General features: G+C 39.0%; 1 protein-coding gene across 1 annotated transcript; it reads right to left on the bottom strand.

Moving 5' to 3' along the window:
- Positions 1-27391: 27391 nt before the first annotated feature.
- On the bottom strand, positions 27392-59470 carry c12hxorf65 (chromosome 12 CXorf65 homolog). Its single transcript, XM_051935121.1, has 7 exons — positions 59084-59470; positions 50312-50464; positions 49823-49909; positions 47409-47531; positions 45057-45125; positions 28551-28624; positions 27392-27752 (listed from the first exon to the last, which is right to left on the bottom strand). Exons 2-7 carry the CDS (start codon positions 50343-50345, stop codon positions 27660-27662), a joined length of 480 nt encoding a protein of 159 aa, XP_051791081.1. The 5' UTR covers positions 50346-50464; positions 59084-59470; the 3' UTR covers positions 27392-27659.
- Positions 59471-60948: the final 1478 nt, after the last annotated feature.

The following is a 60948-nucleotide window of genomic DNA, read 5'->3' on the forward strand; positions in this document are numbered from 1 at the left end:
ATAGGCAATGCCTTGCAGCAGAGACTGACACAAGAGCACAACCTTCAGTGACGACTGCCCTCAAGGATAATAAAACAGTGTAAACTGGTTCTGTTATATAGCATTTGTTTCTGGAACAACATAGAAAGTGAGTCAACACCAGCAATGTAGACAGCCATTCTACTATAAGTCTGATTGAGTTGTAAGTTTTTTAAAATGTTATCTTTATTACACTCAAATATCTTTAATCTTTATTATACACCCCCACTAGGTGGGGTCCAGTGGCTGTGGGGCATCTATTGGTAAAGAAAGATTCACTGATCTTGACTTTGGTGACGATGCTGTGATCTTTGCTGACTCAATGGAGGCTCTGATCAGGGCTCTCAAGAGACTGTGTGAGGAGTCTGAGTGTCTGGGCTTGCGAGTGTCTTGGATAAAAACCAAGAACCAGGACTTTAATGATCTCTTGGTCACAGCTATCAGCAGTGTGTCTGTCTGAGACAGAGAGTGTTGACCTCATCGAGAGTTTTACTTACTTCGTCGGCGACATTCATGTCTCTGGCGACTCTTCCTATGAAGTCAGTAGATGGAGAGCAAGGGGTGAGTGGTGCTCCTGATATCTCTGCAAAAGGACAAAGGTCTAAGTCTTTAGAGTTCTGGTGCTCAAAGAGTCCCAAATGAGGCACATTACCTGCACTGTGAGGGTGCATCAGTTGCGGCACTACGGCCATGTGGCGTAATCCCCCAAGGGTGATCCGGCTAACAGGATCTTCATTGCTGAGGACCCCAGCGACTCGACCAGGCCAAGGAAATGCCCACATAATACCTTTCTGTGGCAGATAGATGGTCAGTTTTGGAAAGTGGAACTGGACCACATGTCTGTCTGGGCAGTTGCCAACTGGGATCCCAAGCTGTTTCACCATGTGGTTGGTGCGGCAACATACTGCACCAGTGCATGCTCTCCAACCTGACCTCACCTGATCCTTCCCATTTACATGTCACAGGGATTGTACAGAATGTTATCCATCCTTGGGTACACACTTATTGCCAATGATCCTGTTCCAGTGAAAGTTTGAAATAGTGAGCCAGGAATCTTGAGAACACAAAGGCACCATGGTAAAAGGCAATTCGATTGATAGAAAGAATAGAGGAACAACAGTAACCAGAGAAAATATAATGAGGAACTTGTGAAAAGCATAACATATATATAAACACTAGTAAAAGGGTGAGGCACAAAGTTGGGCCAAAAACATGAACACAAAATCAAAACACAAGGTAAACAAGTAAATAAACTAGGAAAAAACCTAAAAAAAGTTATGGTAAAGATTATTCACATTAGAGTACCTCTGAATGTGAGAGCTCTGTGCATAGATGTTTTCAGTTAGGTCTGAAATGAGCCTCAGGTGCCAGTAGAATAATTTTTATTGCCATGTATTGGCAAGAGGGAGGTGTAGCTGAACACGAGATCTGATATCAATTTGCTTCATAATACTTTCTTTGTATGCCTGTAACATGAACGTTTTCTATGAATAGCATCTTTTGACTCTCTGATGAATATAGATGACACAAGCTGTTCAAGAATGTAATTAAAATCAATTAGTTATTAAACACTAATATTACTTAAAATGTACATGAATTACACATAAAACATGTTAAGGAGAAATCTGTATAGCAAAGTGCTTGTAAGGCCAAATGAACTGTATGACTTGTAGCATCCAGAATGCTGCAATGGACTGGTTCCCTATTCAGGGCTGGTTCTGCCTTGAGCGTGATGTTTCTGGGATTGACTTCTTCTTCTTCTTTTGGCTGCTCCCATTAGGGGTTGCCACAGCGGATCATCTTCTTCCATATCTTTCTGTCTTCTGTATCTTGCTCTGTTACACCCACCACCTGCATGTCCTCTCTCACCACATCCATAAACCTTCGCTTAGGCCTTCCTCTTTTCCTCTTCCCTGGCAGCTCTATCCTTAGCATCCTTCTCCCAATATACTCAGCATCTCTCCTCTGCACATGTGGATTTGAGAATGTTGCTATATTGTTATGTTATCCCATAGGAAGGTTTACAACATTCAGACTCAGTGTTTACTGTACTTAAATTATCAGACTGACTGTTTTTTGTCAGTTATTTCTGTGTAGATGTTTGAAGATGGATTTAAATACAAGGTAGCTTAATAGTGAACATATTGAATCTTGTGAGGAAAAATGCATTATTATGACTATTAAAACTTTGATACCTGTCCAAAGGTCTAAATTTGAAACACCACAGTGCTGTGAACATTAACATATATTACACTGAGTCTAGAACTCAGCAGAATGTCATACTTTTGTGGGAAAGCTATAGCTGGAGAGTAGAACAACTACAAATGGGAATTATGTCTGATTACGTGACACTTTGCACTTCAGTGCCTTCTTAGTTTAGTAACAGTATATCATCCTCAATGTTTTACCAACTGTCTTGTTCACTAAAATTATAAACATGCTGAATATGATGCATTATACTCTACCCAATGGCTTTTGACAGTCCAGCATGTTTTCTATTTGTGTGCTACATTTTTTGCCACTGTAAGGGAATGTTGTCCAGATAAGTGGCTTTTGCTGAAACACTTTATCATTTCTTAGGAGGCTGATGTTCAAGGATTCTTCTGAAAACATAGTGAAAAAGTATAATATACAGTACTTATGATCTTTCTGTATATTTATTGTAACTGGGGGAGTTTTGTTACATTTTTATACCCAGAATAAAGTTACAGTTGCATTTATTATTTTATAAAACACAGAAAAGATGGAATACCCAATTATAGTGATCTTGACATGGTGGTCCTGCATACCTCAATGGTCTTTAGAGCTATGCTATCTTGAGGTGTGTGCTCCTGTTTGGGTTACCCATAGCAAATATGTATAAAGGTGGGGTGTGCCAGATAAAGAAAAATATAAAACTGATTCTTATTAATGTTGTAATTATACTGATGAGAATCTCACTTAGAAAAGAAATACTAGGAACCCCTCCTGGTTATGACACTGAAAGTGGTATTTTCCAGTGATCTTCTAGATGCCAGGTGAACTATGTAATCCAGTGAATGACAACCTGAAAAAGCAGCTTGGGATCAGCACCCACAAAGTAATGTGCCAGTGGTAGTTCCAGCCAGGTGACAGGCAAAAGGGAAACAGAGTTTCAGAAGGTGAACTGTCTGTTGGAGCTTGGATATCAACCTTTCTGGCAGATTGGAAAATACCGACTAGATATAGTTTGGGTTACCTCTGTGCACAGCACTGGCTCTGGAACCAAAACTCCTTATACAGGATGGTCTTTCTCTTTCTCTGTACTACTCTGAATTACCCTATGGCAGGGACTATAGTACATGCAGGGATACATGCGTGCCTCAAACCTGGTGCTATGCAGTTGCAATTTGTCCTGGTGGAGTAAATGTTTCCAATAATGCAACTTAAAGACAGGCATAACTTTAAACACATATACTGTAGTCCAAATTACCATTAAGTGTATTCAGCATTTGCAGACATACTAGGTTCATTGTTTGAATGGATGACAAATGCTGCCTCTTTAGTTGTAATGGCATACTTCAGCGCTCATGTGGGGATTAACAGAGATACCTAAAGGGGCGTGATCGAGGGTAATGGCCTACTTGACCTGAATACAAATGGTAAATTGTTACTGGATTTTTTCTCTCTGCATGGATTGCCCTTAATGATTACCATGTTCAAATGCAAGGATGTGTATAGGTGTATTTAGTACAAAAGTACTCTGGTCAGTGATAAGCTTTGTAGTTGTGTCATCTGATCTGGGGCCATATCTTCTGCACTCCAAGGTGAAGAATTGTGCTGAGCTGTAAACTAATCATCACTTGGTGGACTGGTACTGACAAGCTGAACATCCCCTGGACAGACCTGGAGGACCCAAACAGGTAGTGAGTGTGTTCTGGATATAAGTAGCAGATGCCTATGTTAAGAATGAGCTTATCTCCCTCATCCAGAAGAATTTATCCTGCATCTCGGGACACAAACAGTACGTTAGCGGGATTGAAAGGCATACGCTAGGGCTATTGAATTAAATTTTAAACAGTTCCGACCAACAAAATTAGTCATTAAATGTCTAAAAAAAATTAAAAATGTATAATTACCACAGCATTTCAATAATATTCATTTTCAATTTTCAGTTAGGACTGTAAACATGTGAACCTGTTGAATTTAATTGGCCTTATATTTGTATGTAATACAAATAACTGTCTTTAACATAAACAATATATAAAACAAATAAACAACTCTGTTTAATAAATAATAAAAGTTGGCCTAGCACAATCACATTTTAAGTAAAAGAAAATAGAACCATCTAAATAAAAATGAAAAGTGCCTGTTTGAAAAAGTACAAACAAAGCTTTGCCTATCCTCCTTGCTCTTTATTTTTTAAAATGTTCTACTTCAGATCTACCTTTTTTAGAGACTGTTTTGAACAAATAACTGTCTTTAGTGTCCATTCTGCTTTCTTTCTATTTTTTATCCTACCCAAATACCTACTTTTCATGTCTAGTGAGAGAAGTGAGCCTTTAATTGTCCTGCCGGTAGTTGTAATCTTGGCTCAAATGGTGTTTGTGCCATTATCGGTAGGCGCCCTTTGGTGAGCCTGGAACGATATTTTGTTATAATAATATTCATAGCGGAGAAAGCTGACTTAGAGCTGTATGTAGATCCAAACATGGTCAAGGTGTGTAGCACTACCTTGGTTAGACCAGGGAAAACAGTGTCGGGCACAGTCTTTAGCCAGAATCTAGTAGTATCACTTACTCCAAAATGCTCTCTTAGTGCAACATTTGACTGCAGATCAATAATCTCTGTCTGTAGAGACCCTGCATGTGCCCATTTGAAGGTCTGTGTCACCTCCTCTGAAAATACCTTGACATCTCTAATAAGGAATGGATTTTGGATGAGCAGAAGGAGCCATTGTTCAAGACTGAAGCTGTAAAACTGTTTACCAAAGTTCCTAATCAGTTTATTTCTGAAGTTGACATAAGGAGAGACATCTCTCTTTCATTGAATCTGTTCCTTCACCGTTATGAAATGCTCACACTCTCCTTGAAGATCTTCCTTGAACAATTCCAGTTTCCTCTGAAAGAAGTAGACAGCTGGCTTCATGTCACAAACTGAATTGTTCTTTCCCTGAAGCCTTAAATTTTAAGGTGTGATGTCTACCAAAACAAAAACTATCCATTGTGCTCTCATCTTACAAAAAAAAAGTGAAAATGGTTTTGCTTTCTGACTATTGAGCAGGACTAAGAAAGCTTCTATTTCCTTTCGAATGGACCCAAAGCGTTCCAACACACTTCTTTACTCAGCCATCTCACATTGTTGTGTAGTAGTAGGTCATTTGCATTTGCCTCAACATCCCTAAGAAATTTTCTCAGCAAAAAATGTTAATGAGGTGAGGATACTCCGTTTCATCACTGTGTTCATTATTTCAGCAAATGTTTCTGCCAGAGTGGCACACTGACGAACAGTGAATAGCGCAGTCTGATGAACAATACAGTGGTAAGCAATAAGGTCTGGGTTGTCCTCTTTCAGCCGTCTCCTTTCCTAGCGTGGCAGTGGCTCCATCTGTGATGACTGAGACCACCTGTTTCAGATCTATCCTCCTCTTTTTTAGCATTTCCTTATTGGCCTCATATACAGTATGTCCTGTCCTCTTGGATGTGTTTCAAGTAGTGTTACTCCTAACAGGACCTCACAAAGTTCTTTTATTTCTTTGTAGAAAAAATCTTACGTATACCAAAAGCTGGACATTATCAGTTATATCTGTTGATTCATCAACCACTAAGGAAATGCACACTGCACTCTGAATAGCTGCACCAACTTGTGCCAGTACATCCTCTGTTAATATTTCAGTCTTTCAGTCTTTTTTGTTGCTGATGAAGCTGACGTTGGGATTCGCTTGATTCTTTTACCCAGTATGTCTTTTTTTTACCCTCAGCAACAGTGTTCAAGCATTCCTTTACAATGGTCCCATCAGTAAATGGTTTTTCATGTTGCCCTGAAATCCACACTACTATCCATCCATCCATTATCCAATGGATGGATGGATATCCATCCTATATCCTAACTACAGGGTCACGGGGGTCTGCTGGAGCCAATCTCAGCCAACACAGGCAAGGTAGGAACCAATCCTGGGCAGGGTGCCAGCCCACTGCAGGGCACACACACACCAAGCACACACACACACACACACCAAGCACACACTAGGGACAATTTAGATTGCACCAAACCTGCATGTCTTTGGACTGTGGGAGAAGACCGGAGTACCTGGAGGAAACCCACGCAGATACTGGGAGAACTTGCAAACTCCACGCAGGGAGGACCCGGGAAGTGAACCCAGGTCTCCTAACTGCGAGGCAGCAGCGCTACCACTGCGCCACCGTGCTGCTGCTCCACACTACTAGTGAGCATTTATTTGCATGCTGCTGGGCTGTAAATGAATACGAGAGGTGGATCTGTCATAGTGGGCTCTCAATTCTGTTATTTTACACTTCAGACTGACGCGGATATGTTTGCTCAAGCAATCTGTTTTCTTTCATACTGGTGCTTCACAATGCTACTTTTTAACTAAAGTCATGCTGGCAGAACATATGAGACAAACTGGTTTGGAACAACCTGCAGGAAGAATGAACATATATTGGACTGATCATTCATCTTTGAAATTTTGGTTTTCTGGATCTACCTTCCTTTTTTAAGAACAAGCCATTGTCCCTGTCACTCAATTGTTTCTGTTATATCCTCCCAGGTATCCGTACATTTTACCCATGCACTGTAACAATCGCATTGAATCACTCGCCAATGAGTGACACTTATAGAAGCACACACCTCAAGAAGGAATAAAAAAGTGCTGCATGAATGTTAACAATCATTCTCATTCATTCATTTACTAGAAATGTGTCACAGTCCAGATTGTGCTGTCACTCGGTCTGGCAAATGTAAAAGCCTTGGCCCATTCTGAGGAGAACAAGGAGCAGACTGGGACAAACTGGAGGAATTATATATTTTGACTATCAAAGGATTCTCTGGGTATTCCCTGATAACCCCAGCCCAGTGTTTTACTACAATAACCCTCACCAGAAAAAGTGGAATGAAAATGATGATAATGACAAAGGAAGGTCACAAAAACAATGTTTTATAGGTGAAATTTAAAAATACCAGAATCAGGCAGGATGGCGGTTGATGGTTTTGTGACATCAGACTTTAAAAGAAGTTATCGATCCCGCGCAGGAACACAGGAACTTCACCCACCTGCTCTTTTGTGATATATGTAAGCAGCTTTATATGACTCCTAGTGAGTACAGAGCAGCACCACAGTGCTGAAAACAAAGGCATAAAAATTAGCCATAAACCAAAACAAGGAACTCAGACAAAAATGTAACAAAAATATGCACAACAAAAACAAGCAATGTTTGTTACATAAATAAAGAAAGTAATTGCCATCAAACAGCAAACAGAATATGAAGATGGTGTATAGCTCTCTTACCAATATCAGAAAAGCTGACTGTGTACCTTATATTCCATGACATCTTATGTATTAATGGCCACTATGAAGTTCTTTGCCAGGGTCCCAACCTCCTCCTCCTCCTAATGTTGCTGAATACGAGCCGATCCTTTCTCAGTTTGCATCAGTCCTGTCAACTGACCCCAGAGAGAAATTTCCAGTGAAATAAGATTTGCACTTTTGATCATTCCATGAGTCCAGGGGAACTGCTAGTTGCCCCAAGATTTCTAACTTACAAGATGCTCTGAATGTTTACCGCAACAATAACATTTATTTCTATAGCACATTTTCATACACAGAGGATGTAGGTCAAAGTGCGCTTGTTTACATATCAGACTGAAAAATAATTGTACGTGTTTAATTACTTCAGGAACTTAGTCTTAAAAGAAACCAAAATTGAGAAAGCCAGTAAAGGTTTGGATTCTTTGGCAAAAATGAATAATAACTGCAAAACGCACAGCACTAATGCCCCCTTGTGTTGAGATCTGTTCACAGTCCCACCCACACATTTGCAAGGTGAAAAGCCAAAGTCCGGAGGAAGAAAAACTTACAGGGGATTGTCCAAGTGGTGCAATTTGTTTTTTACATAAATTCTTAATCTACACTTTTTTAGTGACTAATAGCTGACATATGTTGCAGAATTCTGTAGAAGTAAACAAGCTGATTATGCATTTTTTTGCATTTTTGTAAAAGTGTAATAGTGAGAAATAAGCTTTTTGAAATTAGAGAGCACAATTATGGATCTCAAAATCCAATCTTGTCCTGCTGCATAACTGTTCCCCCACTCGTTTAATCTTAATTCTGTTCATCACCAGATATTCAAGGACTAAAAGCAGCCCAAGCAGCCTCATCAGTGGTTTGCCACAGAAGAAAAGTCATAGGCCATGGTTAATATTAATGATGATAAGAAAAGATTATTTAATTTGTTCACTCCTTCACGTATTCATTAATTAAATATTTCTTCCAATTCCATTATCCTAACACAGGGTTGTGAGAGCTGCAGACTTTCCAAGTGGCACTGATTGCGGAGCCTGAGCTAACCTTGGATGAGACATTGGACCTTTACAGCTAACAGAAATTTTGCTATGTAATCAACTTTTAAAACTATTAAAATTCTTTATAAATGTCAAAGACCTTAGTAGGTGCGAAAGTTGGCATGTCACTTTTCTATTAGAATTTAATGGGTATATAAATTTGATTAAACTCTGAATACTCCCCTCACACCTTTGTTAGGTACGTGATTGGCCAATGGAGACAGACTAAACAATAGTAGTAACTGACTGAAATTGGTTTCCTTTTAAATAAAAGGTTTATATAAATAAAAAAGTTGAAAATCTTGCACAGGATGGAATTTCATGACTAGGCTCTATTAGTTCAATATTGTCATGCTGTGGATGATTCTGAAGGACTATATTTAGGGAATTGTAAGACTTGGACAGAATGATTGCTCTTGCATAAACCAGAGTGTGATGCTAACAGAAAATGGAGGAACCCCAGGTAGTCAGAACACAGAGTTTTTACAGAGAGGTGGAGAATTTAATGAGTCCACATCTGCAGAAGTACCCTATGCAACATTCAGAGTTAACATATTGAATAGCATGCCAATATTCCACATGACTTTTGCAATAGTTGTATACATTTTACAAGTATATAGATAGATAGATAGATAGATAGATAGATAGATAGATAGATAGATAGATAGATAGATAGATAGATAGATAGATAGATAGATAGATAGATAGATAGATAGATAGATAGATAGATAGATAGATAGCTGTTTATCTGACCCCATAGGTAAATTTTGCAATATAGATAGACTGGTAAAGTTAGCATGCCTGGCAGAGCATTGCACATTGTGTTGCCATAACGTATACATACATACATTAACACATGCAATATTTACTTTATTTGCCCCAAGTAGATTACAAATACAATTTGTTAATAATACATTTATTTATATATAGCACCTTTCCCATGCTCAAGGCACTTACAGAATATAATAAAGAATGGCAGAATATACAGTATATAGCATTGTACAAACCAGATAAATAAATAAAGAAGATTAAGACAGTAAATTCTGAAAAAAAAACAGACAACATAATTGATGGCATAGCACACACATACAGGTTACATGAGCATCTTGACAGAGAAGTAAACTGAGAGAAGGGTAATAAAGTCAGGTATAGCTAAAAGCCTTCCTGAACAGATGAGTTTTGAGTTGTTTTTTAAAAGAATTCATGGAGTCAGCTGACCTGATTAATTTCGGTAGGTCATTCCAGAGTCTGGGCGCTATACAGCTGAAGGCCCTGTCACCCATGGAGTGTAGATTAGTGAGGGGCACAACAAGATTACCAGAATCAGAGGACCTTAGTGGGCGGGCAGGCACATAGTGATGGAGAAGGTCACTGATGTAGTTTGGTGCGAGGTTATTTAAGGCTTTGTCGGTTATTAGTAGGCTTTTATATTTGATTCTGTTGGACACAGGGAGCCAGTGAAGACGGAGCAGGATGGGTGTGATGTGCTCGCTGCTGCTGGTTCGAGTAAGGACTCTTGCAGCTGAGTTTTGAATAAGCTGGAGCTGTGATATAAGATTAGAAGGGGCACCTGCCAGTAGGGAATTACAATAATCGATGTGGGATGTGATAAAAGCATGGACAAGTTTCTCAGCATTAGAGAAGGAGAGGAAGGAGCGAACACGGGATATGTTATGGAGGTGAAAGTAAGAAAGTTTCTTAATGTGATTTATGTGGGCGGAATAAGTGAGGGAGGAATCAAAAATGACACCGAGATTTTTTACAGTAGAGGCAGGTCTGATGAGATCACTGCCAAGATGGACTGGGAAGGAGCTCATTTTATTAAGTTGCATTTTAGTCCCAATTTGCAGGAGTTCAGTTTTATTGCAATTTAATTTTAAAGAGTTCTGCTCCATCCAGGTTTTAATTTCACTAAGGCAGGTTGTGAGCTGAGAAAGCTCTGATGAAGTTCCACTTTTAACACTGAAGTAGAGCTGAGTATCATCTGCATAAAAATGATAACCCAATCCATAACTACGGATAATATGGCCAAGGGGAAGCATATAAATACAAAAAAGCAGAGGACCGAGGACAGAGCCTTGAGGGACTCCTTGTGTGACTGGCACGGAGTTGGATCTGCTGTTGCCAAGACTAACAAACTCTTGCCTATCAGTCAGATAGGACTTGAACCACTGGAGGGCAGTGCCAGAGATACCCAGCATGTTCTCCATTCTGGACAGTAGGATGTCATGTCTGACAGTGTCAAATGCTGCACTGAGGTCTAACAGAATTAATATGCTAGTTTGTCCAGAGTCTGCTGCCATAAGCAAATCATTGGTTACCCGTAGCAGAGCAGTTTCACAGCTGTGCCGCGCCCTGAATCCAGACTGAAAGGGCTCCATCAAATTATTAGAGGTTAGTTAATTGGTGAGTTGGGAAGCTACAACACGCTCAAGAACTTTTGACAGGAAAGGTAAGTGGGAAATAGGCCGGAAATTGTTAAGATTGTCAGCATCAAGGCCAGACTTTTTTAACATTGGGGTTACAGAAGCAATTTTAAAAGTGAGCAGCACAGAGCCAGTGTCAAGGGATGAGTTTATTATTGTTGTAACAGTCGGGATTATGGCATGAAGGCAGGATTTAAGTAGTGTGGTGGGGATGGGGTCCAGTACACAAATAGTCGGCCTCATCTTACAAAGCAGGTTATTAACAAACGCAGAAGTGACTGGTGAGAACTTAGAGAAGGAGCTGGATGGAGTGGGAAAACAGGGAGAGATATAAACAGATGATGTATTTATGTTAGTTGAATTATTTAGATCTTTAATTTTGTTACGGAAAAAGTGGAGGAATTCCTCACAGACTTCAGTAGAAGAGGTAGTTGGACCAGATGCGGGTTCGAGTAGTTTATTAACTACAGAGAACAAAACCCTTGGGTTATCATGGCCACTTTCTATTATTCTGCCATAATGGGTGTTCTTGGCAGAAGTTAGTGCTTCTCTGTAAGCCGATACCACACAAAAAAAGTGCTGAAGCAAATTTGAAAGACAACACATTAATTTATATTTAAACATGAATCAAAACTTTAAAGAAATACTTCAGTTTAGAAATGAGTATGAAAATAAGGATCACACTCACTGAGTAACTTAACAACATTGGTGTTAGTTGTTTTCTCAGAAACAGTCCTCCCATTAATTCATTAATTCTAAACATACAGTTTGTTTGTAACTCACTCTTTCTTGCAGATAAAGTTAGCAAGACAAGTTTTTAAATCTGCTGGAAACATTAAATATTTAAATCTAGCACTCTGCCTTTTGCATAAAATGGAAACAAACGAGAGGGAAGTGACAGAGACAGCAACACATCTTCATAAAACGTGCAACACTCAAACAAAGGGGGGGCGGCCATCTAGAGTCCAGGGGGAGGAATTGCAAAGTCCATGGCTGCTCCCCCTGAATATATAGTTAAGGGGCGTCCCGGCTGGGCATGGACCCTGGCCGTCCGCCATATACATATATATATATATATATATATATATGTATGTATGTATATGTATATACTACTATTTATATATAGTAATGAGTTGGGGACACCACCTAGTGACCCTGTATAACAAAATAGTTTTGAGCAGCACTATAAGGATGTCTTTTCAGACACAAGTTCAGAATGGAACTGATTCAAGATAGCAATATCTGTGTTTTTAAATGGTCCCAGCAGGAAAAGGCATGTCCAGGAAGGCAGACAACCAAAGTGACATCAGAATTGGCATGGCTGTCAGTCTTCTGTTCTGTGGAGGAAGGAAAAGAGAATGTGTTAAATAACACCCTGGTTCGCATACACATGACAATATATATACAGTATAGTGTGTGTATTTCTGTATGTGTAAAGGATGTTTATTTATAAAAAAGCATACATGATCCTGTTGTCTGGACAGGGTGGCTGCCCACTTGCTTACCTGAGCATACAGTACCATGCTACTCGGACTACTCCTTATCTTTCCTTCCTATATTCCTTTCTTGTTTTAACCTTGATTTCTTTTTTTTTACAAACAAGTGCTTTCTAAACTCTTCTTTCCAACACCACCCTTGCTAGAGCATTAACCAGAAAAGCATTTTATATTCTGGCCAAAAATCACTTCAAAGTTAACTTTTCTAGCTTCCTATGGGGTAACTTCTGGCCTCTGGAAGCCCCTGGACTCATTGCACATGCTAGTGGGACCAGGAGTCCCTGCAGTCCTCAATGCCAGCTCCCAGTTAAAGGGCCAGGTGTACCTCAGACCCCATTTCCCTTAGTCATTAACCAGTATTGGATATAATTCCCCCTATTGGTAGAGGTCAAGAGCAGGGCCGGATTAAGAGCTTTGGGGGCCCGTAGCACATTTCAAATTTGGGGGCCCTTTTGGTCTGCATCATCTGAAGTTTAGATTCTGAACAGTTCAAACCGGACTAAATAATTATTTTACTCTCGATTATAATAAGAATCTTATAATATTTATATGAATTTTATGTGTTGGGCCCCTAAAGTTTTGTTGTGTAAGAAATTTACAGTTTAAAAACGTAAAGATAATATTTTTAAAGACCAGTTTTTTCAATGCTACACTTTTTCATTAAATATTGGGTCCACCATTTGGGGGCCCCCGAAATTGCGGGGCCCGTAGCATATGCTACATGTGCCTATTGGTTAATCCGGCACTGGTCAAGAGTCATTGGTAAAATCATTAAAGCTGCCACTGTCCACGAGGTATTTTATGGCTTGACTCTTTCCTGGTTCTTCGTAGCATTGGCTGTAGCTAAAGTCCTGCCTGGGTCCTCTGTTATTACTCACACACAACCACATGTATATTTAAACTAAGTATTTGGCATTCCGCTACATGCAGTATAACCGCTGTCTGTTTAAGGTTAGGAAAATTTTGTAAAAATAATGTGAACTCAAATAGACTTCCTTAAACTTAGTTTCAGGTGTAAATTGTAAGAACAAATGCAGTCTTAATGTTAGCATCTGTTGATCTCATGTCAGTCTGCAGGACTACAAGTCTTATGGTGTAAGCATTGCTGAAACGGAATGTATCTGCCTTCTCAGCAGATGAAATTTCGTCTATTAGAGACATCATGGAGAACTGCTGTATTGGTTATTTGTGTCTGCACTCTGCTGACAGTAAAACAGTAAAAGAACTCCCCAGAAGTTGGGGCAGATAAGAATTGACCTTCTTTGAAGGAGAGATTTAGCAGGCTTCTGAAATGTGTCAGTCAGGCAGATACATGGAGAGCTCATATTAAGGCCAGTAGTTGTCGCTCTTCCCCCAAGGATACACCATATACAGAGTAAAGGGTATGTGTCTTCTGTGTGGACAGCTACGGTAAGAAGTGTTTGGCCCCCTTGAACATTCTTACTTTTATTATATCATTACAATATGGAGTATTAAGTATTTGATTCTGATTTTTTTCATTGCTTAGCACTTTCATCTTTACCAAGTGAAAGGAAAATTGTAGACTTTTAAAAATAGTCCATTCTATAATTATTCCTCTTCTTTCAGTGTATATTTCATCTGATTTTTATCTGGCTGACTTATAGTTGTGCTTTTCTGCGAAACGGAATGACATTAAAAGATTGTGTTCTAATTATTGTTTTACTAAAAATTGAATGTTGCACAATTCTTCAAGCTTAATGAAGTTAAAACAAAAGCTTATTTTTTATATCCTAATAATATTTCTAAGGAATTATTGTTAGTTTAACAGACTTCTGTCTTTTCAGGACAGTGAGAAAATGATTCCTGTTTTATGTTATCATGTTTGGACATTTGTAATGCCCTTTTTTCCTTACATTCCTTACAGCTCGGGAGGAGAGGAGTGGAGACGGACCTGAAGAGAGGCATTGTAGAGAGGACTGGACTTTGGGGGTGAAAGTGGGTTGTGTGCTGTGTCACTAGGAAAATGTATAATAAACGTGTGTTGGGTTTTGTACCTACGATGTCCGCTTATCTGTGTCAGGGCCAGTCTCCACAATATATATAGAAATATTTCAGGAAATCGCACAAAAAAAATTAAAGAAAAACCATCAATTATAACACACAACTTTTGGAATGGTCCTCCTCCTGATATAAGAATACCTGATTTGATGAACCATTTTAAAAAGTCTTAAGATTCATTGTTAATCCTTACCTTTTATTAGTTTGTGATGTTTGAATTTGTTCTTTGTATGAATGTGTTTGTTTTAGTTTTCTACGCATAACATTGTAACCTTGATTTAGGTGTGTGCTATATAAATAAATGTTGGCTTATTAATTTAAGAAATGTGAAAGTTTTTCGATGGTTGATTTTGTTAGTGTCAGACAGCAGTCTAAACTCATTATTACACCACACCCCAGCAGGAATTGCAAAGACCCAAGTAACTTCTTCTTTTACTTCTGAGGCAAATGAATTGACATGGCACAACAAAAGGAACACCAATTACACTTTTTGTTTATTTTAAAAACAATGTATCTAATTGTATTTGCTTATATCTAAAAGTAGTACTAAATGCTGTATAGAGCTCTAATCTGTTTTGTTAATTTTCTGGTTTAAGGAGATTTTAATTGTATCTGACAAAGTAGTACTAGTGGAGAAACATGGCCTAGCACATCACCAAGAGAAACGAAGGAACAAATTGTGGAATTTAGGAGACAAGGAGAGTTGAATTCTAATGAACATTAACAACACAATAATGTTTACATATTTTTTGGATTATTTATCTTAGGTGACTTATCTTGGACTCATACCACTGAAATCATACAGTAAAAAGCACAAGAGGACCTTCACTTTTTGAATATTTGAAGAAATTTTAAACAAGTAAGTGGGTGCTTTTGAATTTCTATCACTGCACAATTCAAAGTATCTTAGCAAATGATATAATTGTCATTGTGAAGTTTTCACAAAGCACATAGGATCTTATTTATGATTTGTTGAGAAGAACTGTCCTGTTATGGCACAGCCAGAGTTGTTGCCGTTGTTCAAGTTTATTTCTTGTTTGTTTGGTGTTTTTGTTGTTTTTTTAAATATAATATTTCACATTGTGTTATTAATTCTGTTTTTTTTGTGTTTATATATTTGATATTGTGTTTATTAATTATTATGTAACGTTAACATTGCGTGTATTAGTTTGCCTTCTCCTGTATAAAGAGCGCCAGGGGGTGGGACCACCTGAATATGCAGTTGGGGGGCTGCCTAGCCAGTATTTAAGGAGAAGCTGTAGCTCTCACTTTAGCTTTGGCATGGTTTCTTCGTGATTTCTGTTTTTGACTTGTTTTTCTACATTGCTTTTTGTTCTTCTTTTTGAATTCTTCACAGAAAGTATTTGTTTTTGCTTAGCCAGAATGTTTTTTTTACAGTTTTTCTCTCTTTTCTTTTTATTATTGTGGACCTTTGCAATTTTTTCTTTAACTTAAAAAGCATTAACTCTGCTCTTGGGATTGGGCAACCTTGGGGTGAAACTTTTCAGGTGGGCTAAGTGTACATATACAGTAACGACTGAGCCCATTTGACCTTTTGTGTAGGCTTCTTTGTGGTTTATATCAAAGTCATGCCCAAATAATACATGTGCCACCATAAATAACTCTAAAATACACCACCTCTGACATATAGACTATTCTCACCTCTATAGTTCGGTAGACTACATCAAAGCATCAAAGTTCAGAGGTGGAGGTTCAAAAACTCATTTAAGCTCTTAGCAGCTCTTAAGAAATACATGAAAATTATCTTCACTGTAACTGTTGTCTCTTTTTTGTGCTGCAAAACACATATTTTTGAGCACTATTGCCTCTTTTATATTTAATACAATTTTCAACAATATATTATTGTTTTAGAACTTTTTATTTTTTTGCCTTCTGCAAATTACCTGATACTGTGAATGGTGACAATTTTAAGTGATTAGTGCTGAGGCATCACAACCAGCGTCCTGTGCTCGATTCTCAAACTATTAACCAGTGGTACAGTATCTCTACATTAAGGGCATGTGGAGTACTGATCACCGATGTTCCAGTAGATGGTGCTGTCTTGCAAAAATTAAATAATTATTAAACTTGCCTTAATAATTGAATGCATTGTTAAAATGTTTATAGCAAACCTAACCTAATTTGTCAAATGAAACTATTCCAACATTGTAATGCAGTTTCTTATCTAGAAACACGTTTTCAGGTATATAAGATGTTTTGGGTTGTGTGCTGCTGAAGCAATCCCTTCAACTCTGCAGTGTTCAAGTCCTTTTGCTCAGATGTGCACATGTGCATCCTGAACTTTTCACTTTTCCTTGAGGCATGAAGGTCAGAACCCTTTAAATCAACTCATTGTTTGGTTTTTTTGACACAGTTTAAATTGTGCATATTTTGTGTTATAACTAGGGTTTCATCCCCTGGCTCAGGTTTCTTTTGTTTTTTTTTGTTTGTTTATTTTGTTGTCTTTTAAATTATATTTTCTAAATATTATTATGGAGTGTTGAATTTTTTTTTTGCTGTGAACTGTGTTTGTGGGATGGGTTTTGTAAATCTTTGGGGGGACCTTGTTTTTGTTATTGTGGAGCGTATATATATATATATATATATATATATATATATATATATATATATATATATATATATATATATATATATGGTTGAAATAGTGCCCTCAGTTTGTGAGGAGCAGATCATAGAATGGTTGAAATAGTTTACTGTCAAATAAATGCAAAGAGTACGCGACACGTGTTTCGCCCTCATTCTGGGCTCATCAGGCGTACACACTCCATTGCACTCCCTCTTGGGAATCGAACCTCGGACGTCAGTGCCAGAGGCGATGCCCCTAACGTTGCGCCACGGCGTGTGGTTTGTTTATTTGACAGCATGTAGATCGGGGTAATTACATTCACGGCATTCGTAGTCTGTGTCACAATCTGATTGTATGGGTGGTTACCTACCAGGTAACGCTTGTGGCCACCAGGGGGCGCCCCGATGCCTTGGGAGCCCTGGACCTCAGTACTTCCGCCACACCTGGAAGTACTGGGGGGAAGAGTATTGGGGACACCCGGAGGACTTCTGGATATGCCGACAGAGCTTCCGCCACACAGGGGTGTGGCTACAGGAGCCCTCAGGATACACCTGGAGTCCTTCCGGGGTGAATAAAAGGGGCCGCCTCCCTCCAGTCGGGAGCAAGAGTCGGGTGGAAGAGGACGAAGCTTGGTGAAGAGGAGTGGAGGCGGACCAGAGACTGAGAAGGCATTGTGCGTGTGGCCAAGGACTTGAGGGGTGATTGGTGCAGCGGCACTGGGTTTGTGCTCACGATAAGTGTAAATAGTACTTGTGAATAAACGTGTGTGGTTTAAACATCATGTCTACCTGTCTGTGTCCAGCCTGTTCCCCACAATATATATATATATATATATATATATATACAGTATATATATATATATATATGTATCTATATATACAGTATCTATATATATATATATATATATATATATATATATATATATATATATATATATATATATATATATATATATATATATACATATATATATATATATATAGATATATAGATATATAGATATATATATGTGTGTGTGTGTGTATATTTCCTGGTGAGTTTAAGCCTTGGTTTCTTGTGGCCCGTGCAGGCATCAAAGCCTGCTTATCAGTTTTAGGTCGCAGGCTGATTTGATCAGTTGAGGTCTACACGTTTTGTTCGGAATAGCATGGAAGTACTCACCTGAATCTCGTTTTGAGTCCCACCAACATGTTAAGTTTTTGTAAGCCAAATAAATTAAAAAAGCACGAAGTTGCACAGCTTGCTATTTTGGGGTAGTTGTCAGCATTATTGGGAATCCTGTCAATTATCTATGTACAATACAATTTAGAAGTTTACTTTATAAAGAAAATGGAACGTTTGCATTTAATTTACATTTCTTTTATCAGTGTCGAGTATGTAATGATGATGTTGCAATATCTTTTGATTCTGTTCTTTAGTTGCTCTACTGTATGACAAAACAATGTGCTGACATACAGTATAAATATCTTAATTTTGTGTGTTTCTTTATGCCATTTTATCATCCCTGTTGTCGGTGGTCTAATATATTGTGAAGCACAGGGTCTCTCTCTTGCTCCCTTGAGTAATGTTTGCTGGAGGCTGTTATCTTTCTTCGCCACTTGTGGACACAGCTGTGTGCTCAGTCTTCCCCTGCTCCTTCTGAGCAGCTCCAATGGTCTTTTCTCTGAAGGATTCATTGCAAGGACTTTCATGCTGATGATTCTGTCTCACTCTGCTCACTTGGGATCAGAAGAAACACTCACACTCACTTTCCCCAACTTTATCAATTGATCCAAATTCCCCAGCAGCCATATACCAGACCACTTTAAGTAGAGGAGTGGGTTTCATAAATTATGCTCTTGTTCTCATTAAAAATGATTTTATGGAATGGTTGTTATTATATTAACCTTATGTATTTTATCGTAAATTCATAACACCAGTCCAGTCCTTGTATACTTTACAGATCTTGCGCAGTTGAGGAAGTGGCATCCATCTTGTGCTGTTCTCTTTCTGCTTGTATGCACAGCTGCCAAGCACAGTCAGCAGGCAGAAGCCATGTCTCATTTGTCTGTACAGATGACCAATCCTCATCTTAACAGGCAGCAGCTGTTTATGTTTCCAGCCTGCAGCATTGTTCACAGAGTTACTAAAAAAACAAAATTTAAAGCTACAAATTGTATCTACTTCTGATGTCTTCTGATCCCATTAAATATCCTAGTTTCACTCCCAGTTTGATTTTTGCATTTTCCTGGTTTTGAATGAGGCCCTCCCTTCTTCCTTTATATAAATTTGATATTAACGTGGGAGACGTTTTTGTTAACAACTGTTATTTTGATTTATGACTATGATTTTTTCTAGTACCTAAGCACTAAACCCCTTAGGAAAAAAATAATGTTTTATCCTAGATTCAAGATTAATCATCAGAGTGAAACCATATCTTATTCTTTATGCTTTGATTTTATGTACTGTTCCAGGTGCCTGTTCAAAAAATCATGATGACAAATGTCCAAAAGTGGGACCAAGGGACATTCCAGTGGTAGGCAGGTGGCACGGAGACGGTTGAGAAACTGTGGCATTACAATTACATTCATAGGCTAACCATTCAGCATTACATGGGTTGTGGTATCATTAACTACAAAGTGACTTCAGCAAAAGTTTGATAAAATCTCACAAACATAACTTATTTTTTAATTGTTGGGGGCACATTGTAACAAGTTTCAGAGAAGATAATTGCTCTTTTAGACTTTAACTTGTAGCAGGTACTTGTATCCTGAATTATATGTTAAGTGAATGTCATTTTTAGTTAGTGTTTATTCAGTTTTTTTATGTAATGTAAGATAGGAAGCTATGCCTTTAAATGGCTCTGCTCCACATTGTGACATTTGAGATTCTTTCAGGGAAGCTCCATTTTTTCCACCGGATGTCAGTTTCTATTTGTCCATTTAACCGGATGGAGGTGGGCATGAGGGACTTTTCAGTTCAGGTCAGCCATAGTTCAAAACACCGCTGGGAAGCACATAATGGGCTGGAAAACAGTATTTCTAAAAGCCAAAGGATTATACAGTATAACTAGAAACAGAGAATAAGTTCGGTTGGAGAATACGAAGCACAGGGCGCCACCTGGGCTGTAGAAATTTTGTGAAAAACAACTCGTACACCAGAAGGATAAACTGTTTATTCTATTTGGAAGTGTTTCACCAGCATGCCACAATCAGACCACTTGTTTCAGACAAATAAACAGGTCTTCCTTTTGAACTGGCCGTTTACATTAGTCAATCACATTATTTGGACTGTTTTTGTGTACAAGTCAAGGTTTTCAGCTGGTGGTAGTGATAATAAGGTCATTCTGTTTCAGTGTGTTTTATGTATTGTGTTATTTACTGTTCTTGGTTACTACATATTTCATTTTACTTTCTTATAAACGTTCTCGTTCATTTCAACTTTATTGGCTGTAGTATCAATGAATGGTATCAGTGTGTTAGGGTTCGCCTTTTCCCTATTTCTCAGTTTTACCATAATCACTAACATCCAGGTTACACAAATTTAGAGTGTGAATCTCATCACCATGTCAAATAAATGTTTACTACAAGCCAACATAAAAACAAGGAGACACCATTTTTAGTTGCAATAGGACTCAGAATGCTGAAATACATTTTATAGGATTCTAATTATAAAGCACAGGATTAACAGAAGGTTTAACCAATAAGACTTTATAAAAATGAACCAATGAAATATTAAAACGACTCTGGGCCTTCTTGCATAGAGTGCTTAGAGAATGCTGAGAAGAGCTTCCCTGTCTGCTGTCTCTTTTATACTAGCCACATTTAAGAGGTCAGCTGATTTTAGCACCACCATATTACCAACAATAGCTTATGTATATATCAGTGTCCTTCTAGAGTGGCAACTATTTAAATCTGGTGTTTGACCTGTTATTATGTTATGCCTTATTACAAAGAAATTTCTTCAACATGAATAATTTATTGAGGGGATTCTGAGGACAAAAGTTAACAAAATTCACAGTAAAAATATGTAATACATGTTTACAAGAATATGCTAGAAATCAAACTTGAGGCAAACCATTTTTCTCAGTATTCTGCTGAAAATAAAACTGATGACTATTTTGTGTTGCATTCTTAGCCTCTTTTACTTTAGCCCTCTACTACCAGCCTGGTGAGACAAAGAGTCACATTAGTCCCATTACTTACTCCCTTACTTTTTCTTTTGTTGTTCCATACCTTTCCATAAAAGTGAGTTTAACAGATAGAGGTCCAAGTTCAGAATTCGTTTTTGTGAACTATCAAAATGTATAGTAGATAAAAAAAGAAAAAATAATGCTGCATATATCTTGTGAACACAGAATCACAAAACAAGCAGTGTAAATTTGTCCCCAGACTAACAGCCTTTAACAGAAGATGCAGGCATGGTGACACTGAGTTTTTGCTCAATGTGGACCATTTACCTTGGTTTCAGGAGAAAAAGACTAAAAGATAAAGAGAATGTTGTTCTTGAAAATTTGACATAGATGTATAAGTAAGAGAACTTCACAGTTTATATGGTGTATGGTATATTATACATTGTACAGCCATTCATTTTAGAGCCCAATTAATCCATTTCAGAATAATAGAGATAGGTGCCTATTCAATCATATTCAGAAACTAGCCAAAGACAGGATTCTAGTACTTCACCAAAGCACACTTATGTACACACCAAGTTTCTTGGGCGGTGGGTTATCTAAAGTTGTCAACTAACCTAAGAAGAGTGTCTTTGGGATGTTGCACTGAAAGCTCATGTAGACTTGGAAAGAGTATGTAAGCTGCACAGAAACACTGCCCAGTACAAGATTTGAATTCAGGACTCCGGAGCAATGAAATAGCAGCGCTAACCGTCATGCCATCCTAGCACCCCTGCACTGTACTTTACCTACAAAGTGAAAGTATATGGAAAAACTTTACTCACTCTCTACCTGATCAGAACAGATCAATGGGAAAGTTAAACTCTACCAGGTAATTTTTGATGCTTTTACACTATTGAACTTGAGGAAGTGTGGGTAGTGCGGGTTAAAGCTCATGTTGGAGTGGTACTATTGTGATGGACCAACTGGTGCCTCTTCTGGGATGCATCCTGCTCCTTTACCTGGCCAGGGCACACATAGCAAAGGTTTAAACATAACAGAAATACGTCTTGTGGTGAACGGCCGGCATTTCAGTCCGGTTGGGACGTCCCTCCATGGAAGAAAACAGACTTTTCAGGACACTACATCCCCCAGAACGCTAGATGGCAGCTCCCATGGATAGAAATGACTCCTCGGATTCCCACAGGGCAGCATGGGAAATGGAGTCCGTATCCTCAGCCCTGTTGGGTGCCGTGGGTGCTGCCAGGGGGAGCTCACAAAGAACCAGGGGGATATTACGAGGACGTCAACCTGGAAGTGCTTCGGGGTCACGAGGACAGAAGCCCGCAGTACTTCCGGGACGCTTGATAAAGGAAGATGTGATGCTGACCCGGAGAAGAAATACTTCCGGGTCACGAAGTATAAAAGGACTATGAGAAACCCCTGCAGACCGAGCCAGAGTTGGGTGGGAGTGTGATGGGGCTGCTGGGAGTTGGAGGATTGTTGTATTGATGTTTATTGTGCTTATTATTGTTTATTGAGAATTGTGGAAGGTGCAGTGCTTTGGGCACTTTATTGAAGAAATTATTATTAAAATCTTCTTGGTGTTTTACACGTGTGTCTGGGATGTCTGTCTGGTGGGTTCAACGGGGCAACAGCGACCCCTAGCGTCCACAGTCTGTATAAAAGACTTGAGATATGGCCAGTTGACAACTGTAGAGATGGAGAAAATAAGCCTTGAAGAATTTTACTGACTTGGTCTTTCATTAGCATTACATTAGTGTGTCCTGATAGAAGAAGTGTCTTTGCTATACATGGCACTTGTTCCAGCCAGCCTATTCTATAGTGATGGGGGAAACAGGAAATTTTTGTTTTATATACAAAATTTTGTTTTACGAAATTGCCCCTTTAATTACTTTGCATGCAGTTTTGCAATTGTGAAACACATAACATACTAAAAATTAGGTTTTTGGATTTTTAAAGTTCTTTTGGGGTGGAAAACAAGGAATACTGCACCTAACTGCTGTCTTCTTCCATGGACTTCCTCCGACACTGCCTCAATGTTCCATAGCTCCTTGCATACGGCTCCAGGTGCTCTTATCTGGCTTGTGTCTACTCATTCATGCTTCTGACCCCAAGGCATCACTCAGTTGGAGTCCCAGTTACCACCATCATTTTCTCCAACTCTGTAAGCCAATTCATGTCAGGATCTTTCTGGAGTCTCCCTGATGGCCACATACCGAGGTTAATGGATTTTAGCAGTGGAGAAGTGCATTCGAAGTGCTGCAGGGATGTTCTCTCTGGCTGCACTCCCCTTTACACCCACTGCACAGAAAACATTTTACCATGACTTTGTATATGGAGAAAAATTTGTAGTTGAGATGAAAATATATGTGCTAATGTCATATGTTTCTCTCAATTTTTTAGAAAAGTGAAACTTTGGATGGAAATTTAAATATGACAGGTCAGACTTCTATCAGAATGGTGTCAGGACAACAACCTCACCCTCAACGCTAGCAAAACTAAGGAGATGATTGTAGATTTCCGCAAACAGGCAACAGAGCACAGCCCCATCTACATCGGAGGTGAGGCTGTGGAGCAGGTCAGCAGCTTTAGGATCCTCAGAGTCACCCTCACTGATGACCTTAAATGCTCAAGTCACACTGTGGCAGTAGTCAAGAAAGCCCAACAACACCTCTACTTCCTCAGGAGACTGAGTAAAGCCCGGATGTCCCCCACAACCCTGTGCAGATTCTACAGGTGTATTGTGGAATCCACCCTGACAGGATGCATCACATCCTGGTACAGCAACTGCTCAGTTCAGGACTGCAGAGCTCTGCAGTGTGTGGTGAATACAGCACAGCAGATCACAGGCACACAGCTCCCTGCGATCCATGACATCCACACTACACACTGTCTCAGGAAAGTGAACCGTATCAGTCGGGACCCCAGCCACCCCACACTGTCACTTTTCACCCTCCTCCTATCTGGGAAGCGACTAAAGTCCATTCGGGCGCACACCTCCAGGTTCAGGAACAGTTTCTACCCAACTGCAATCAGACTCATGAACAATCAGTAACCTTGTGTCACCTCCACTGCTACCTGCACATATACTTCTGCCTCTGTCTCTATTTATTGGATCCTGGTTTTATTTATTTACTTATTTATATTCATTTATCTGCGGTGGGTTGGCACCCTGCCCAGGATTGGTTCCCTGCCTTGTGCCCTGTGTTGGCTGGGATTGGCTCCAGCAGACCCCCGTGACCCTGTGTTCAGATTCAGCGGGTTGGACAATGGATGGATATTCATTTATTTATTGTGTGTGTTTTTTTTTTTTTTTTGGTCTATGTTCACTGTCTGCAGGGGCACATGCAAGCAAGCATTTCATTGTACATGGTACTTGTACTTGTACACATGACAATAAAGAATTGAAATAATAACAACAGCCATCCCCAAATGAGGTTTGGGATACATGCTGAGAGAGGAGTGCCATCTGCTGGTCCATTGATGCTCAAAGTATACCTGAGACTGATTTTGATGTTTTGCAACTTTCAGGCATTCCTAACAATCTAAATAAAAAGCTTGAAACAAGTGGAAGCATCTTTCTTAAGTTCTTAATGATACAGCATGTCTTGAGACAACAGTTTGCCAGATTGAGAACGTTGTTTTTAATTAGTATTGTTTTTTTATGACACAATCTATAGAAAAAAAAATCTGATTGGGTGAATTTGTGTAATACAACACACCAGTTTGCCGAGTAGAAAGCAGTTGCTTTCATACTCTACACAGATTACGTAGTCAATCATTGTTTGTGTATAAATAATGAAGATAAAAATAATAATGGGTCTTGTTTCCTGGCCCCCAAATTTATTGGTGTTTTAGTTTTAGATTAACAATTATTTAAATTAACATTGTCCCATTTTCTAAATAAAATACTGTCTTTGTCTCCCCCATTAAATATTGGTTTATACATAGTTCGTACTTTCTTATTCATCTGATCAGGCCTTCTGCTGTGTCTGTTTCCTTTACTGGTCACTTGGAGGACTCCTGTTTCTTAAATTTATTTATTTTTATTATAACTAAGCTGGTATATCAGTTGGGGTTGGGGGTTGGGGAATGTATTATTTGCTTCTCCATTTATTTATTTAAATTTGAATCATTGTCATGTTGGAAAAAGCTTCCAAACTGCTGAATGCAAGTTGTCCTCCAGTATTTTCCGGTAACAAGCCGTATTCATCTTTCTACCAATTTTCACTAAGTTACCTGTGCTGTTGTAGCTCACACACCCCCCAGAGCATCAGAGATCCACCTCCATTCTTCACAGTAGGAATGGTGTACTTTTTGGAATGGGCCTTGTTGCATCCTCTCCAAACAGTGTTTATGGCTGTAACCATAAAGTTCAATTTTTGTCTCCCAAGGACTTTGTTCCAGAAGCTTTGAGGCTTGTCTAGATTGTGTTTGGCATATTGTAAGTAGGCTGTTTTGTGGCGTTGGCATAGTAAAGGCGTTTTTTCTTGCATCTCAATTGTGTAGCCCATTTTTGTTCAAGTACCTCCTTATTATGCATCTTGAAACAGCAACACCACTTGTTTGCAGGGGAGCCTGTATTTCAGCTGAAGTGGCTTGTGGGTTTGGCCATTGGCAAATGATCTTGGCAGTTGTGTCTGAAATCTCGGCTGGTCTACCTGATAATAACAGAACCCCTACCTTTCCACTTTTTTATCAGACTGTGAATACTACTGACAGGTATTTTAAGATCTCCGGCTATCTTTTTATATTCTTATATTGATTTATACAAATCAACAACCTTTTCTCGCAGGTCCTTTGACAGTTCTTTTCCTTTCCCCATGGCTTGGTATCCAGCAAAGTCAGTGCAGCTCTGCATGAATTTAAATTGACTATTTTACACACAGACACTGACTACAATCAAAGAGGTTACAGATGTGGACACTCTCCTTTAATTACCCTTAATTTGAACCTGTGTGTGTCAACTTACAATGGCTCTCATATTTAAATTATTCTGTATTTCTCATTTTCTGTTTCTTTATAATAAATCACTTCTATGTCTATAGCCAGCATAGCCTGTCTAATTCCACATGCCACTGCATTATCTGAGCAGGGGAAAGCTTTGGCCAAATAATTTTTACTACAGCCAGTTTATGCTATTTTTTATACTTGATTTTAACTTCATCCATTAAGAAATTACACTCTGTCAATATAGCTGTAATTATGACACTTAATGAACATTCCAGCTCAGAAAAATAACAGCAGTCAGATATACACACATATTTATTGAAGTCTAAAAAGTAAAAAAAAACAAAAGCCATAAATCCAGCAGCATAATGTTGTTGACTTAATAGAGGATACATTGCAAACTCTAATGCCAGCAGTTAAAATATGTGCAATACTGAGATTAACTCTTTGTAATGAGAAATGTTATATCCCATACCTTTATATTTTTTCACTTTTTCTTAATTGCTTTATTATGATTTACTCACCACAGATCTAATTTTCTCTTTCCACTTTTTTATCCAACTGTGCCATTGGATTTGTCAACTGTGCCTTGGGTAATATGTAACTCCTACTTTGTTCCTGCCTCTGTTTCTGAACCACGAGGTCCCTACAGGAAAGGTTCTGAACCGTTTGCTGTATGGAAGCAGTTTAAATAGACTGTGCACATGGCTGAGGCAGCGTGTGCTTGATGCTGTATACCGATAATTCTCTTTCCGATCAGCTGCTGTAGAGCTGTGATTCCCCACTCAGATACAGTGATATAAATACTCCAAGTTGTGCAGTGAGAGTAATATGGTAAAAGATGATCCGCTGTGGCAGCCCCTAACGGGAGCAGCTGATAGAAGAAGAAGGTGCAGTGAGAGTAACAACGCTAAAGCAGCTATGGTATTTGAAATGGCTATTCTGTGGACCATTGTATTGTTACAGGTTAATTTCAAACAGATCCCTTAAACTAATAAACAATATGCTGTTAATGTCAGTGTATATGATAAAGCCGCGTCAGGGATGTGGATCTAAAAAAGAAAGGGAAACCACACTGGAACAAAAGCACTGCTTTGATGCTGGGTGCCGCCAGTCTGCAAAACTGAATGGAGAACTTGAGTACGCCAGGGTTGGAGGTACCATGGAAATGTGTGTGGCTTTATGCCAAGTTTAGGTTTTATACATCATGATTTGAGCTTGGAAACGGGAGTACGCACTGTTTATTCATGAGGCCCCTGGTCTGTATAATGATTGAAAAACTCTCTTTTGCTGGGGCTCTAGTGTCATCAACCCCAGCTTGCTGCAGTGTTCAAGTGTGAGGTCAGTTAGTCATCTTGCTTCCTGCCAAATTACACATGGCTCAGTGAGTGCTTATCTTGTACTTTATCCTCACAGGCGCTTGTGATATTCAATCCAAGTTATTTCATTAAATGCATACTTCAGTTTTCCATTCTCTGTACCGATGTTTAAGATTCCTTTGGCTTGGCACATTGTTAGCGTTTATCTGCTTTTGACTTTCCTTTGGTTGGTTTTGGTTGTGGCTCAAGTGAAGCATGTTCACTTTTCTTTGGTCTGCCTTTAACCTGCTATAAAAAAGAAAAAATGCATTACCATAAGTTTTTAAACGTTTTTTTTCCAAGTCCATATCAGATCTGTTTTTCTAAGGACTCAACTGTACCTTCAATGAGACCGATCTATGGTACAGTGGATGGCTTCAGTGCCATTGTTAAGATTTTAAAGTTAAGACTATATCATTTTCTCACTTTTCCAGGTTATTTTGCTGTCCATTTCCTAGGTTCACTTTTGTCACTTATTTCCATTTTAAAACTACAAGCCCCAAGTGTGGCCATTGCAAAATTAAATTATACCTGCATCATTGTAACTTTACATACTCTTTGTACAACACATTCCTTCTTAAGTTAAATGATGCTGCAAAACTTTGAACAAGGTTTCTGCCAATCAAACTGCACACATCAAAATGAGCATAGAGAAGGCAACATCCATTTGTCCATCCATTTTCTTAGCCTGCATATTGTAAAATCAGGGTCCTAGAAACCTGGAGCCTACCCTGGCATCACTGAGCACAGGGCAGGAACAAACAAACCATAGGGCGTAGTTGCATACACATCCCATTCAGTGACACAACGTCAATTTAGATTTGCTGATTGACCTAGCATGCATTTTATGGTGTGCAAACATAAGAGAGAATGCACAAACTCCTCACTATGATGACTAGGCTATGATTTGAAGCCTAGTCCCTGGATATGAGAGTCAGTAGCTACATTCTTTTCAGGAAATGTAATTTCAGTCATTCACTACTACTGCTCCCGGATACCAGGTTATGGTTAGATTTAGGACAGACCACACAGCGAGCACTCTAATACCTTCTCTTTCTGAACATGAGGCTGACACTGTTGCTGATCCTGCTGGGCTTTTCCCAAATTCATCTGCAGCAAATCTGAGACACATAGACAGGTAAAGAACAAATTACTAAGTAAATTCAGTAACATTCATTTACCACTACTGCATATTGTCTGTGCCACAGTGGACCCTCAGCTTTAGTCTTAAAGACATGCAGGCCCTTGTTTACAGACAGACAGACAATGGAGTGCAGTTAGGAGTCTAAGGCTAATCTCTACATTTCATGGTAGTCAGTTGTACTTGATCATAGATAATTCTCTCTGTATTGCATTGTATAATTTATTAATTTGTTGAAAGACTCAAAATTCATGGTAAAATCAAATCTTCATTATAGTTTAAAACGAAATTTATCGGAAAACATCATTTCACTCTTTGTCAGACTTTAAATATATAATGTTAACATTTTCTCAAACTGCTAATGAAAAAGTAATAGGACATGATGGAGCAGAAAATATTTTTCTACCTCACAAAATTTGGAATCAAGGTGGATTCCTGGCTTGGGTTCCATCTGTGTGGCGTTTGCATCTTTTTACTGTGTTTGTGCAGCCTTCTTTCATGGGTTATGCTTTTATTCTACATCTCAAAACTTGTGATTGTGATTGTACACTGCAGTGGACTGATCTCCTGTCACAGATGATTCCTACTTTGCAAGAAGCATTACCTATATAAGTGCCAGCCTACCATAGTCCTATAATGACTCTGTAAAATTAATAGATCAGTAAAGTAATACATGCAGCTATTTTTAGTAAGCGGTCGCCATACTTCTAACTTATGATACACTTTCAAAGCTACCATTTAAAGTGCTATTTCATTTTCTTTAATTGATATTGCTGTGAGAGGTGATATGAATGATGTCCTTTTGTCAATTACACCAAAACACAAGCCATTATATACCACCAATTTTGTGATCTGATTGAGTGGTTCAGTTAATTTTACCCCGTGTCAGCATGGGTTTCCTCCGGGTGCTCCGGTTTCCTCCCACAGTCCAAAGACATGCAGGTTAGGTGCACTGGCGATCCTATATTGTCCCTAGTGTGTGCTTGGTGTGTGTGTGTGCCCTGCGGTGGGCTGGCGCCCTGCCCGGGGTTTGTTTCCTGCCTTGCGCCCTGTGTTGGCTGGGGTTGGCTCCAGCAGATCCCCGTGACCCTGTGTTAGGATATAGCGGGTTGGAAAATGACTGACAGTTAATCTTACTTTCATTAATGGTGCTTGTCCTAATAACTAGGTTTATAATAATATATCAAATATATGGCTAAACCTGTGCATGACATGCTTTAAAAAAAACAATTATTCAAATCAAAGGTTTTCCTGTCCACATGACTGCAGACTACCAGTACATCAACATTCTCATAAGATCAGCTAAAATCTTACCACTACTCTCTTGGCAGTGCAAGCTGAAGGCTGATTTAAGCTTTACTCATTGGGTGTCAAGAGCAATTTATAATGAGACAAGATGTTGTGTCACAGCAGGATATTTGAATGCTTTCACAGCTTCCTTACAGAAATATGCACATTTCTTTGCTGCAAATCTAGATAAATGCCAGATTTGGAAAATTCAAATTGGGTTATAGGGCTGGCCTTTTTGACTGAAATCTTTGCCTCCTGAACACAATGAATCTTAAACTTATAGTACAACCATGCAAGGTAAGAAATTAACCTCAGTACTGTTCATACAGTACCTGACAAAGAACATTTTTCTGTTGCATGTCTAAAGCCGTGATCATGGAAAATCAGTTTATCGGCAAAGCCCCACTGTTCTTCTTTGTGTTTGTACAGATGCAACCAACAATTTTTGCTTGAGATTTCCACACAAGATTTTAAATTTCCATTGGGTACTTCTTTGAAAAAGTTAATGTTTAAAAATTTGAAATACAATTAACCATAGACTCTACACAACCAACAATCAAAAATTGCATAGCAATCGGTGTACTTTTTTCAGGACTGGTATCTGCTTTTTATGAAAACAATCTTGGCCCCCACAAGCCTACTTAGGCTCTGTTTTTAACCAGATGATATTGTAAAGTGGTATTAAAATATTTTATGTACTCTACTAATAGTGTGCATATAGTTATAGTCTATCATCACTGTTATATTACAATATGGCCAGCTTTTACTAAATTGTGAGAACGAACACTTTGATTAAGTAACTAGAAAATTTAAAAATGTTCCAACTTTTAAACAGTTAAAGTCTCTGAGCACACCTGAATGCGATGCCATGCATATATTTTGTTACTTGTTATTAAATCTTTAGCTTATGTTTTCACTGTTTTTACTGTTTCAACTTCCAAGGTTGAGTTAAGGTGTGAGTGAAGTAGAATACATCAGCAGAAGGTCAAGGCAAAAAGCCAGCAGATACAAGGAAAGATTCAAGGGTGAGCAGACGTGGGCAACCCCTCTCTTTATAATAAGAAGCCGCAGTCGTGGCAGTGTGGTGCATAAAGGCTACCTGCTGATCTGCATTTTTTTGCTTTTATTTACTATATTATTTATTGCTTGTTAATAATCCTTATTATTATTATTAAGTTCTTTTCTTACAGATTCATACATATACAGTGCCCTCCGTAATGTCTGGGACAAAGACACATTTTTCCTTGATTTACCCCTCTGTGCCACAAATATTTACAAATCGAACAATTGCACTGTAAAAAATGTTTTGTTGGATCAACCTAAATAAATTACTTCACAAGGTAACAAGCAATTTAATTGATTTCTTTCAAATTTTAAAAAGTATTTGAGCAAACTTAATTTATTTGAGTTTGTTTTAACCTTTTCAAAAACTTGAATAAAAGCAAAAAATGTATTTAGCTCAAACCAAATTTCTTTAAAAACTCAAATTAACTGCAGTGGGCTGGCGCCCTGCCCGGGGTTTGTTTCCTGCCTTGCGCCCTGTGTTGGCTGGGGTTGGCTCCAGCAGACCCCCGTCACCCTGTAGTTAAGATATAGTGGGTTGCATAATGGATGGATGAACTCAAATTAAAATTTTGCTCATTATTGTATTCACTGTAATGCCAACTTAAATTCTATATATATAGTCACAATCTCGAGACAGAGTCATATAAAGGTTTGGGGCAGCCACCCGTATAATTTGGTTTCCTGGCTGCAAAGTTGCTTTTCAAAATAATACAGCACTGATGTGCACAAAACCGAGTCCAAACAGAACTGAGGGAATAGAGAAAAGGCGGAGGCTTTTAAAGGGAGAGACAGGAAGTGAAGTCAAAGGGGTCGGGCTCATGTAGGTCTTCTGCCATTGGTGCGAGCCCGGACGTGACATCACAGGGGTCGGAGCCGGCAAGGTCTCCAAAGCGATTTTTTGCTTTAGACTAAATAGAAGAAGTTACATTAAGCGACAGCAAGGTTTTTCAATTTGAAGTAAGGCAAAAAATTACGTTAGGTGAACAAACATATTAATATAGTTCATTACAACTACTGAAATTACCTTAAATCAAAAAGAGCCCTTTTCTCTTTTTAAAGTGTAGAAGTGATTAAAGTGCATATTGCAGACTTTAATTTAGGAGTGTCTGCATGTATTTCGGTCACAGCATGTAGTAGTTACAACACTTTTTCTGCGTGGTCCTCCCATTTCAGGGTACCATAATGATTGGCACAATTGGCATCACAGGTGTTTGTGAATCCTGAGGTGCTTTTCATTTCTTCATTAGTGCAGGCATACGATTCCTAGGCTTGTTTCTCACCCTTTGGAGCCTGTAGTTGCCACTGTTCAACATGAGGACAAGAGCTGTGCTAATGAATATCAAAGAAGCCATTATGTGGCAGAAAAACAAGGATATAACTATTAGAGACATTGTTAAAATCTTAGGAATATCTAATGTTTTAGGATTGTCTGTCTGGCATATCATTAAGAAGAAAGAACACACTGGTGAGCTCAGCAATCACAAAGAGACTGCTAGGCCAAGGAAGACCTCCACTGCTGATGACAGAAGAATCCTCACTGTGGTAAAGAAAAACACCTCGTCCGACAGATGAGAATCAGTCTTCAGGAGGCAGAAGTGCATGTGTCGGAGACTACTATCCACAGAAGACTTCATGAACAGAAGTACAGAGACCACACTGCAAGATGCAGATCACCAGTAAACCACAAAAACAGGATGGCCAGATTAGAGTTTGCGAAAAAATACATAAAAGAGCCTGCAAAATTCTGAAAAAAAGGTCTTGTAGATAGACATCATAAAGATTAACCTGCAGAGTGATGGCAAGAGCAAAGTGTGGAGATGAGAAGTGTGCCCAAGATGCAAAAGCATACCACCTCACCTGTTAAACATGGTGGTGGGGTGTAGTCAAAGGTATGAAGTGTGCCACTGTGATCTGTGAAGTTTATTCCAAACACATTTTTTTATTAAAAACTAGACGACTTCGCCCCCTGCTCGCTTCACTCGCCAACCCCCCCAACCCCCCCTTCGCTACACGCCACCCACTCTGTTCTTGCGTATGTGGATTTCACTTTCACCAAACAACAAATCTTTTAATTCTCATGGATACGCCTCTTCATTGGGAAGAAATACTACTTTTCCCTGATGGCAACATGAATTAGACGATCTACAAGTCTCCGACTTAAAGTTTAAATCTGAACAATATATTCAATCTCTTTTCGCTGTTCTGTTATTTCACCGAGTAATAAATTTCCATTTGTTTGCGCTAATGCGATCTTTACTCTCATTTTTTTGAGACTTTTGAATTTTAGTACTTTCATTATCTCTAACCTGTTCTGCATGTGTATTGCGCCAACGTTTTTGAATTCTTTACAACGTTCTGGTTAAATCTCCTGGCACAAAGTCTCATCTCGTGGACATGAAAGTATCTCTCTGAAAAAGTCACATCTCGTCCCAGGATTTTTTTATTATAATAGAGAGATGGGTAATTGAGGCCATAAATAAATACAGCTGAAACCACGCAAATCAGCTGACAGAGAGAACCTGACAGGGAGATAAGAAGACAACTCAGGTAGGCTATTTAAAAGTGTCGATATGCCCTGTTTGGTAATCAATATATGGCCAGGGGCTACTATTTGCTATTTAGAGTTTTTCCTGTGAATGAATTCCATGTTTGGCTAATGCATGTTCTTATTTTGGAACCTGAGAATAGCATAAAGCTCTGACAATTGCACAGGAACCTTAGAGCTCACCTGCAGACAAATGGAAGACATTGCTCCTGCCAGTACACAGGAAAATATGCCTTCTGCACTGTCTTGAAGTGGACACCACCAACTGCAAGAACCTCTGACTGCATCACGCTTTCACCAGTAGCTCTCCTTTGAATATTATATTATGAGTGTTATGCAGATATTAAACAGAAGCTAAGTACCCTAGGTTCTTGTCTATAAGCCGGACTCATGTATAAGCTGGAGACCAAAAATCATACAAACTCTGTCTCTCTCTCTCTCTCTCTCTATTTCTCTCTCTCTCTCTCCCTGCTCCTGACGGAGGGGGTGTGAGCTGCCGCCTTCAACAGCTTTGTGCCGCGGTGCTTCGCATACTTAAAAGCCAAACAGCCCTATTGATTTGTTTGCTAGAGATTGTTTTCTCTATCTATGTGACATTCTGTGCTCCTGACACGCACTCCTTTGAAGAGGAAGATATGTTTGCATTCTTTTAATTGTGAGACAGAACTGGCATCTCTGTCTTGTCATGGAGCACAGTTTAAACTTTTGCAAAAGAGACAAATGTTTGTTTGCAGTGTTTGAATAACGTTCCTGTCTCTCTACAACCTCCTGTGTTTCTGCGCAAATCTGTGACCCAAGCATGACAATATAAAAATAACCATATAAACATGGTTTCTACTTCGCGGATTTTCTTATTTCGCGGGTGGCTCTGGAACGCAACCCCCACAATGGAGGAGGGATTACTGTATAAGCCGGATTTATGTATAAGCCGATATTCTATTTTTTCATTTTCACAACTTTTTTCCTTAGATAAGCCGCGGCTTATAGACAAGAACTTAGGGTATATTCTTCTTTTAGTGTTATTGTTTCTTTCTTCCTTTTATAATCACTACGATACCACTAGGGAAAGGTTTTAATATTTTAATATATATATACTAGGGGGCTTTGCCCCCTGCTCACTTTGCTCTCCAACCCCTGTGTTTGGTTTTCCGTATACACATTGTTTAGATTTTTTTTTTCTTTGAATTGTTGCTATTTCATTAGTTTCACTTTTATTTCAGAACTTATGTAAAAACAATATTTGGAATCTTTCGAGTCCCAACGTGCTGAATCTTTTTAATGAGGTCAGTGAGACATGTGTTTAATAACTTTGTACCATAATTCAGGATAGGTTTCTCCGTTTGGAATTTCAGCACAGACAAAGCGATCTATATCATCAGCAGCAGTTAATAATTTTTTTTGCAAAGTAACTAATAAATGCATGTGAGGTAAACCCCGTGTTTGAAATTCTCTGACTTAAACTTCAAAGCCGTACAATATTTATATACTTCTGACATATCACCTGTGTCCATATATTCGATCTCTATTTGCCTTTTAGTTATTTCTCTGAGTAATAATTTCTCTTTGATTGTGCTAATGCGATGTTTACTTTCTTTTTTTGACACTGTTGTTTTTTTCTGCTTTCATATTCTGTATCTTGCTCTGCATGTGTTTCGTGCCTACGTTTTTTTTTTGAGTCTTTTGAATACCAGTTTTCATTATCTCTAACCTGCTCTGCATGTGTTTGGCCCCTTTGTTTTGTAATCAATTTATGACGTTTTACTTTGTTTTCTACTCTGTCTTTTATTTCTGACCTCGCTTTGTCCTGCTTTTTTTTCAATGACGCCTGGTCCGTGGTGATTATTTTCCCTTTTTCAAGTAATAACCTCCATTTTTTTGCGCTACTGCAATCTTTACTTTCTTTTTTTTATACTTTCTAATTTTCCTACTTTCATATTCTTTAACTTTGTCCACATTTGTATCACGTCTTGTGTATAGCGCCAATGTTTGTGAACGTGTTTATGAAGTTGCGAAGGCAAAAAGACTTTGTTTTCCACTCTTTGCCTTTTATTTCTGACCTCGATTTGTCCTGCTATTTTTTCAATCACACCTGGTTCTAATGATTAATTACCTTGTTTACGCTAATGCAATCTTTACTATCTTTTTTTTTTATACTGTAGCAACTGACGTAATAAAGTGTCACAAAAGTTCTACTTGAACAAACAATCACCGACTTTGTAACCCCAAACACAACTTTCTAGCACCCTCTCCGAACCCTCCTCCCCTGGGTCTCGCCCCCCCCTTACCGCATCAATCAATACCCCACTATCAGTCTTCTGTGCTGTACTCCACCCTTCCTTCATCGGACCTAACAGTCACTTAAAACAAAAAAGGCTTCAACTTGGCTGGGACGCTACAATACTTTCAAATTTTACTGCTTTCATATTCTGTACCTTTCTCTGCATGTATATCATGCCATCATTTGTTTCAGCCTTTCGAATTCCACTGCTTTCATAATCTCTTATCTGCCTTTTTTTCTCTCCAACGATTTTGGGTCTCTTTTCTCAGCGCTGCTCTTTCTTCTTTGCTTTTAGTTGTTGACGTTTCATCTAGAGCGTATTGTCCTTATACACTTTATATGAACTGATCTGTTAGTGCTATATGCCTTTCCACAACTGAGTGTATTGCTAGCCATGCTCTTATTTGATAAGAAGGGCGTGTCTTGCAAGAATCTCATGTTCCAGGACCCCACGAGACAGCCCTGGGACAATCTCTTGGCACCAAGTCTCATGTTTACAGTCCCCGCGAGACGCTCCTTGGCCAGTCCTTTTTGTCTTGTGGGTCTTTTAAATGTCTTCTGAGAACTTCTGAGAAGATCACGTGTCGTCGCCCTGCTTTTTTCTTTCCAGGATTTTTTTTTTATAATCGATATATATATATATATATATATATATATATATATATATATATATATATATATATATATATATATATATATATATATATATATATATATCGCGCTATGCGCTAGCCTCTTTGCGGTTCTGCTGCTGGCATGTGGAGATACAGATGTACAATTTAAACAGATGGGAATTGTTACATATGCATCAACGCAACATATAACTGCCCATGATTGAATTTCATTTCTTTCCCTCTATTAAATAAAACAACTTTTTTGAATGTTTGGCTCTGAGATTTGTTAATTGTCTTTGTAAAAGCTATTCTAACCGGAAACTGTTAACGTTTTAATATGAATAGCATATCAAAATCTCCTTTGTTGTCTAATGTTATCCATGGAAGATGTACTACATTACCTTTCTTGGATACATCCTTCTTTCTACAGTAATTCATGCGTTGTAAGACCGGACATTGTTAATGGTTGTAGATATTCTTTGGGATATTATAAGTTGTTGTTTTCTGCATGATCACCACCAATTGTTTCAGCATAGTCTATTGACACACATTTAACCAATTTGCTGTGTAACCAATCGACATTTCTGGATGCATTTTGGCATTAATTCGCTTCATTTCCTTGTTTCTCTGTGCTAGGATTGCCCATGTACTCATTTCTTCTGTTGATACCCTTCGTGATGCAATTCTTCAATAAGATTTGGCCATAATAAGTCTTCTTTAATTGGGAAGTGAGGAAAACATTAAAATGTATAAGAGCTGAGAGCGCAGGAAGTGTGTCTGACAAAAGCATTCACACAAATGAGAGTTGAGGTCTTGTTTGAAAATGTTTGAGAGGAGGGAGTGATTTGAAAAAATGTCAAGGCAAAAGTCTCGTCTCACAGGACTTGAAAAAAATCTCTCTTCCAAAAAGTCTCATCTCCAAAAAGTCTTGTCGCGTCTAAGACTTTTTTTTATATAGTCTATATATATACTTAGTAAAGGCTGCAATCTCTAATGAACCTATTCCCAGGGAGCGTGCTCCTCCCTGCTGGGTATATGGGGATGTTATGGCTTGGGCATGTATGGCTGCTACAGGTATTGGAACACTTATCTTCATTGATGATGTAACTGTTGGCGGCAGTGGCACAATAAATTATGAGGTGTACAGAAACATCTTATCTGCTCAAGTCCCAGTAAATGTCTCCAAACTCATTGCATATGATGATCCCAAACATACTTCTAAGGCAACACAGGAACCAATTACCTGATTTAAATCCAATTGAGCATGCCTTCCATATGCTGAAGAGAATTCTTAAAGGTACAAGCACCCAAATAAAAGCAGGAGCTGCAGATGGCTGCATTAGAGGTCTGGCAGAGCATCACCAGAGAAGATACTCAGCAAATGTTAATGCCTGTGAATTGCAGGCTTTAAGCAGTCATTTCATGTAAGGGATGTGCAACAAAGTCCTAAATATGACTGCTTTAATATACCTACCTTTGCTATGTCCCAAACATTATGATGCCCTGAAATGGGGGGTCCATGCAAACAAAGTGTTTTAATATCTAAATAGTGTGACTGAAAAGTATGCAAACAGCCTTAAATTAAGGCCTGCAATGCACACTTTAATCACATCTGAATTGTATGATTTGTAATTTTAAACTGTGGAACAGAGGAGTAAATCAAGGAAAAATGTGTCTTTGTCCTAAACATTATGGAGGGAACTGCATGTTTTGTTTTGTCATATTTTCATTTTGTCTGTATTGTTGTATCCTTACAGTCAATAAAACTAACCCCAAAGGGGTTTCATGAAACTGTGTGCATTTTTCCTCCTACATTTGTTACTGTTCTCTTTTGTTGGAATTCACCAAATAGTATTTCATAATTCACTCAGTCAAGGCCATGAATCAAAGCAAGTTACTACAGGTGTTAAATAGTAATACTACTCACTGCATGATCATGCTGTTTTAGAAATAATCATGTTAAGTAAAATTGGAACAATTTGAGATCAAGGCAGGATTGAAAGGTACATCAGCACTGAGGGAGAGAACAAAAAGACGGCTTCTTTTATAAATGACTTTCAGATAGAAAAGTCCCACAGGACAGTAAAGAACCTGTAAACTATATATAGAAACACATGTTATTGTTTGCTGTGGCCAATACTAAGAGGAAAACAAACATCATGTAAGAAATGTAATAATATTTAAGATGTAAAGTAATCCCTTGTGATTCACGGGAGTTAGGTGAGCAGGACCTCTGTGAAAGTAAAAATCCAACAAATACATTTAGGGCCCAGTTTCACAAGTACAGATGATGGTGGTTTTAGTTATGAAATGAAATTCCCTTGTGTGCAGCCTCCTGAAAGCTACGTAAAGTTGTGTTCTACCGTGATGCCAACATAAGATTTCTAGAAGTTGGAAGCACTCCCAGGAGGAGACATTTTCTAGCCCAGACAAAATTGCTTCAACAAGCAGGCGTAGGACAAGAACATAAATTCATAGAAACTGTATATGATGGGTGTTACTGTAATCAAATTGTACAGTGAAGCGTTGAAACAAAAAAGACACCACCGTTTGCAATCCTGCTGGATTGTCATGGCTTAATTTTAAAATTAGCACCCTTATCTTTCACCCAGCAGCCCTTGTTGCAGCCATTGAAACTACTCAATGATGCAGTACTACCAGGATTGCTGGGATTTGCAATCCATTTAAGGAATGTAGTCAGCAGTTTTCTGCAATAGATTGTAAAACTCACAAAATAATTTCCATTTAATTATTGATGACAAATCCACAAATAGGTGGAATCATGAATTGTAAACATGCAAATCACAAGGATTGGTCCTTGAGTTATGACACAGAAAAGAAAGAGGAATATTGCCTTGAATGTGGATGTAAAAATCCCCACAAATCTGACATTTTATGACTGTTCAAGAACTCTGTATTATTAAAAAGTACTTAGAAAATGGTGAGAAGAAACAATTTATTGCATGGTTTATAAACAGGTTCTAACCTGCTTAATTTCACATTGTGAAATTAATAAGAGTATTAAATTTAGATTAGCTATTATCACAGATACTAGGCAGGATCAACTTAGTTTTCCAAAGTAATATTATACAACAGCAATCATTTCTGGAGCAGCAGATTAGGGAAAAGTTTTATATTTCCAGATCCCTCTCCTTTAATTGTATTAATTAAACAACACTGAAACATCTGCCTCAGCTTCCTTAAGTGATAGCTGGTCTTCAATAATTAAATGTATATGAAAAACAGTATCCTTTTTTTCATAGAACTAAGATAAGATAACCTAACATTTTATATGTCTATACCATTCCAACTGATACATTTTAGTACACCTGCCTGAGATAGCTGCTTATGTATTTCTAGGGGTCAATTTTGCTGATCACGTCTATAAATACTGCCTGTCCTATAATTCAAGAAAGAGCAGCTGGTTGTCATTATACAGCAACACTCCATTTTTCAGTCTAAATGTCTTGACGTAAGTTGGTGGAACATTTCTACTGTGTATATATTATGCATAGACAATACATTCAAGTAACACTCATACTCAAACTTGTCTAGTCAAATAATTTTCAAATAAAGTAAAACTGAAATTGGATTAAGGCTGAAAAACTTCCCTCCTCTTTCAGCCTTGCCTCTGCTAGTAAACCAAAGGATCAGCAATGCATTGTGCTCCAGTCCTCAAACCTGAGACAAAAGAGTGACATCAGGAGCAGGGCAAAGGTTGTCCCCAAAAGTATTCTGTTCATTATATACAAAGTAGCATTATGGATTTTCCACACTATTTAACTTTGTTGTCCAATTTCTCATTGGCACCAGACAAAGTGACTAGACTAACAACAAATACAGTATCACTACATATATATGTTTTCCACCTATTTATCTGAATTGTGCATCAGTTGCCTCTTGTTGTCCCTCACACTAAGCATAAAACTAAGGAGGACAAGGCTTTTGCAGCTGCTGCACCTCGTCTGTGGAGTTCTTTACCTAATTACATTAAGGAGTCACCTTCAATTGACCATTTCTATTCTGTAGCTTTCCGTGAACTTCAGTAATGCGGATGTTTCCCTCCTCTTAGTCATTTGTTTGTTTTCAATTTGCTGCTGGTTTTATTGTGTTTTATTCTATTTATTTTTTGTTGTATTGTATGCTACAGCATTACTCATGTTGTTATAAATGTGCTCTATAAATAAATTGGCATTGACAATAATTAAAGTCAATTTTAAATGTGAGCATTATATTACAATATTAATCACTTCATTTGTTTTTTTATGAAACTAGCCATAATACCACAGTGCTTGTATGTTGTTTATCACTACTATTAATATGGTAGTTATATATTACAACCTGCTTGAAGAAGGGGCCTCAGTGCCCGGAAAGCTTGCATATTGTAACCTGTTCAGCTAGTCAACAAAAGGTATGATTTTGCTTCACTTCTCACTACTACTATTAATAATTATTATAAGTATTATAACAGCATCATTTAGCATTGCTGCATCATGGGTCCACTATGTGGGATTTGAATTCTGCACCTGCTTGTTTTTCAAGTGGAGTTTGGACACTCTTTCGATGTCTACATGAGTTTTCTATTTTGTTCTTGTTTTCTTCCCATACTTTCAAAGGTTAGCTTAACCGAGATTTCCAAATTGACCATCTGTGAGTGTGGATTTGTGAATGAGCTACTGGCTATTAAGTGTACCAGTGCACTGGTTTCTATGTTGTCCACGATTCTGCAGGAACAGACTCTACCCTCTGTGACTTTGAAATTAATCAAGTAACTGTGAGAGTGTAATTTTGCAGTTACTATTATTATTATTAATAACATACAGTGGAACCTCGGTTCATGAACGTCTCGGTACACGTACAAATTGGTTTACAACCAAATAGTTTGCCAAACTTTTGCCTCGGTTCACGACCACACACTCGGTATACGAACAAGCCAGTTTCCCTTTCGGTTTGTACATGTTCAGTCTCTCCCTGTGCATTTCCTGTGCAGCGAGCAAGAGAGAGAGAGAGAGAGAGAGCGCAACACACACACACATGAGAGAGAGAGAGAGACACACACACACAGGCATGCGAGAGAGAGAGACACACACACACACACACACAGGTGCGCGAGAGAGACACACACACACAGGTGCGCGAGAGAGAGACACACACACACAGGAGCGCGAGAGAGAGACACACACACACACAGGCACGCGAGAGAGACACACACACACACAGGCGCATGAGAGAGAGACACACACACACACAGGAGTGCGAGAGAGACACACACACACAGGCGCGGGAGAGAGAGACACACACACACAGGCATGCGAGAGAGAGACACACACACACACACACACAGGTGCGCGAGAGAGACACACACACACAGGTGCGCGAGAGAGAGACACACACACACAGGAGCGCGAGAGAGAGACACACACACACACAGGCACGCGAGAGAGAGACACACACACACAGGCGCATGAGAGACACACACACACACAGGAGTGCGAGAGAGACACACACACACACAGGCGTGGGAGAGAGAGACACACACACACAGGCGCGCGAGAGAGACACACACGCACACACAGGCGCACGAGAGAGAGACACACACACAGGCACGCGAGAGAGAGACACACACACACAGGTGCGCGAGAGAGAGACACACACACACAGGCGCGCGAGAGAGAGACACGCACACACAGGTGCGGGAGAGAGAGGGCTGGACTCATAAGGTAGGAAGGCAGTTAAAGAATGCACTGGGATGTTTTTGTTTTCACTTCTGTTTACAGCGATCGGTTCGTAGTGTGCATTGTTGCAATGTTACTTTTCTTGGTGGTTTATTAAATTACGGATTTTTTCAAATGTTCATTTTTTTCCCTGTGCTTAAAACTCATTAAAAAAAAGTGTGTTTAGCCAGCGGTTGGTAGCGCTATAGCGCGAACTATTGCAGTGTTAGTTTTCTCTGTTGTTCAAGGTTTTCTCAGTGTTATTCAATGTTTTTACATTTAGTTTACTATTACGCTGTGCATTCTATGGTTTAGTTAACTATATTTGTGCTTAAAAACTTAAAAAATATATATATTTACATCTGGAACGGATTAATTGTATTTACATACAATCCTATGGGGGAAATTGCTTCGGTTCACGACCAAATCGGGTTACGACCAGAGGTTTGGAACGAATTATGGTGGTGGACCAAGGTTCCACTGTAATTAGAATCAGACCTTGACATGAGCAGTAATTTAGATTACTTGGTGAATTCACAGCTTGGTTAGGACTTGTCTTTATGAAGTCAGCTACTAGTGCCGATTCTCAGGCTCCTGGACTGCTGGATCTGCCCAGCCATGGTCTATCTCAGATGCCTCAGTAATTGTATGACATCCTGCTAGGTACATAGTTACCACTCTTTTCCTGATGGGTGACTACACATTATGTCCATCAAATTTCAGGCAGTTACCAGTGGTGCTTATTAAGAGAAATGTTCAAGCATAAATAAAATAAAATATTAAAATTAGTTGTTACAAAGAGTTACTAACTCACATGTCTACGCATGATAATGGGGCATTGCCAAACCAAACTTTTCTTAATACAGCTGCACTTTATTTTAAAATGGGTGCTTTTAACCCGTGTTGATGAAATCTCCATTCTTTTAGATTTAATGTTCTGTTTATTGTTTCACTTACTTTTTGTCTGAGATGTTAACTGCCCACTCTAAATGGACGCTATATAAATGCATATGTGATCCAATGATGCTGTAGTAAGTTCTGGTTTCTCCATGATATTGAGTAGTTACACATGTATTAAGAAAATGAATAAATGAATATCTGTTTAGTTCTTTGTTTTATTTTATACACGTTTCTGATACTGACTTTAATTGCTTTGTAAAAGCAGTGATAATGTTGTCAGATCTTGCAGTAAAAAAGTGCCATTTTGCTTGTCATTGTGTATGTTTATAATTCCTCAGCAGGTGGCAGTATAGACCTGTCAAAGGAGAGTTCATTAGGCCACTGCGGCTCCTTAAAAATGAAACAGAATTCTTCCTTTTACTTGTGAATCCTGTAGAAGGCAGTATCTAGTAAAAAGTCTCATCTCAGGAGTGCCGGCGTGATAATATGTCAGTGCTGCAGACAGCATTGATGGTCACAGTAGGCTTCAACACAAAGGAATTTTTAGTCATCCAGAAAAATACGGAAGAATCGCACTGCTGACAAATTATAGGCATTCTGTATATTTACAGTGAAACAATCTATTTGACCAAATATGAATTTTGCAGACTCTGGGACAGACTAGGTGTTTTGTGGTGATATTTCTGCATTTTCTGATGGTTCTTTGAAATCGGAGAATAAACATATGGTTTTTATACAGCCTAGTGAATTTAACAGGGCTTTTGTCCATTTATCCATGTTTTTTTATCTTTTTTGTGTTCTTTTCATTTTTTGCATTGTGTTTTGAGCATTGAGCTGAAGTCTGGCCTGGCAGCTTGAGGTTCAAGGCAAGCGACTACATTCAAACTGCAAAGAGACGTGAAGCAGTTTTTACCACTTAGGCACTTTTTATTAATTTCTGAAACTAAAGAATCACTAGAGTTCTGTCTTACCAATATTTGCTACAAGGCAGGAACCATCACAGGGCAAATGCATTCCAACTGGACCAAGTCAATGACCTGTCTAACCTGCATGTATTTGGGATCCTGCAGGAAGAGTCATAGAAGCTTGGAGACCGAGTATGCAAACTCCATACAGACAATGACCAGCATGGACATCAAATCCAGGCCCCTGGGGCATATTATTCCACCATGCCACAAAACACGTAGATTATGTGAGGTAGGTTAAATATTTCAACAGTATATTGTACAAGTCAGGACTTAACTCTATTGCTGTAAAAGAATAACAAAAAAATTGCATAAAATAGTAAAATATCATCTTTAAAGTCTGAGGTTAACACTTATTTATCAATCACCTGTGACTTTGAAATAGACCGTCACTAATTAGAAAACGTATCTATTCCACTAAAGAAAATTATTCCATTCATCCCACCCTGAGTGTTTCTGCCTTGTGTCAAAATATACTGAGGTAAACTCTGGCACCTGCAACCATACACGTCCAACAATCAAAATTCCACCTTTTCCTCTTACTTGAACCAGAATCTATTCTGGCAGTAACAGACAAAATGTAAAAACCTACTGCAGATTACACTCGTACATGCAGACCAGTTTGACAGTCTCCAGTAAACCAAGTTGCAAGTGTTTGGATTGTAAGAGAAAACCAGAGAATTCACCATAACACTGGGGAAACATGTAAACTGTGACCAGAAGAGACCACCAGCTGGCAACTGACCATAGTGCCTTAAAACAGAAGTGCTGTGTTAAGACAAATGTATTGAATTTCTGTGTGTGAAAAGAACAAGACATTATTCTTGTTTATCTTTGTTGGGATACAATTATTATAAATTAGTCAAAACTATGTATGGAAGCACAAGCACAATAGTGGGAAAAGGAAGTGGAGGGTCTACCCTCTTCATAGGGCCTCTGTATTGCACTTTCCATCCTTACTTGTCTTATCTATTTATTTGAATTGATTATGCAGAATGTAAGGGAATCTCAGTTCTCAAGACAAGGAGGCAGCAATTGTACCTAGAAGATCTGGTCCAGGATTGTCAATGACTGGAACGATTATGTTGTACAAACTCTCGTTCTCCTCTTCTGTGGAAAAAGAGTGAAATGTGTCAGAATGACAATACTGTATATCCAAGCATCACAGACTGTCACTAATAGCAGGCTTTGAATAATTTATTTTAGACTAGAATATGGTGTTATGTGATTGGGTAATTTAATCCTTGGTCATCTTACCTGTAAAGACGGCTATATTTAACCAAATAGGGCTGCCAGAGAAAAGAGGGCCTCTAATGATAGCTTAGAGTGTCAAGGCTGAGGCAGGCTTTTGTTGTAGCCAGTCTTCTCATTAGCTCATTAGGGGGCTATCTCCCACCCTTAACTCAGTGAATGTTACTGTTGGACTTATTACCTACAAATTTCACTCAGTATGCAGGAAGTTATTTCTGGTTTAAATGTATTTTTCTACATTTTTGTTTATAAGCTGCTCTTTAAAAACAAGCAAGCTGTGTCAGAATACAAAACATTTATTCAGGGCTTTACTTGCTGTCATTTCATTTGAGTCATCCTCCTATTTGCACACCTTTTCAGCAAAGCACCTCCAGGAGTCAGAATTCAGTTCTGTGTAGTAAAAGCCTTAACGTAAGCGGTTCCACACACACATGTCACGATCATGGGGGGACAACACACAGAGGGCCAAAACAACAAAACGTTGTGTGATATAATTATATGAAGAGTGCAATAATAGCCATGTAAGCACCTATCCATTCATCCCTGTTAATGCTGCTGTCCATGCCTTCATCCATCCAACTTTGAATAGATACATCCATTCATCTGTCTGCTTATTAGCCCATCCATCCCTCCTTCATCCATTCTCTGAATGCTCTTTTCCAGTACAGCATCACTAGAGTAGTATCAGACAGTGACCTCACATTAACTTTTAGATGAAACAAAACTCCCCTAGCAACAGAAATTCATCATCTTTACTTTAGTACATCATCTATTTTTTCTGTTCTTTAGGAGTTACCATGATGCCAGTGACCAAGAACAGCTAATCTGTGGTCCATGTAGAGACTGGAGCAGAATACTGCATGTCAAGGACTTCACCAGAAAGGCTTATGCTGCAGATTGCAGAGAAGGTGAAATGAGATTGATTGATTAGTGACAGAGAGATCTTTGAATCCCCCTTAACATTATCCTGAGAAGAGTCCAGGGCTGTCTCATTAAATTATAAAAGTGATAGTTGCCAAGCAGAGGCTAATTAGATGACACAAGTCAGTAACAAGGAATCCTTACTGGTGCTGTCCAATAATTTTGCAGTAATAAATATTCACCCATTTTTTAAAACCAGCATATCCAGCAAGCAGTTGCATGAGCCTGTCCTTATAGAAATGGCCATTGAGCATCACCATCCCTAGACAGAAGGGTAGCCAGTTAATTGAAAAGCACATTTGATTAAACCGGGCCAATTTAAAGTGAGCAAGTGACCTAACAGCATGTCTTTAGAATAAGGGAGGTGACCAAAGTGAGTATCCATAAGAAAGACATGCAAACTACATCACCCAACATCCTAGGTGGCAGTCAAACTGGGTTCTAGACTCTGGTCTGGCATCCATTCTTGATGCATATCCATCCATCCATCCATCCATCCATCCATCCATCCATCCATCCATCCATCCATCCCATTATCTGCTCTCACATTGTCTGTTTTTGGGTCACAGATTCTGGGTCCTGCCTGGCAGCATGAAGCACATGGCTGGGACCATTGCTGGATAGGGTGTCATTCCACCCTGCTATCTCTTATGTATGATTTAAAAGATAAATACATTTTTAGGTTTAGTAGTTACATCATGGCTATCATGCCGACTCACTGGTTAATGCTTCTTCCTTATGGTTTCAAAAACTGACACCTGTCACTATTGGTATGGAGTTTGCATGCCATTCCCACTCTACATGTGTATCTGTGGTTGTCTTGGGATTTCTCCCAAATAAGAAAAATGAATGATTTAGGATGACTGGTGACATGGTTGGTAACTGCCTTTGAATGTGATTCAGGGAGGATACCTTGTGTGTGTTCTAGTAACATACATTCAGGATATGAAGGCTCAGAGTATGAAAGGATAGTTGAATCTCTTAGTGTTTTTTGAGACTTCTACTTCTTTAGCTGTTGCTTCAGCCACATACTCCTCTTCTACCTTCTTGCCTTAAAAAGTTAGACTGTCTTCATGCACCTGCTTCCACACACTTTGAGATTCTCATCCTTCATCTTCTATACTCTCTACGTTTAATGGCCATTTTTATTTCTAAACATGGAGATCAAGCAACACCCTACAGCTGGCTCTTCTGCTTAACCACCATGTGTTCCTTACTTACTTGCAATTCGGCAGACGATGAAGGTGCACCGTCCTGGCACTAGATGTTTTGTGTTCTCCATCTGGTTCTTGCACAGGAAGATCAACATGAGATTTCCAGACTCATCACACAAGTCAATCAGCTCTGTAGGGGATGAGTTAGCAAAATTAGTATCCCAACAAAACAGCTGACCCTTGACATTTCATAAACCACTGACCAAATGTATGGTATGTTCTGTTTGTACATGGAAATTGTGCAAAATAAATGCTCTAAATCTGGCACATGTTATATAGGTGAGGAACTGAAGATTGCTCTACTTGCGTTTGCATTATTTTTCATCATTGTAAATACATGCTATGGCTACCGATAAGTGAACCATTTTTATGTTTTAGGACAATGCTAGGCAGCTTGTAATTAGTGGAATTATCGGTCATATGCTGATGGTGAAGCACTGTGTGACCTGTACTCTATTCACTTCTGATTTCCTGGATTTTTGGAAATAATACCACATGCACAGATATCAAACACTATACAAACAGACCTAGACTCTAAAAGTGAACATCCACTCCATTATGTGTATGCTGTAGGAACCATAAGGTGACTTATTTTGCAGATTGTGTTGCAGATGCTGATAAGCTTTACCACATCTTTACTAACTGAAGAAACCAATATGTCATAGCAAACCTTAACCTGACAGCTGTTAAACCATGGCATTGCACACCTCTGCCAGTCAGTGACTTTACATCACACTATTAGCACATACTGTGGGCACCTATTCACCATAAAAAGACATTTCCCTTACTGTAAGGAAATCATTGGGATTTATCCTATCTTTGCATTTCAAGATATGTCAATATTCAAGTCACTGTATATTACTTGTAGATATTACTTATATAAATAGCGTTAGATATATGCCAGCTAATAAATAAGCCAGTGACTATCTTTACATCTTAGCAGTGAACATTGAACATTTCAGATAATCTTTACCTTACATGAAAGTGGTTAAATACATCGCATTGTAATTTTCAGGTACCAGTGTGTCACGTCAAACTTGAATCTTACTGAAAGATGTCATTCTGGTGAGACAGATGACAGTCATGGACATTACAGTGATATGGACAGTTTTCAGTACATTACCTAAAATCTTAGTCTGACAGGAAAGATGACAATTATTCCATTTCATTATTATTATTACTGAAGTCTTACTCTTAGAGCAGGGGTCCCCAAATCTGGTCCTGGAGGGCCCCAGTGACTGCAGGTTTTCATTCTAACTCTTTTCTTAATTAGTGACCTGTTTTTGCTCCTAATTAACTTCTTTTGAATTAATTTTATTTGACTTGCTCTTGAATACTCAGACCCCTTCATTGTTTCTTTTTCCTTAGTTAGCAGCCAAACAATAATGAGATACAAAATGAGCCAAAACATGACCAGCAAACTGAGTCCATCATACAATCATAGAAAATAAAGAAAGGTGAAGGACCCGGGAATGCTGACCTGCTCAGGTTCACAAAATGTTTTAATAGAGCTCTTAGAAAAGAGAAAATCAACAATTTTGGAAATGTCTGCTATTACACAATGAGAACCATGGAATTAAAGAGTGGGTTTAATTAAAAATGAGAATCGGCACCTAATTAAGTAATTGGTTGGAGTGAAATTGTTTGGTGTTTGAGGCCCTGACTTGGTTGGTCTTCTGTTGGCTCACTCACTTCACATTTCATTTCTGCTTGGGTGCCATTTAAGGGAAGAAATAAAGCAATACAGAGGAACGATGAAGAAATTTGGGGGAACAAATCTTAAAATTACAAGTCTATTAACATTTTCTCCAAAAGAAGTTAATTAGCAGCATAAACATTGCACTAATTAAGAAAAGGGTTAGAATGAAAACCTGCAGCCAGTGGGGCCCTCCAGGACCGGAGTTGGGGACCCCTACCTTAGAGGTATCATGGTATTGCACTACTTGACTGGTTTGTAAGGCAGCTGTCAATGACAGGCTTCACATTCTATCATTGTGATGCAATAATCAATGCTCCTCAATGTACCTTAACTGTATCGAAGCAGTGTTATAGTATTTTATCTCTTCTTAAGTGTAACAGGTGCCAATGTTTATAGTACAACATGCTGGTATACTGTAGCTACTAATGTGACACGTACTGTATTAGTCTTATAAAGGTGTCAGTCTTCTCCTACTGGGGAAAATGGCAAGCACTTGCTTCACGTTGCAGTATTGCTGTGCAGGTGCCAAATATCATGTCTCTGATGGTTAGGAGAGATGCCAGTAAATAGTCTCAATCTTGGCCTCCTGGGAGAAGTGACAATCTATGGTATCACAGCTGAGACCAATGTGAGTATGGCCTGATGTCACAAACTAATAATGAGCTCAAAGGGAAGCTACAGACCACTGTTACACTGTCTAGGTGACATTAAAGGAACATTACCTTTTCTGGGGAGGTCAAGCTTGTCTTTCAAGAAGTTCAGAAACACAATGAGACGGCAGTCTGTGTTAGCATGGAACTGTTTGTTTTCTAAAGAAATGAAAAAACACATCAAAAATGCATAAAAACTGTAGACAGTACAATTATACATAACTACTTTTTGTAGGATATTTGAGACAGGGTTACTGCTGATTCAAGAGAAGGGGCAGCAGTGCTGTCCCAGAAACATCCTTACCTATGTCTATGATTACAGCTGAATTAAATTATTTAGGAATGGAATGGAGACAGAGAGTTCTGCTGATGATTTTTATAAACTAAAAACTAATTTCTTATTTTCTGTAACAGACTGATCAAATTTTGTAGTACCACTCACTCCATAATGGATCATTCCATGTTTAACTCCCTCTCTTCTAACTGTACGTTTCACATCAGTTTCACAAGATTCCAGGAAGAGCAGCAGCAAGGTAGAGACAAGGCATGTCATAAACTTACCTCCATGCCTGATGGTGATGCACGTGGACTCCATTAATTCCTGTTGGAGTGAGTGAGTCGTCAGTGCTGGCACAGTGATGTGAATCCTCTCAGGTTCAACACTTGACTGCAAGCTTATCCCTTCTTAAGACTTTACATAATCCCTCCTGAGACCTGTACAGTGTGGCAAACCACAATCATTAACTCTTTTCATTCCAAATTCATTTCAGCTTGTGAATGAAAAAATCTTTCTAGATTAAATTCTGTTGTTTTTTTAATGTATTATAGTGCTTTCATATTGCATTGATAAACAAAATCAAAAAGTTAACATATTGCAAAGTTGTTTTTTTTTACAATTTTATTTATTAATTTTTTTGTAATCATTCCATACAAATAGATCAATTTATACAAAAAAGAATTGAAGACAAATAAAACCCCACCCTTGAGAAGGAGAGCATGGCCAAAGGAGAATTGCTTAGGGCTTTTTAATAGGGCAAAAATAAACAAAAAATAGGAAATATATATATATATATATATATATATATATATATATATATATATATATATAAACAAAAAATGGAGAAGGGAAAGAAATGGGAAAATAATTATTTCTTTTTATTCTAAAATATTATTGATTAGATCCTGCCAGGTTTTGAAAAAATTCTGTACAGATCCCCTAACTGAGAATTAGATTTTTTCCAATTTCAAATAATATACAACATCGGTTTCCCATTGACTTACCAGAGGAGAGTTAGGATTCTTCCAATTTAACAAAATAAGTCTGCGTGCCAAAAGTGTAGTGAATGCAATCACCGTTTGCTTGTCCTTCTCCACTTCAAGTCCATCTGGAAGAACACCGAACACAGCTGTTAAAGGGTTAGGAGGGATTGTGACCCCAAGGCTGTCTGAAAGGCACTTAAAAATTTTGGTCCAAAATGATGTTAGTTTGGTGCAGGCCCAAAACATGTGACCCAGTGAGGCAGGAGCTTGGTTGCAGCGTTCGTAGGTTGGATCTTGCCCTGGAAACATTTTGGACAGTTTTAAGCAAAACAGATGAGCTCGATATATAATTTTTAGTTGAATAATTCTATGCTTTGCGCATATGGAGCTCGAGTGAATTCTCTGCAATGCTACCTTACAAACATGCAAGCCATAAAAACCTGGACACAAATAAATGAACATACACAGGCTTGGCCCGCAATAGAAGTAAAATCCTGTAGTACTTCTTTATACTCCCTGCTCTGTGCTCCAATAAATGCAAGTTATCACAAATATACTAATAACCCACTTGTGCTTTACTCACTCAGAATATGGAACCAACTTAGAAAGCAATTTAAGATGGAAAATCTTTTATCTGTGTCACCCCTGCAGGAGAACCACCTCTTTCAACCCTCGCAAACATATCCAGTTTTTAATACCTGGAAAAGATTTGGGATTGAATTGCTCAGAGATATTTATATAGACAATATCTTTGCATCCTTTGAACAATTACGTTCCAAATTCAACCTCCCAGCTACACATTTCTTTCACTATCTTCAAATTAGAAACTTTGTTAAACAGATACTGCCCGATTTTCCTCACCTCGTACCCTCCACCATGCTGGAAAAAATACTGCTCAATTTCGATGAATTAGACACCATTTCCGCATTATATAAAATTTTATTAGAGTCCCTTCCTTTCAAAGATCCAAGAAGACAATGGGAAAAAGATCTCTTAATTAACATATTGCAAAGTTAAAAAGTTTTATTCTGAAGTGATGATACACTTTGGCTTGACCACATTATTAAAAAAATACTTTAAATATTCAGTCAGTTATGTTTACGTGCTGTATACCACTATGCAGTATACATTATTTAGGAAAAAAAATAATTGCCCTGTTTTATTTTGCATTGAAAGTAGGACTTTCACTTCAGCTTTGTGGCCTGACTGCTGAAATCTCTGTCACCAAATTAACATTAATGTCCACCTCAGCCCTTAAGCAAGTGAAATATGAGGTTGTGTAACTGTTAGAGAGGGCTACTCTCATGGTGTATAAGATAACCCAATATCTGACTCCCCAAATCTAAAAAGGGCAGGATCATTCAAAATCAACTGTTGCTTTTGTTCATACATCTCAGACCCTCAGACCCCTGAACTTGGCCTGGTGAACAAGAAAAGTGATTCTAATCCACCTTTGAAATCCTTGATGCACCAACCTAGACAGAGACTATCAAACAAAATATTGAACTGATCTCCACCTAAGAGTACTTAAAGTTAATTATATGCTTGCACTTGCTCTCAGCCTGGGCTCATCTTTTGCACCTGGCATTGGACCCTCTACTACCTTGAGCACCCATCTAGTCCAAACTCTAAGGTGCACTCTAAAGCTGTACTTCAGAAATTGAAATCAGCCTGTAACAGAGGTTAGTGTGGGTGATAAGGTGTAATGTGTAAATAAAAGAGGCCTACTGTATTTAAAAGCAAAATGTACATTTTGTACATTAACTGGTTAACTGGTTGTGACCCTGGCATACCTTATGCTAGCAACAGAGAATCACCATGTGGGATCTCAGCCTGTGGAACTAATTTTGAACTAATTGTATGCTTAAATTTTCACAAGTGCTTCAGTTTTGTTGCTTTTTTGTCAAGGGTGCCACAATTTTGTATTTAGTTGCTGTGGCAGTTGCTAGTCAAGTGAACTGCATTGTCTAAACTTTAATGAGGGCTGAATACTTCTCTCTGTTATAACAAAAAATCTTGGAAGGAGACGAGACGTGATTTTTTCAGAGAGACACTTTCTTGTCCCGCAAGACGAGTCTTTGTGCCAAAAGACAGACTAGATGGCAAAGTAGAACATCATAAAGAATTCAAAAACATTGGTGTGGTTAGAAATAATTGAAATACGAAAATTCGAAAGTCTCAAAAAAAAGGATAGTAAATATCGCATTAGCGCAATCAAACAGAAATGACTGTATTACTCGGTGAAATAATGGAACAGCGAAAAGAGATCAAATATATTATCTGAATTGTGATAGATGACCAGGAACCCTGCCCCACTGGGATGCCTGGAGGAAGGAGGAACTGGGAGAACGGCACTTCTTTTCCCTGGGTACCCGGCCAGTCCTTGATCCCTGGGGGACAGCACTTCTGAGACACCAGGAAGTGATGACAAACCAGGGATGTTTATGCCCAGAGTGCTTCTGGGTGCAAGGGCAACACCTCCGCCACACTGGGGAGTGCTGCCGGAAGTCCATCAACAGGCACCTGGAGCACATCCGGGGCTGGATAAAAGGGGCCACCTTACTCCATTTGGGGAGCCGGAGTCGGGTGGAAGAAAGACGGAGCTTGCAAGACAGGAGTGGAGGTGGCCAGAAGATACAAGGACTGTGCACTGTAAATAGTTTGTATATATTACTGTAAATAAACGTGTGTGTTGTGGACACTGCGTTGTCGTGTCTGCCTGTGGCCGGGCTAGCTTTTACAGGATTTAAACTTTAAGTCGGAGACTTGTAGATTGTCTAATTCATGTTGCCATCAGGGAAAAAAAAAGTAGTGTTTCTTCCCAATGAAGAGGCGTATCTGCGAGAATTGCAAGATTTATTGTTTGTTGAAAGTGAAATCCCGCAAGACAAAATTTCAAGCCCCGCAAGACAAGAGCTTATGCAAAGAGATTTGGAAAAGTCCTACCCAAATAATCATGTACACGGTTCAATCATTTCTCATTTGTGTGAATGCTATTGTCAGACATATTTCTTGTATAGGGAAAGAAACGATATTCACTCACGGGCAATTATATGTTGCGTTGTCATGATGTTATTCCAAACACGGAATCAAAATTCAATATGATATTGATGAAATGGTAAAAACTAAAAAAGATTGAATATTTGGACATAGGTGATATGACAGAAGTATGTAGATATTGTTTGGCTTTAAACTTTAAGTTGGAGACTTGTAAATTGTCTAATTCATGTTGCCATCAGGGAAAAGTAGTGTTTCTTCCCAATAAAGAGGCCTATCTGTGAGAATTAAAAGTTTTGTTGTTTGGTGAAAGTGAAATCCACATATGCGAGCGACTGAGGTGCGAAGTTGCGTAGTGCAGGCAGCGGGGTTCGCGAGAGAAGCGAGCAGGGGGCAAAGCCCCCTAGTTTTCCAAAAAACACAGTTTTATGAAAAGCACACAAAGCAATAGTTTCACTCAGAAATCAACATAAAACGTCTGTTGCTGCATGCTGTGGCCGCCAGTTCATCAGGAATGAACGGAAGCAGAAGCGGTGGTCACAGTCACAGTGCATCACAATGTGGTTTGTACCTTTTGTCATTGTAAGTGGCAGTCCTTCCAGGTGAATGTTTCAGTAGGCGCGTCAGCTACATGAATGTGTTCAGCACCACCTTCACTTTTCTTGTGCGTATTTTACTGAATACTTTAGGACAATGTATCCTCTCCAGAATCCGAGACAGCAAGAAGATTATCATTTCTGCTTTGTAGTTATGGACACAGGCTAATACTGCTTGTAACTGCTTTGTAATTTAAAACATTAACAACTGACCTGCGACTAGAAGGATAGACACGACAGCTGACACTTTTTAGAGAGAAACAGAATAGTTACTGACAAGATCATGAATGGCTGGCAGTACAGTACAGATAAAACTGATACAGCTGTTGGATAACAGTCTCTCCACTACACAGATAATAAAGTGAGGGAAACTGACTATTAGAATAGAAGATCAGGAAACAGGAAACCACTTTGTTGGGGTTGACTAGCTGGACAGAGATACTGGACAGACATACTGGACAGACATAACTGCCATATTGCTTAAAAACCCAACATTACAGAAAAAGGGGGACTGCCCCTTGCATTAAGAGAGCCCGCTCCATCGATAAAAGATGCCTGCCACTTGACATGAAAGAGCTAGCTTCATAGAAACAGAGGAGATGGACACAGAAAATCTATATTACTAAACGAAGGTTGTATATATGCACAGATGCCAGACGCCAGACGCACCGAAGCACACGCACACTGTGACTTAGCGCCCCAGAGTCAAACCCAGCGGCTTCCCAGACTCAGTAGGTAGCGCCCAAACAAAACAACACAACCTGTAAACTAAACTTCAGGTCACAATACAACTGCCACCCGAACGTGCACACTACCGCATATAAAACCTTCATTTAGTAATGTTTACGAAGGTTGTATATATGCACGAATGCCAGACGCAACCCGTGCCAAAAGCGCACGCGCACTCGCACAGTGCCCCAGAGTCAAGCCCAGCAGCTTCCCAGAGTCAGTAAGTGGTGCCCAAACAACACAATACAACCTGTAAACTAAACTTGAGGTAAAGCTTGCACGCCAACAAGTTGCTATGGTGACATATTTAAACATAGACATAGAATAACTAGATGCCTCATGACTAGCAGAATCGTACGTCAACGTCGCCGCCATATTGTGAGTGGCACTGCTGTGGAGTGAAGTAATGAATAATGTGCTGCTTGGGATTGTACAAACCACTGTACGCTCCAAACCAGATCCTGGGGGATTACATTTCATAGGTAAGGCTGAACGATTGTTTTGGTTATATTTGGCCATTAGAAAATCCTGTTTTATAATCTTTACTTTAGCTAAGCCAGGCTAAGCTAGCAAAGCTATGCATTTATGTGCTCAAGTGAGCCTCCAAACAACGTTTTGGCTAAACGTATTTAGTCACTATGTAGATTGTTGTTAGCTGTTAAGATTTCTCAAACTTGATGATGTTTTTTCTCAAGGAGCACATTGAGGAAACACAGTTTGAAATTGACAAACATCATTTTATGCTCATGTCTTTACTTGTGTCTGTTTTCCACAAACTAAGGCTGCACCATATTGGCAGACTGAATACTCTCAAATTACAGGATCTGAGTGAGTGAGAGGAGTGTAAGTCTGGAGGAGATCAGTGAGGTTGTGGAGAGCTTTAAATGTTAAGAGTGGTATTTAGTATTGTATTCTATAGTTAACAGGGAGCCAGTGAAGTTGAGAGAGAATACGTGTAATATGTTCAGTGGATTTACAACAGCAGGATATTATCCTGGCAGCAGAATTGTGAAGAAGTTGTAAGCGATGGAAAAGTTTTTGTCGGATGCCAGATAGAATAGCATTACAGTAATCTATATGTGAGGTGACTCGGGCATTAACCAATACTTCAGTACGTATCGTGTCTACTGGGAAACACTGTGAATGCACCGTCTATCTATATATGTCTATGTATTTAAACTTGAGGTAGTGGTGACTACTGACAGTGCCAGCAGTCAGCTACTGTACTCCACAGTGCCAGCGGTCAGTGTTCTGCACTCCACAGTACCAGCAGCTACTCCACTACACAGTGCCACCAGTCAGTGTGCTCTAATCCACTGTGCCAACACTCAGTGTGGCAGCTGTCAGTGTGGCTTATTTGAATCACATTAAGGTAATTCAGTGTTAAAAGTAAGTTCAATTATGATTCCTAACAGCAAACTACTTCCAGCTAACAACACCCATAGAAAAACAAAAACGAGACTGCATATATAAAAACAATGAACAAAGGCGCCTACAACGCGCTTCTGAAACACCAGAACCAAACGAGTCACGGCTCCAAAAAGAAACAGCTTTAGTACAAATATATTTATTTAATTAAATGAAAACTTTCCCAGGACGCTCCCACCCTCCATGAGTTTTCATCCCTACAAAGATTGGAGGGAACAGAAAGTAATTGCCATTCTTGGATTTGCGATTCTTTAGAGAATCGGGGGTTTACTGGTATGAGCAGAATAGCTGCCACTCATTGTGACACTGCCAGCTGGACAGGAACAGCAGAATAACTGCCACTTGCCAGAAGATGTCGAAAAGGACAAGAACATTGGCACACTTCTGTTAAATAATTTATTGGCTGAAAGTGCTCAATGCTGGTGTGTCAGAGAAAGGATGTGCAGCATTGTCCATAATGTATTATGTAAGCTTTTATTACTCTATGGATAAAATACCCACATAAGTAAAAGAAAATAGTATAATTTTCTATTATGCATTTATATTTAGTGTAAAAACTGATGTAAAAGGAGAATGCTGCTGCAGGTTATATCAGCCCACACTTACTTAGTGAAGTAGACATCTTTCAGGTCCTCAGTTGGTATTTTTTTTATGAACATTAAAAACAAATATTTTAATAGATTTTATCAATCCTGAACTTAAACCAAAATTTTCTGTATTTGATATGGTTCATGAGTCTTTTTGCATGTGCAGTCCTTACATGGTATGTTAAACTTGTATAGGTGGGGGTGTGTGTATACTCCCACAGTAGCCTATTACAGATCACGCCAAAGAGGCTGACAGTTTACATTTTTGTCACTTCAAGAACTTCTACTTTATCTTGGTGATTTTTTTTTCCTTTACGCACAAAGGAAATCACCAGTAAGATTTTGAAAATGATTAACTACTCTCTGCAACGAAGAACCAAAAAATGTCATGAAAAATATCAGTTGCACTTGCCAACAACTTCAGCAGGAAGTGGCCTACATCATAAGATATTTATCTTAACAGCAAGAGAAGTTCTGGGGTGGGGTGAGGTAAACCACTTGGCACCTCCCTCACTTATACTGCCTGTCCTCATTTTACCAATGGATTGAAAGGTAGGCCTCCGTGGCTTGAGTGGCCCGATGTGCACTCAGTCAGCACGATGGCATGTGGCTGTTGTTTGCTTTCATTACAGTGAATTCTGAGAAAAAGATTAATGATGCTAAAGTGACCTTTGCAGAAAGAAGAGACTAGAACAGCTCAATACCCTTTTTAAATTCCAAAGTCATAAGTAAAACCTTTAAAAGAGAAAAATTCTGATACTTGTAAAAAAAGGCTGCTAGACAAACAAAACTCATGAGGGCATACTTCTACCTTTAAACTAAAGAATGACTCATATAATCTTGAATTAGAGCATTTTACATCAGTTAATTAAGAGTTATCAAAGGATAGACATGTGTAAAATAATCTTTTGGGTTTATTTATTGCTGTCAACAAGTTAATGAGGGCGGCACGGTGGCGCAGTGGGTAGCGCTGCTGCCTCGCAGTTGGGAGATCTGGGGACCCGGGTTCACTTCCCGGGTCCTCCCTGCGTGGAGTTTGCATGTTCTCCCCGTGTCTGTGTGGGTTTCCTCCGGGCGCTCCGGTTTCCTCCCACAGTCCAAAGACATGCAGGTTAGGTGGATTGGCGATTCTAAATTGGCCCTAGTGTGTGCTTGGTGTGTGGGTGTGTTTGTGTGTGTCCCGCGGTGGGTTGGCACCCTACCCGGGATTGGTTCCCTGCCTTGTGCCCTGTGTTGGCTGGGATTGGCTCCAGCAGACCCCCGTGACCCTGTGTTCGGATTCAGCGGGTTGGAAAATGGATGGATGGATGAACAAGTTAATGAGTTACTTATCTAAGCTGTCATTGTGATTCTCTGTGGTACAGTAATTAATGTCCAAATATCTATATTATTTTTCAGAAACTTGTTGTTTAGTTAGGTTGGCGACTCTTACCTAGCCCAGGATAGCTTTGTGTGAGTGAGTGTGCCCGGTGACAGAATGATGTATGGTCCAGAGTTGTGTTTTGATAAATTCCAATTTTAGAGAACGGATTACAGATCTTTATTGTCACATATACTGCACATAATGAAATTCTTGTGCCTCAGATGTGGCGATGATGATATATAAATAAATACAGTAAATAAATAAGAGTAGCAGATGTTAAATAAATAAATTCATACAGTAAATAAGTATAAATAATTTTAAAAAATGCAACCTACAGTACAATTACACATAAACCAACAGGTGGGTACATTACCCAGTGCAGAGCCGGTAGGATCAGGTTACTGGGAGCTCAGTAACCTTATGGCCTGGGGGAAGAATTTGTCCCTGAAGCAGGTAGAATGAGTGGTTAGGCTCCAGTAGCTCTTTCCAGTAGGCAGAATTAAAAGCGTTGGATGAGCTGGGTGGTCTGTCATCAGGGATGATGGATTCAACTCAAGTCAGACATCTGGTTGAGTAATTGTTATGAAGCTGTGGAAGATTAGCTCCAATGATTTTAGAATCTGTACACACATTCATCTGGAGGAGTTTGCAATGTTGGTAAGTCTACTGTGATACTTTCAATAGTGCAGTGGTAGAAGTTCCCAAGTGTTTTTGTTCCCTTCCCAAAGCTCTTCATGACAAAAAGCCTTTGCTGAGCCTTTTGAGTATACAGGTAGAGCTGATAGACCACAAAAAAGAGTAGATGACATAAACACTCAGAAATCTGAAGCTGCTAACTGTCTGGACAGGGGAGCTGTTGATATGGAGTGGATTGTGGCTGTCGCTGCTCTTTTTGAAGTCAACGATGACTTCCTTTGTTTTGTTGCCATTCAGGGAAAGGTTGTTGTTGTGGCACATTACAGTCAAGTCTTTTACTTCCCTCCTGCAGTCAGTCTCATTATTGTCACTGATGATGCCAATTACAGAGTTGTTGTCTGTAAACTTGATGAGGCTGTTATTGTCACACTTTGCTACACAGTCATAGGTTATCAATTGTTTAGCAGTGGGCTGAAACAGCAGCCTTGTGGAATGCTGATATTGGTCAACAGTGTGCATGAAGTTAACTTTGACAGTCCTCAATGACTGGAGCCTTTTTGTCAGGATTTCAAACATCTAGCCACTGATGGAATGGCTCAGCCCAAGGCCTCTAAGCTTTAACACCAGGCTGGAGGGCACAATGATGTTAAAGGAAGAGCTATAGTCAATGAACAGCATCCTGACATAGGTGTTTGTCCTTTCCAGATGTCCCAGAGCAGTGTTTTTTGCTTAAAGAGAAAAAGCTCAGCTCTGCTAACCTTTCCTCCTAACTCATGTCCTGCAGTCCTGGAATCAGCTTAGTTGCTCTACTCTAGATTTTTTGTAGCATTGAAAATCAAAACCATACACTGTCTGGATAAGGTCTAAGCAGTGTGTTATAAAGCTTGAATACAACAGCATTTGACTTGTACTCTACAAACTGTGCTATACGTATAATCTAACATTCTGTTAGCCTTCTTGATGGCTTCTAAACACTGCCTGGACATTGATAGGGCCAAGTCCACTACAACTTCTCAATCCCCCTAATAAGGTGTACTTTCAACTTTCAAACTCCCTTTGTGTATTAAAATCTAACATTTTTTACTCGCTACATACAGTATAATACTTTACATTTACTTTCATTATATTTCATCTGCCACAATCTGCCACAGCCTGTATGCTGTCCAAGTCCCTCTGTAATGATTTAACAGATTCCAGATTATCTGCCAGTCCACCTACTTTGGTATCATCTGCAAACTTAACCAGCTTGTTACTTAGCCTTAGCACTGACCTGAGGGACACTGCTCTTAATACCACCCAATTCTAATAGGGTTTTTTGCACCATAACCCCCTGCCTTCTGTGTTTTTGCAAATTCTGCACCCATTTACACACAACACCCTGAACTCCTGCTTCTTTTAGTTTGATGCCCAACTCTCATGTGGCACCTTATGAAATGCTTTCTGAAAGCCAAGATAAATAATATCATATGCTCCACTTTGATCGTATCCTTTTGTTGCTTCCTCATAGATTTCCAGCATGTTAGTAAAACACGACCTCCCTCTTCTGAATCCCATGCTGACTGTTCAGTAAATCCCCTGTACTTGCCATCGTGCTGCTCAATC

The sequence above is a fragment of the Erpetoichthys calabaricus genome, chromosome 12, assembly GCF_900747795.2.
Source record: "Erpetoichthys calabaricus chromosome 12, fErpCal1.3, whole genome shotgun sequence".
Lineage (NCBI taxonomy): Eukaryota > Metazoa > Chordata > Cladistia > Polypteriformes > Polypteridae > Erpetoichthys > Erpetoichthys calabaricus.

Excerpts from the sequence above, each read along its gene's own strand:
- c12hxorf65 (XM_051935121.1), bottom strand. The coding sequence starts at position 50,345 with ATGGAGTCCACGTGCATCACCATCAGGCATGGAG. Across the intron at positions 45,126-47,408 it reads CATCGTCTGCCGAATTGCAA|AAGAGGAGAACGAGAGTTTG; the intron begins GTAAGTAAGGAA and ends CTTTTTCCACAG. Across the intron at positions 28,625-45,056 it reads TCCTGGACCAGATCTTCTAG|ATTTGCTGCAGATGAATTTG; the intron begins GTACAATTGCTG and ends TATGTGTCTCAG.